At 37.2% G+C, this 63,285-nt stretch overlaps 2 protein-coding genes across 3 annotated transcripts; one reads left to right on the forward strand and one right to left on the reverse strand.

Moving 5' to 3' along the window:
* Window positions 1-1,085: 1,085 nt before the first annotated feature.
* On the forward strand, window positions 1,086-11,368 carry LOC107662371 (interleukin-3 receptor class 2 subunit beta-like). The gene is made up of 14 exons (XM_016452355.1): window positions 1,086-1,301; window positions 2,847-3,022; window positions 3,508-3,640; window positions 3,733-3,902; window positions 4,012-4,163; window positions 6,645-6,792; window positions 6,886-7,006; window positions 7,100-7,251; window positions 7,353-7,480; window positions 7,577-7,751; window positions 8,835-8,934; window positions 9,131-9,200; window positions 9,484-9,578; window positions 10,102-11,368. Exons 2-14 carry the CDS (start codon window positions 2,920-2,922, stop codon window positions 10,499-10,501), a joined length of 1,947 nt encoding a protein of 648 aa, XP_016307841.1. The 5' UTR covers window positions 1,086-1,301; window positions 2,847-2,919; the 3' UTR covers window positions 10,502-11,368.
* Window positions 11,369-23,329: 11,961 nt separating this feature from the next.
* LOC107662372 (uncharacterized) lies at window positions 23,330-35,076 on the reverse strand. Of its 2 annotated transcripts, none has more exons than XM_016452357.1 (7): window positions 34,557-35,076; window positions 30,230-30,326; window positions 29,752-29,814; window positions 28,411-28,604; window positions 27,428-28,325; window positions 25,413-25,558; window positions 23,330-24,504 (listed from the first exon to the last, which is right to left on the reverse strand). In XM_016452357.1, exons 1-6 carry the CDS (start codon window positions 34,623-34,625, stop codon window positions 25,428-25,430), a joined length of 1,452 nt encoding a protein of 483 aa, XP_016307843.1. In that variant the 5' UTR covers window positions 34,626-35,076; the 3' UTR covers window positions 23,330-24,504; window positions 25,413-25,427. The 2 variants fall into 2 exon arrangements, with proteins under 2 accessions (XP_016307843.1, XP_016307844.1); XM_016452358.1 differs by lacking the exon at window positions 23,330-24,504 and adding an exon at window positions 24,799-24,825.
* Between the last annotated feature and the right edge of the window lie 28,209 nt (window positions 35,077-63,285).

The following is a 63,285-nucleotide window of genomic DNA, read 5'->3' on the forward strand; positions in this document are numbered from 1 at the left end:
TATATATATATACTGTATATATATATATATATCCCCTAATTTACTGAGGTCGCAAGGACTGAAACAACACTGATAATACAATAAGATACATTATAAAAAAAAATATTAATTAATTAATGATGAAATGATCATGAAATGGTAATCTCACAATTTTCAAAAAACTAATTTGTTATAAGCGCATCTGTAGATTTCCAAATCAAAAATAACCTTTATCCTGATCTTTATATGGATCAAAGATAATCTTAATAGTCTATGTTGTGAAAGCAGAAGATTGGTTTTGAAAACTGGAAAAGGAAACCAAATCATAGATCATTTTATAGTAGGAAACGTCTGGTTTGGGATTCTCATGAAAAGAAAAGACTCTCATTCCTTAGCTCTGCTGGGTTGATCAATACACAGATTATTAACAGATAATCAGAAACCAAAAAGGATAAAGACAATTACACTCTGAAGACTTTTTAATCCCAAAGGTTCTCTGGGAAATTACACAATTTAACCTAAAATAATAAAACACTCAAGATTAATGCTTTAAGATTTATGCTTTTAAGCCTAAACATAACTATATTTAGAGTATTGTGCTTAAAACAAGAATAAAAAAAACTCAAGATATATTTCCAGAAAACGAGTTACCTTCAAGCAAATTTACCATGTTGCATTTATTTATTGTGCAATGCAGTGCAGTGCATGCGCAAATCAAGACCACCAAGATTCGTCATAGAGAAAACACCGTTTTCACTGTAGGAACAAGGTGTGAGGTAAAACCTTTGTTTTTTTCTGCCCTTTTCAGTGTTCATTCACCTACATGCACGCGTGTAGGCCTACTTCACCGCAGCTAAATATAGCACACCTACCATATGCCACGCAACCTCTAAATGAAAGCGTAAACTTAAAATCAACATAAAACAACATAACTAACTTTTACAAACTGAACACAGTTTAAAGTCAATTTCTGACAGGACGTGTTCTGTGTGACCACATCTCTTTCCCCCAACGCCCCTCACCCTCTTTTACGCTTAGGGAAATCCCTTTCTTTACAGTTTCCTGGCAGTTGCGAGAAACGTAGTGCGACATACAGTACATACGTCTGTTTTTACGCTACAAAGCTCCATTAGTGGGTTACGGGTAGATGGTCAGGTTCACCCCAAACGAGTAGTTTTATATACAAGACGTGCTGTATGAAGATCTACAGCGGTTTTTAAGATGTTCACCTGTTCCTGGAAGTGCTCCATTCATTAAAAGATGGATTTTCAATTCTTCATTGAAAGATGGATTTGGAGGTCACCATGCTTTTGTCACAAACAGTAAGCAATTATAATATGCAATGTTTCTTTCATTTTTAGATGCTTTGTGATATTTTAAAATAACTAATACTTTTAAAGTGAAGTGTGTAATGTTAAATCACTTCTTACGCAACCAATGATATGAGGTTGAGGCGAAACAATCTGTTTGGCAGACCAATGGTAGACGGAAGGAGCGCTCAGGAAACTTGCTTGAAAACAGTCATTAATTTTAAAATTTTACTTCACCTTTAAAGTTTGCATCATGCCAAGCAGTGTTAATTTTTTTCACCTACGACAACTAGATGATAACGAACTAAAACTCTTTTTGAATGACAAAAACTATGACGTAAATCTATTGACATTTTCATCAGGGAATAAAAACGAGACGAAAATGTTAGGGAGGGACGATTTGGGAAGAGAATCATTCAGAACGAATCTGCTGCGTGGTTCGGAAGTTAGATGCGTACATATGAACCGGTGGGACATAAGCTAACATACACTTGCTGCACGTCGCATAAAACGTTCAAAAATGTCAATATGTGGGAGTAAGAGAAGAGCAGACATATGGATAAATCTGACGACGCAAGAGAGAGCTCAATTCGGTCCGGTTTTCTGAGCGCAGACACTGAAGCATACACACACAGAGAGCGCGTCTCGCAGCACGCGAGTACTCTTTCGCGTCGCATGAACGGAGAATTATACAAAATGATGTCGAATTGTCCGTTTTGATGAGTATTCACGTAAACACAGTTGATTACGTCTTAAGTGAACGTAAACAGTAGGGAGAATATGTATCAGTACATTGCATCCATTGCAGCTGTGCATTCGGTTTTAAAGGGACAGCAGCCTAATTTAGTTGCTATTGTCCGAGTCATTGACGTTAATCAAGCAACAAAAGAAAGAGAAAACCACGCACTGCTCTTGACTGAAAAACTTTAGTAGCACTACAATCTTATGATATTTAGTCGACTAAAACTAGACTAAAACTAAATACAATTCAGATGACTAAAACTAAATGGCATTTTAGTCAAAAGTATATGACTAAAACTAAATAATTTTAGTTTTTAACACTGATGCAAAGGCTTTCAGTGACAAAATGTTTATAAATAAGAGGAAAAAATGTAGGCATACTATGTGATTTTGTTAGCATAAACGTGTGAGAGGAAAAAGGAAGTACGTTTTGTGCTTAAAACCAATGAGAATTCTCAGATGCATGTCTGTGGTGTGTTTTTTTAGACCTACGTGTTTGTGTTTGCTTTTATAACAGCATGATGTCTTGTGTCACATTTGTTCTTAAAGTAATAGTTCACCTAAAAATAAAACACTGACAACACACCCTCATGTGATGTTTCAATACTGTATCACTTTTTCCCTTCTGTGGAACACAAAATAAGCTATTTTGAAGAACAGTTCAGTGTTTTTGAAAAGTTAGTAAGGTTAACATTCTTCAGACGTTGCCCAAATGACATGAGGTTGAGTAAATGATTACAGCATTTTCATTTTTGGGTGAACTGTGCCTTTAAATCGAGTGGTTCTAACCATCAGAACTGGTTTCTAAATATTCAGATATCTTGAAAGTAACCAGAAAAATCACCTGCTGTAAAAAGCGCCGGGCCTCTGATCTCGGATCTCAGCTACAATGTTCTCCACATGGATTCTGCATATGGTTGGATTTGCTCTGCTGGTCAGGGGGGGCATCAGTGATGACAAGTGTCCTCATCATGACGTCAAGCCTGGGAAAGGTGAGAGAGAAAGATAACACTCTCAGATATTATTGCATTCAATTCTTTTTTATACAACCTGTTTAGTTCAGGCCTGTGTCCACCAGATAGACCCTTATCAGTGTTTTCTCTAATCTTCTTCGGGCCTCCGTTCTGGCTCATACATTATCCCAGCCAAAATAAATCCTTATCTTAGACCGAACTAAACGTCAATAGAGATTTTCCTTTGCAGACACTTGTAATTCAGGACGTGGCTTTGATTGGTCAGTATAAAGCAGGTCTGAAGATCTGATTTTAGAAGTTCACTTCTAACTAATCTTGAGAGCTTTGCAGAATCTAATAATAATAATGAAAAAAATCCCTTTAAGTTTACCTTATCACCCAGAGCTTTGTCAGTCTAGTAAGTCGCTGGAAGTTCCTGCCTGTGGCCACACATCTGGGAGGAAAAATAGACTTAAAAGACCGCTTTGAAGAAAAAAATACTGACCTTTGAACTCTTGTTTCAGAATCTGCAGTGCTGGATTCCTTGCAGTGCCACAATGACTACATGAGCTATGCACAGTGCACATGGGAGGTCGATCCACAATTTCATCCACAAGAAAACACGCATGAATTGTACTACTGGGACGCACATATAGAGTAGGTGAAAAAAGAAACAACAAACAAACACACAATGAAAGAAATTCTACAATGGGGAAAATAACTTTTTTCCTCCCTCTCCCTCTCTGTAGCGAAGATACACTTTGCGTCTCGAATGCATCTGGTGTGCTTTTATCCAATGGGAAGATCTCTCACGTGTGCCGCTATAACTCTGAGAGGTTTAACTTACATACAAGTCACATTCTATACTTCAAAATGCCCTGTGTGCACAGAGCCACAACTCTCAGAGTTGCTCAGCATGGTGAGTGTGTGTTTTGTGCATTTACCTTCTAAAGCATCTCTGGCATGGAAAAGTCTTTCACCGTTTTGTGTGTGTGTGTGTGTGTGTGTGTGTGTGTGTGTAATTTCAGGAAAAGTTAAGGCCCCAATTGATTTGACAGAGAGGGTGGCTGATGGCGGAGGTCGTCTGCTGTCCTGGAGAAGCCCATATCCTGTATCCTCAAATATCACAGGAACTCTTGTGTACCAGCTTCAGTATCGCAGATACATGCATGACTGGACTGTGAGTACACTGTCAGAAAAAAAATAAAAAATAATAATCGTGCTTCATCTACCCCAAATGCATATTAGTAATTTGATATATTCTTAAAATATGCACCCTTAGGTTTAGATATTTTAACAACCTTTAATTCAGTTGAATGTTTTACTAAAGTTGTGCTGATTAATATATAAAATATATATTTTATAAATATTATTCATATTTAAAAAGTAAAACTATACATACACACACCCACACAAGCACAGTCTTATTCATCAAAGAATCCTGAAAAATGTATCATGATTTCCATATAAATATTCCACCAAATCAGCATATTAGAATGATTTCAGTCATTTATTCAATCAAAAAAAGAAAAAAACATTCAAAATCTTGCCGACTCTAAACAAACTTTTGAACGACAGTGTATCCTATTGTATATATTTATATTTTTAATGAAACGATTGTTTTAAATGAGTAAAATGCCAGTATAGACTCCAAGACTCCTGAATGGCATTAAAGTTCTGACACACTCAAATATTATCTAATAGGATATCTTGTGGATATCCTGTCTAGAACAATGTCTGTGCTGAAGCAGCTCTCTGTAATATCAAACACCACAATCTGCCATTGTAATGACACATCATCACAACCTCAGACTTCACGCGATTCCCACCTAAGATAAAGCCTCCACATGAAAGAGTGATGCTAGCGTTCTGAAACTGGAGACAGATCCACTGTCAAGATTTGGATATTTACATAGGTAAATGCTGAGCGTGTTATGTATTTATATAGGTGACAGGTTGGCACTTGGCAGAGCATCGTTTGTTTACCGATTAATGCTGCTTGCACGTGCATGCTCCGTGTGTTACTGATATCCATCTTATTATTTTGTGATATTTTCTGATACTTAGGATTCATTATGATACTAAATTACGGTAATAAATTACACGAATAGGAAAACAATTACTAGTTTGCAGTGTCAAGGAGAATAAGACTGTTTCTGTAAACTGAAATATCGATGACACTGGAAGCGTCGCACATATTCAAGAAAAGTGTCTACCTTCTTGTAATATTTATGCACATAAATCATCTTCCGGTGTGATGAATTGACTAAAAGTAACATTGATAGCATGTCTGCGAGTGTGAAATTATAAACAAGGTATTAATATTGAGTAGTAACTTACACTTTTGAGGAAATATTGACAATATTCATGAATCGACCACACTTGCAACACACAGCAGCGTTTACGTCCTGAGTCAATCAGTGTTTGAACGAATCAGTTGAGTGAATGATTCAATGACTCGCTCACATAGACAGTCAACAGATTTTTTGTTCGTGAATGAATCCGTTTTAAATGAATGAGTTAATGACTCTCATGAACAAGGGCTGCATCCGAAACGCATACTTCCTTACTATACAGTACGCGAAAAACTTTTCGTAAAGTGTGTCTGAATTCACAGTATTCATAAAAGAATAAGTACCCAGATAAAAAAAAAAGAACAAAAAATGTTTGCAACTGTTTTTGTATCACTTGATAAGAAGCATCACAATTAAATTGTGTCGTTCATAGGGTCTATTGAACAGAAACAGAAAAGTTTATTTTAAAGTGCAAAGTAACACTGTATGCGAAAATAAACACAGAATGTGTCAATAAAGCTCTGTGAAAACTTGCATTTTTACATTATGTTGTAAGTGTTTCCCATCGGATAATCAATAGTTATACACAGGCTTGCAGTCTTCACACCCACTTGAACACTTGGGCCAAATACAGGAAATACGTCATGTAAGTAGACAAGTGGTCAAGTGCAAAGATCGAAACTGTGGGTGTTGGGACAGGCCAGACTGCATTCCATTTAGTTTTTTTAAGGCCCTTCCCTAGCTAGCTTTCCTCCGACTCAGATGTATATCAGTGATTATGTTGCATGGGTGCCATGCAACCTTTTCAATGGGCCAGAGTGGACCATCCTGAGCCCTTGATTACTTGGAATCAGCTATGGAGTTGATTTATTTACTTTTTTTTTTTTTTTGATTGATTGAGTTTTTTATATGTATATAGGCGTACTGGGGCTGTTTTAAATTAAAAAAAAATTGTGTATTATAGAGCTGTTTGAGGTGGGAGTAAATCCAATGCAATCTGTGGTGACATCAAAATTGTGTTGTGCTATATGGAGCTGTCTGAAGTGTACATATGAAGTAGACTCGCTCCCTCGGTCGAATCTGTCCATATAAACTTCACTCCTTAACCAAGTGGAACACACTTTAAAATGGCAGTGGGGATTCCCCTAAGGGGAAGTGCGTAGGGAAGTTTGCGAGTGTGTGTCTAAAAGCAAAGTAGAACGCAGCCCGGATTACATTCATACTACATACATTCCTAGAGCATATATTTCTTCACAGTCGCTACGTAATTACTTAGTCAAGAGAAGTACTCAGAGAGTACATAATTTCGGCCACACTTCTTTTGTTTGTGAATGAATCTGTTTTCTCATTCTCTTTTACTGGAACAGATTGTGGATAACACCAGTGCTTCTGAGTATATGATTGACAAGGAGTCACTGTTGTCTGGTTACCATTATCAAGCCAGAGTGAGGGCGCGAGGTCCAGTGGGACTCTGGAGTGACTGGAGCCCCCTGGTGTCCTGGAAGACTCACAATGGTATTAATTTTCCTTATATTTTGCTAATAGTCTAAAACAGAAAAAAATGTCCTTTTTACACTGCAAATACCTGAAGTTCATGACCTCTCGCAGATGGAGTCTTTAACCTGCAGTGCGTGATAGCGGGAGAAACAACTGTGACGTGTACCTGGCAAATGAAGACAGAACATTATCAGTTTATGTCTTATCATCTCTGGTGCAGTAATAGTGATAAGTAAGTTCTCCATCCATCACAAACTCACGTGACTAACAACTGATCTAAAGCGTGATGTCACATCCTGTACACTGACAACTCTCTCTCCCTCAGTCTCTCCGTTTGTTGTGAAAATCCTCAGCTGAAGTCGAGAGACGTTGAGCTTTCTGAGTTCATGTGTTCGGTAAAAACCCCTGACCCTTACCTGTTAACAGTGGAGCTGAGACAAGTGTACCACGCTAGGACGTTCCCTACTTCAAAGCACAGTGAGTTTTTTTTTTATGTTATTTTTAGCAGAGTCTTGCATGCCAGTGCTGCCATCTGGAGTTTAGGAAGAGCACTAATGTTCGTTCTTCTTCTCTTCAAGTTAAACTTTCACAACCTGACCAAATCCATGTGAGGGAAGGCGATGGTGTTTTCATACTGAACTGGTCTAAACCAGTTGTTTCCATAGATATTCAGTTCTCCATCCAGCTAAAAATCTCGACCAACAAGGTGCGTTAGTTATCTTTCAGCATCTGTGTTGCATTTACTAAATGATTCATTGCAGCTGTGACTGATCACATGCATGATTTCACTTTCTCTTTGTAGACCTCAGAAATTTGTACACTTTCTGAAGGGGAGAGCAATTTTGACCTTTACTTTACGAATCTATATCCTTCAACTGAATACCAGGCCCAGATCAGATTACTACCTAAACCTGACGATACTTATGTCATTGAGCCATCAGAATGGTCGCAACCAGCAGTGTTCAAAATTAAGCCAGGTAACGCCTTGATTTCAGATGTGTGCTTCTGATCATATCCTATTAAAATGGTGTTTTAAATAATTCATTGCTCATTTTGTCCTTGTAATTTAAAGTAGAAATTAATTACTAAATCATTACTTAATTCAGTTAGAATTAAGAAAAGAAAAGAAAAGAAAATGATTAATTTTGATATATAAGTTGTATTTGGGTAGACTGAGTTCCATTAGTTAACATCTGTTAATGCATTAACTAACATTAATGAGCAATACATTTGAGTTACACTTTATTTTAAGGTGTCCTTGTTACAGTGTAATTATACATTTAAGTACTGAGTAATATTAATTAACTACATGTACAGTACTTACTATATGGTTAGGTTTGGGATTAGGGTTTGGCTTGGGGTTACTTGCATGTAATTATGCAAGTAACCCCAAGTTCTTGTTATTATAATAGTAAGTACGTGTAACGTGTACCAAGGACACTTTGAAATAAAGTGTTACCTACATTTGTTACATCTTTCTTAACGTTAGTTAATAAAAATACAATTATTTCTTGTTATTTTATGTTAGCTCAAGGCCATTAAATAATATTAACAGATACCACTTTTGATTTTAATAATGTATTATTAACGTTTTTAGCAAATTAACATTAACTTATATTAATAGATTTATTAGAAGTATTTTTCATTGTTAGTTCATGGTAAATGCAGTTCACTAATGTTAACAAATGGAATATTGTAAAGTAATAATTCATTCATTCATTCATTCATTCATTCATTCATTCATACACAATACTTACCGAGTGTGCTAACAGTATTTCAGTACTAAATATAAAATGCTATAAATATAAAATGAAAAAAATGTCCTACTGTGTCCTGTGATTGCATGCCCTTCTGTCTTTTTGCATTAAAGTAATCAACTTCATGTGTATATAATTCATCACAAGCTTCTTTTAAAATAGCAAATCTGGATCTGGAAATATCTTTGTAAAATTATTTATGCTTAGGGCAAAGGTAGTTGATACCCACAGAACAGAACTCGATACCTGATGCATAAGAAAAACTCTTTGTGTGTGTGTGTGTGTGTGTGTGTGTGTTTGTAGTTTCATCATCCATCAGCCCTGTAATCTACATTTTGACTACTGTGTTTGTGGGCGTGCTTTTTTTCGTCACCTTGTACAACGGGCTACCAGTCTTACACAGGTGAAACCCACTATACATTTACATTCATGCATTTATGCATCCATCCAAAATGGCATACACTGAAATCAAAATATACATTTAATCAATTTATACATTCTCTTGAAATCAATCTCATCTCATTACACTGGTATTGGTACAGGAACATTCGCTCATGTTTAGCGGTGTTTGTTTATTCATGTGTGTAATTCTATAATAGAAGGATCAAGATTTGGAAAGGATCGATTCCATCACCCATAAAGAGCAAAGTGCTGGAGGGGATGGTAACGGTGAGTCTTTACTAACTGATCTCAGAACAGTAAATGTTTAAGGTGAATCTGCAGCTTGATGTACAATATTGATATAGTGTTTTCAGTTTGTTTTTATTTCAATACCTTTGTCAAAAGGCATTCCATTTCACTGTTTCTGGTACACAAAAGCTAAAATGATGGCAAATATGCCTTTTTGGTCTAAGTACAGTCTAAGTATTATAACTAGTAATCCACTCTTCCAAATTACACCTAGTTATATGTATTACATAATTGTTTTTTCTATCTTTCTTTCTTTCATAAGACTCCCGGTGGATGGCCAAATCTCCAGAGTGAGAAAGAGACAACCTCCATCTGTGTACTACTGGCTGCAGACAATGTCAGTCTCTGCAAAAGCAGGTAAGCAGCTCTGAATCAAATTACAACATTTTCCAATAAAAATATGAAGTGTCTTCATAAATGTCAATATTTCAGATTAGCTTTTATTTTTATATTTTCAATTTTCATTTTAGTTTAAGTTTTAGACATCTTTGTGTGATTTATGTGGTTTGAATTTTTATTCTAATTATTTACGTTGAACTATTTTATTTCAGCTTTAGTTTTAGTCATCTCAGTACTTCGACTTAATGTGTCAAATATTTGTATATTTTATTTCATTATTCTTATTTAGATTTTATTTATATTTCAGCACTATTACTGAAAAACATTGTTAGTTTTAGTTTTGCTTTTAGTTTTAGTTTTAGTTAATAATAGCAACACTTCTCTAAAAAGGAAATGAAACCTGTCACCTAATGCCTCTTTTCTTTTCAAACCCTCAAACTTATTGTAAGTCACATTATGGAAGTGGGTTCAGTTTCATGCGTGTGTATCTTAAATCTCCATGTCTGACAATATTTTTCTTTTACACTTAACTTTGTTACAGTGAAGATGCTGTTAAAATGGCAAGGTCAGGTGGATCAAACCACTTGCACGCCTATGTGGGGGAAGGCATGTGCAAAGACAAATCAGGCATGAACTTCAGCGGGCCTTATATTCTGTGCTGCGAGGAATCCTGCACCCAGGACAAATTACCTGACGGCTCTATGGACAGACATCACACGTGCGTGTCGGGAAAGTCTGAGAGTTTTGCTCCAGAAAATGGAGGCTACGTTGTAACTCCTCCCACCGCCATGCCAGCAACTCAAAACACCGACCCCGTCGACAGCTCGACCGATAACCCTTCAGATGAACCCCCTGCATACACCCCCAGCCCAGATCAGGGTTGTATGGTCCTCCCTCATCCATCCGGCTACTTCACGATGCCAAGTGTCGTCACAGGTTAGTCAGAGCCAAGAGGATACGTGATGATCACACATTCTGGAAAATAACGATCAAAGACTCAATAGATTAGTTTAAAAAAATAAAGGGCCTACAGAGAAGGAGCCAGAGATGGATGTCCAGGGCTAAGCACAATGAATGGAGCACAGTCAATGTAGTTCAAATCTTTTGCTTTACATAAACTGTCACTTTATAAGCAATGTCTAGCGACGGATGAATGTTTCGCATGCTCTTAATAGAAGGGGGTGAAAGACACATTGGAGCTTCAGTCAGACTTATCGAGTTGAAGCTGTTGTGCTGTGACAGTCTCACCAACAGATGGCAGTGTTGCTTTAAATGATTGTAAGAATTGTTCTTCTTTCCTCAGTGCAAACCGTGGAAAGCAAACAACGCATTAGGTCGAAAATGAATGTTTTTCCACAGTGCCTCACATACTTGCTGCATTGAATGTCCTTTCTTCTTCACAGTTTTTGCACTTAATTCAGCTTGACAGACATTGGCAGCCTCATTCACTAACTGTGTACGCAGGTATTCGTGCGCGAAATCTGCTTAGGAACGTTTTCACGCAGAAATCACATTCCATCAGTGAGTTTCAAAAACCGACTGAATCCACAAACACGCAAAACAAATAAATAATGTGATAATAAATGACATATGTTGAGTAATTTGTTAAGGCAATTTTAAACTGTATTAGAAAACTAGACTACAAAAACGAGTCTACAAACATTTGAAATATTTTTGGAATGAACAAATTAAATTAAACTTGCTTTACTCAGAGGTCGTGCGTACTATAGGCTAATATAAAAATAGTTTGCTGTGTTTAAACTGATTTTGAGAATGGTATTGTTTGATTCACACTAATATCATACTGCGCATGCTCTCAGTCTCAAGTGGGAGTCCACAAGAATATGGTTGAATTTGGAAAATGCCTATTTTGAGGGGAAGCAGAAACACGCTGTTTTTCGGGCCTGTCTCTTTAAATGCAAATGAGCTGCTGCTCCCCACCCCCTTTTCCAGAATAGAGCTGGGCCATTACAGCTCGTACCTGCTAAAAAACATCTGTTTTGGTTCTGATTATCATGTTTATTGAGCTGAAATCATGTGTTTTAAACCATATGAGTTTAAACTTCTGATATACGGTTTTCTATGTGCACATCCGAAGCACACAGACAGAAAGCGGCTGTCACAGCATGTGAGTACTAAACGAAGTTCTCATTCACACACAAGTTTACGTTAAAAACACACACGAGTTACAAAAAACAGTCGGTTATGTCTGTGAAGGTAAACAGCCGGGAAATAAATTGCATGTTTATTTTAGATCTGTGTGGCAGCAGCAATATACAGTAAATAAATAAATAAATCCACTGCTCTGTTGTCTCCTCTGAGGCTGGGACTGTAAATAGTGTTCTGTGCTCGTCTGTGCAGCCAAAGACAGAACAGTTAGCATGTTTTGCTCAAACTTTCACCATGGCATTAGAACTAGTACTCCGTTGTCGCTTGCGAAAACACAATAATGGTGCCATGGGTGTAAATTTACAGATTAAGGGACGGTAATATTATAATGAGATCCCTTTGCCACGTCACCAAGGGAGCAAAATCAGACGCGCTCGTTTTCTCAGATGCTTGCAGAAAAAGGCTTCACAAAACAAAGTTACTGGTTTAATCTTTTTCACGTTTTCCCTAGATGCACTGGGGACCTGATTATAGCACTTAAAACCTGGAAAAGTCCGATTTTCATGATATGTCACCTTTAAAACTATTTATGTGCTGAGGCAAAAAAAAAGTTTCAGGTTGGTCATGATTACTTGGTTACTTATACACTATCAGAAAAAAAGGTACAAAAGCTGTCACTGGGGCGGTACCTTTTCAAAAGGCACACCTTTGTACCTAAACAGTCCATGTTAGTACCTTAAAGGTACATATTAGTACCTAAAGTGTACATATTAGTACCTAAAAGGTACAAAAGTGTGCCTTTTGAAAAGGTACTGCCCCAGTGACAGCTTTTGTACATTTTTTTCTGAGAGTGTAGCTGTCTCTGGTTTAGGAGAATGTATTAGAGTTTATTTTTATGCTGGTGTGATTGCAAACTACTCAAGCACATGGTAATAAAGATTTAGCTGAAGCTAAGAGTGCCTCCTTGTACTCTTTTTCCACACACACGTAATTTTAGTGTCTGTTTATGTGTGTTTATCTCCGTCTCTCTCAGTGTTTCACATGTGTGTTTTTTGGCATGCTGGAGTTTATGGAGTATGTCTGTATCATCGGTTTCACACAGAGCAGATGTGATTTATAGCAGACTAATCTACTCCACTCGGCACCTCATCATGTTGGCCTTGTGTGTGTGAGACAGTGTGTGTGAATATGTTTCAATTATATCAACATGAGTCACTAAAGAGTTTCTAACAGTTAATTTCATATTTCCTCCTCACTAATACAGCCTTGACCGTGACGATAGGACACACAGTTATTGCTTTTCCACAAATATTCCTATTAAATTCTGATCGTGCTCCTGAAAGCAGATACATTCCACACAAAGACTTTAAGATCCATTGTTCAAGAACAAATCAGAAGAGCAAAACCAAGAGATTGATACAGAGGCATGAAGGTAGAGGTGGAATTCTCGGTGGACAACATGTCCCCTTTGCTTCATTGTAAATAAACAGGAAAGCCTTCAAGGTGTTTGGAAACTATGGCCATACGAGACCATTATGCAATCGTGAGGTCTCCTTATGAGTACTGCAATAATAGAGCTTCAAATACCTTCAGTGGTTTATAAAAGCTACCTGAAATACAAAACAATCATTTTTTTTAGGCCTGGAGGATGTTAAAAGTAAAACGAGAAACCCCAGTCAATATTATTCTTTGCAAATACTATTTGTCATGTTTTTAAATAATAATAAAATCCTCAAAAGTGTGAAATAACAGAGATAGAAGCATGGGAATTAATTATGAAAACAAAAATTACTAAATTATCCTACTTATCCAATTAAATTTGTTCATTCATTAAATTCAAAATGTCTTATTAAGTCAATACATTCTGGTCAGATCATACAAATGTTATATATTTATACAAATATTAAATTATCAACACAAGATTTCTTATTATAGGCATTCTTGTATTACACTTACCATAAAGCAGGGAGACTACCTTGTAAATACAAAAAAGATGTTTAATATGGTTTTACATAGACCTCAACATTTAACACACAAACTTGTCAAAAAAAAATCAATGATAAAGCATAAAATGAAATACAATAATCATATAACAGTAACCACATAATGTATTCATGCTGCAGTGCATTCTGGGATGCCACAACCCTTTAACAAAATTGTTTCACTTTTCCTAGAATGCGCTACTCGAATGTCCCACTTACTACGTAAAATATTATTGCCTTTCTCACAATTTTGACCCCAAAAAATGCTGTTTTTCCTTTACAGTCCAACTCATTAATTTTAAAACACATCAATTTAATCAAATCAGCGAATCAACTTTTATTCTGCTTTATTCATAGTTGAAGCTAAAACTCGCAATTTCTTGATGTCTTTTTCCTCTTTTCAAAGCTATCATTACTTTGTTCTTTTGCAAAAGGGGCATAAAAGTTACGGTTTTCATTCATCACTACAGAAATGTACAAAACTATGACAACATGCACTGAGAACCAGGCACGTGCAGAGGGGGGTGCGATGGGTGCTTGAGCACCTGCCCCTTTTCCCCTTGATGCCCAAAGTGTCCTTTTGTCAAGGCAATTTATATATATTTTTTTGTAATTAAACGCCATTTTGTGAAGGCCTGCCCAATCTAACTATTAGTAAAATGAATGAATAATAATTTAGTTGTAAATAAAATTATCCACATGATGATGACCTTTCACCTGACGATCTCATCAGGGACTATTCCTCACGTTCAGACACCTTTAATGTAGCGCACTACCAGGATGCCTTCATAACGGCCGGTAAGTGCAGTTCTCAGCAGAGCGGTGTGCTTGCATACTTATATTATTAAATTAATATTATTATTATACAAGAACTGCGTGAAGAGAGCATGCACAGCTGTTGTTTATATTGCTGCTTGTAGCAATAATTTCTATAGGCTACTAAATGATATGTCAATCAGTACTGTTTATTTATTACCTGGAGATAACTTGAAAAACACACATAAACCGTATATTTTCGCAATCGTGTGTTTATTGTCTTCACGTTTTTTTCTGCTTTTTATTCAGCTCAGCTACAGCGATAGCCAGCTGCTTTTGTCCATATTAGGCTTTCCTGCACATCATAAGTCATTCATTCTATGAGTCTGTTTTGGACTTTCTGCACGAGAGCACCCTCCGGCTTCGAGTATGAATTAAACATACACTGCATGAGAGTGTTGAGCGCTCCAGATGTTCACTTCTCCTCATTTTGGATACGAATAAAACATCAGGTCATGCATAGACTATCAATATTGTCTCTTTGAATTTAAATCTAGAAACCTCTACGTGAACACACCTGCCCGAATAAAGTGCGAGGGACGAAATTAAATTTATTTAAAATTAAATATTAAAAATGCAGCTAAAGTTCTACACAGCAATATAAACAAAGGTGCCTGTTCTCTTTCATTCTTGCTGTTTGATTGGGAAAAGTTTAAAGGGCGTCGAGTCTTGTCTTTATGTTATCTACGTGTATATGTTTATATGACTAAAAAACTATTACTTTGAACTTTTTTTATTACAGTATTTATTTTAAAAACGTAGAGTGCCTTAAAAATAATTATCACAACCCTGATAAAACAGGCTTATACTGATTTTCTCATCCTCCGATTTATAGGCTACTTATCAATCCTGTTTTTATCATCATTATAATAAAAAAAAAAAATAATTCAGAACAGGATTATAATATAATTCTATTTTAAATAAGACAAATATTTTTTTCTACAACAACAACGGTAGTGTTTACAACAGCAAAACCACCATACCCTGTAAACTCAATAATAATAATAGGCCTAATTTAATTCCGTTTCTATTTTCAGAGTGATTAAGAGGTGCAAAGAAATATTTATTTAACTTTTAAACTTAAAATGGTCTTTTCTGTTCTCTGTTTCTTTTTTAAAACTGCGTCACGGCATTTGCTGCTATCAACACAGAAGCATCCGTTTCGATACATGTCTCAGCAAGGAGCACAGCCCTATTAAAAGCCGTGCTCCATGTGCCCCTTTTATACTTTGAGCACCTGTCCCTCCAAAGGTCTCTGCACGGCCCTGCTGAGAACCTTGGATACATAAAAGCAACAAAGCATCCCACTGAACTACACTTCTGCATGATGATGAGAACAAAACATGCACATGCTTTGCAGCATGCATAGCCAATCAGACCTATTTACAGTTGTGCCATCTGCATATCACACAAAAGCAGAACTTTAATTTCCTGTTCGCTAAACATTTCAGAGCTAAAGGTTCATTTGTGCAAAACATGTTGGCTGCACATATGACTGCTGTTGCATTGTGAGTGTCTGTGCGTGTTTGCTCACATGCTATGACTGCCACATCTGACGACATCAATACAAAGCTGTCCAAACACACCGCAGTGTCACTCTCTAAGAAGTGACAAGGTCAAAGGTCATGATGAAGTTAAACTGTTCTGGTTAGTATTTAGTTGAAGGGACAACAGCAAGGCACATGTAGCTTTCAAAAAACACTGAATATGATTTTATCCAAAGCAACAACTTGGGATCCTACTTCAGAAACCAAGGGGGAAAAAATATTGCCTCTCTGTTTGTAATCCTAATAATCAACAGGCCTATTGTCCAACAGCTTTCTAAAAAAAACTAAATTTTCAAATAATCTGTTTAGCTCAGTAATCCTGCCCTCTGAGCTGACCTCTGACCTTTAGTGGTCTGCTCATGGAAGACCCATTCACTAGCGGGACTGACGTCAACCAGTGAGTCACAACCACACTCTCACCCGAAAGTCCCTGAATTCTCATTTAAATGATCATTATTTGTAAAGAAGAAAAACATTGACTGTACTATTAGTGAGTAGTGAGAGAAACTTGGCAGGATGTTTGATAAAAAAAGTTTCAGTTTATCTTTAGTAGTTTATAGTTTATAACTATAATGCTTCCTCAGAGTCATTCCCACGTTACCCAAGGCTTGCTGACTTGTGTCCAAACATTCAACATTTGGATAAAAAGAAATACTAACAAATGAAAATTCAGTATTAATATTCTAATCAATAGATAAAACGCTTATTTATTAAATCGATCAACAGGCTCCCAGAACATTGAATGTGTAACAATGCATGATTTTAGTTGTAGAAATGTTGTATGTTTTCAATATGATAGATGTCAAAGGGTTTTTGAAATCATATTTTATAAATGTTCTGATATGATTAACATGGTTTATTTATTTATTTGTTTGTTTGTTCATTTATTTTCAATTCTAGTTAAACTACACTCTAAAAAATGCTGGGTTGTCTCAACCCAACTTTGGGTCAAATATGGACTAACCCAACTTTTGGGTTAAAAATTTAATGTAAAAATTTAACCCAATAGTTGGGTTAGTCCATATTTGACCCAAAGATGGGTTGAAACAACCCAGCATTTTTTAGAGTGTATAGGTCTCCCACACATATAAAAATATTTCTTATAGAAGACTTAAAGCCTAAAAACAATGCTTGGCAAAAACTTTTTTTTTTATCATAAAAATACATTACAGATTAGTAAAAGGCAGCTATAAGAAAACCTACCATGTGTTTTCACAACATTTCCAGATCATTTTATATTAGTTATAAAGGTCCCAATTTTTTTTAAAGTCCAATTCTCACTATTAACAAACCATTAACTATGACTTTTGCCTCAATAAACTCCTAATTTGCTGCTTATTAATAGTTAGTATGGTATTGGGTATAGGATTAGGAATGTAGAATATGGTCATGCAGAATATGTGATTTATAAGTGCTAATAAACTAATATGTTAAACTAATGTGTAAAATAAGCCAATATGTTAACAATAGGCATGCTAATAAGCAACTAGTTAATAGTAAGAATTGGTCCCTATACTAAAGTGTTACTGTTATAAAAAAAATGAAGACATATTCACAGTTCGAATCAGTTCACATATTTGTATAACACTTTTGTATTTTATCTTTTTTCAAAGCAGCATGTTGAAAATGCATGTTTCAGATGTACAGTAGGGTCAAGGTAAACTAACTAATAATATTGCAAATATGCGTGGCAAATAACTGTTTTAAAACTTTGTACTGCAATAATACACTATACTTGCAACCAAAATGTAACATTGTGACAATGTTTGTGCTTGCTGATCACACAGAACCTGAATCATAAGTGATGGACAGCAGGATGTCAGTTGAGACGCACATTAGGGTAACAGCTGTACAGTCTGTGAGAGCATACGAGACAAATACCGTCAGTCTCAGAAGGTCTGTGGCAGGAGTTTATTTGAGACTCGGTGTCACACAAATATGCTCTCTCTGCGGAAGAACGCACATATTCACACACCCAAACCATACACAAGCTCACACACAATAGATCAGATCTTTATCTGCACCGACAGCACACACCGTCTTCCTGTTATCTTATTTAAGGCCTTGTGGCATGTGCTCATGCGTTTATGTGTATGAAAATATTTGTACATGCTTGATTAAACGGTTTGAGCTGTGTCTGACTGTACAGCCCTGCTGAAAAAAGCAATAGACACCATCACAAAAATTGTAATGGTTTTACTGGTTATAATGGGACTTGTATTGGTTTTACTGGAAACTGTAATGGACCCTGTGGGTCTCTACTGGTAATTGGTCACCTTCTATTGGTGGCTTGTTAAAACCAATAAATCCTAATGGAATATGTCCCAAAACACACTACAGAAACCCATTTTTAATGGTTTTAATGGTTCAAATTGATGGTGTGTAATATTTGTAATGGTATTTGTAGTGGAAACAATTAGAATTTTCTGTGATGGTTCTATTGTTTTTTCAGCTGGGAGGTCTTATTTAGAAGTCTTTCATCCACATTCTCTGAAACCAGTTTAAAAATGTGATCATTTCAATCTCAAAGTATCTAGTTTGCTTTTTCAACTCTCAACACTAAAGAGAGTTTGTCTGCATTGAAAAACAATATGTTTCCTGAGATTTGTTCCAGTTCCCACCTCTAATTTAGAGTCTAATTCATGTTTTTAATCGTACAAATCTTGGACATCCTCCAACCAGCGCCATGTGACTGTAAGATATAGTTCAAGTCTTATGAAACCATATGAAAGCTCAAACAGACCAAAAGTTACTGAAATTTGTCATTTTAATTTAAATTAAATTTAAATTTTAGCATTTAAATAGAATGTGTTATATAATAAGCACATATTTTGTACTGCATGTGTTTTGATATAAGTTTTGCTTCACACACACTTTTTCTTAGCTGTTAGCATGATTTTCTTCAATTCCTTTCATCAATTCTTTGAATTTCACACACATTTTTAACATCAACAGGTCTGGGCAGAGCATGACACTATCCAGAACGTGGCCTTACTGCCATTGAAAAGTGCTGTGGGTTTGTGGACAGCCTGTGTGCGTCTGTTTATATGTGTTATGCTAGCAGGCGAATGGAGTCTAAATCATGAAGAGGGAGGGTGCAAACTCTTCTCTCTGTTAGCATACGTGAGATTTATCTGCTCTTAGTGCTTTAACTCTTGCAAACATGGACGCTGAGTGCCTGTACATCATACTTTTGCAGCAATAATAATAATAACAAACTGTATAGCAACTTCGCTTAAGTGTGCTTGGAGGAAAACGAGTGCACTAGCAGAGAGGAATATGCCTTCTCATCCTCTCTCTCTTAGGGGTATCTTTCAGTATGTGACCTTTTATGGTTGCCAAATACTAGAGTGGTTTTTATTTGCAAATATCTTTGCTTTGGCTTCAGTAATAATTGCTGGAGTAATACTGAAGCACGTAATATTTCAGTGATTGTTTTGCTCTCTCAGAGAAAATACTTCTTCCTTTTGGAGTAATAAAAATGTATGAATGAAACTGTAGGAATAAAAAGAAATGGATTAAATAATTTATCATTCATAGCAACATCGCTTGCAGTTGAAGTAGAACACAGCTGACTTTAAGAAAGTTAAAGTAGATGCCATACACTGTAAGAAACAAATTGTGGAATAACTGGAAAATTTCTGCCAAAACACAAGTTGACATTTCCTAAAACACCCTAAAACACAAAATAATGTATAATAATATGTCATTCAAAATAAATTCAAGCAGTGTTGCAATTCTTTAGCAGTGTTGTTATTGTTAACTGACTAAAACTAACTACTAAAGACTTCTAAAAATTATTTTTGGTCATTTAAAAAATAAAGCTGATGTAATCTGATGATAAAATATTAGATGGAAAATGAATGAAATGAATGAAGTCAAGTCAAGTCAAGTCAAGTCTGCTTTATTGTCAATTCTTCCACATGTACAGCACATACACACAGAGAACTGAAATTGCGTTACTCTCAGACCCTTGGTGCATACAGATAACACTAACAGTAGAACATAAATACAGATATACAGATTAAGTATAAAACCTCATCTCCAGCTCTGAAGGCAGCGTTCCGCGTCTTGAATGAATGATTCAATAAATAAATAAAGTTAAAGTACTAAAACTGATATAAAAATTAAAGATACCTTTTACTAAAATTCTTAAAACCTAAACTAAAATTAAAATAAAAACAGAAAATATAAAAGTTAAACTTAATTCAAAATATTAAATAGTAGATGATTAGAACTAAAATAACACTCAATTTCAGGATATAAAACGACAGTTATTTTTGATCATCTTCTGGATGTTAGATACTTACAGAATATGAACATTTGTGTAAAAGGCTAAAATGCATGCCAAAAAAATGCAGATAGTGCATGCATCAGTGGTTGCAATCCATTCTTGGTGAAGTACATAAACATTTAAAATACTAAGTGAGGTACAGTACTTAAAATAACTGAATAACTGCAACGCATAGTGAAGTTTATTCCAGGATTGAGTTGAATCTTCGTGCATCAAAATGTCAAGCTCATCTAAGGTCATGCTGTACAATGCCAGCAGTGAGCAGATCCACTTTGTCGACTCTCACTGTCCCTCTCCTCCCACAGGAATGCAGGGCCGCATAATTAATTGCATTAATTCAGCACATAAATTCCAGTTATCAAGGGAGCGAGTCAGATATGAAGTGAGGGAGTGTGTCTATCTGTCCGGGTGGGCCGCAGCAGAGCAGGGCACCCTCTCAACCATTCACACACAGACCAAACAAAAACAAACTGCATGATAGGCCATTTTTGTCATTGCATAAATGTTGGTCAAGCACAATATACTGCTACAAACATCAATGGATTATTTATCGTAGCTAGAGGTCAAAGGTCAGAAAAATTCAGTCTTGTTGAGATTCGCAGTCTGGTTCCAGAAAATTCAGCTGAAGAGTGTAGACCTGTCAGTGCCCTTGAGAAAGAGCCACTTGGCCGCTTTATGCTCAGCGAACAGGGGAATTTTAATCAGGATCCTTTAGTTCAGGAACATATTTGTCACCTTCCCAAAAACAAATACAAACAACACGACTCCCTAGAGTAACAACGCAATAAACTTTCCTCCCATTTCAGGCACACCAAAGACCTCCGACTGCCTGTGGAACTTCATGTGGTGATAGGGAATAAATGGACTTCTGGGACGTCCCACTTTAGCATTTGCAGGGCCGTGGGACTGAACCAGGCCTGGCCTTAGTCGTGTAAAGTTTGGGGTCAGTAAGATTTTTAAGATTTGTAAGATAAGTCTCTTATGCTCACCAAGGCTACATTTATTTGATCAATAATACAGTAAAACCAGTAATATTGTTAAATGACTTGTTAATGACTGTTTTCTATTTTAATATATATAATAAAACATAATTTATTCCTGTGATGCAAAGTTGAATTTTCAGCATCATTACTCCAGTCTTCAGTGTCACATGATCCTTCAGAAATCATTCTAATATGTGACCCTGGACCACAAAACCAGTCATAAGGGTCAAATTTCGAAATTGAGATTTATACATCACATGAAAGCTGAATAAATAAGCTTTCCATTGGTGTATGGTTTGTTAGGATAGGACAATATTTGGCCGAGATACAAATATTTGAAAATCTGGAATCTGAGGGTGCAAAAAAATCAAAATACTGAGAAAATCGCCTTTAAAGTTGTCCAAATTAGGTTCTTAGCAATGCAGTTTTAATATATTTACAGTAGGAAATTTACAAAATATCTTCATGGAACATGATCTTCACTTAATATCCTAATGGTTTTTGGCATAAAAGAAAAATCAATAATTTTGACCCACAATGTATTTTTGGCAATTGCTACAAATATACCCCAGCGACTTAAGACTAATTTTGTGGTCCAGGGTCACATATGCTGATTTGTTGATCAAGAAACATTTATTATTATCAATATTGAAAACAGTATTTATTTTGTGAAAACCGTGATGCTTTTTTCCGGATATTTCGATGAGTAGAAAATTTAAAAGAACAGCATTCATTTGAAATAAACACATTTTACTGTCACTTTTGATCAATTTGCTAGATCCTTTCTGAATAAAAAAATAATAATAAAAACTTACTGACCCCAAACTTTTGAACGGTAATGTAATTGTGTAAAATGTGCTGAACTTGGATCAGAACCCTCTGCCAAATCCAATCATGAACAGACAAAATGAAAAACTGTTGGCAGATACTGTGAGTGCAGAAGTGACGTTTTCTGGGCAAATAGATTTGGGAATAAGCTAGTTTTAATCAGGACGGCAGTGTAAAAGAGGAAAAACAAACCATTATTAATGCACTGGGTTGAAAACAAGTGTTTATGTAGCTCATTTGGTATTCATGGTGCTAGCAACCATAAAGGTCAAAGGTTTGATTCCCAGGAAACACATTGCATGTCACTTTGAATAAAAGTGTCAGCCAAATGAGTTGGAGAAAGACTGTGGAAGCACAACAGATGAAGTCCATGTGAACTTCTGAATAAGTTTGCATTAAAGGAATAGTTCACCTAAAAATTAAACTTGTTCTCCCTCAGGTCATCCTAGAATTAGATGAGTTTGTTTCTTCATCGAACTGATTTGAAGAAATGTAGCATTACATCACTTGCTCATCAATGGATCCTCTGCAGTGAATGGGTGCCGTCAGAATGAGAGTCCAAACAGCTGATAAAAACATCACAATAATCCACATGACTCCTGTCAATCAATTAACATCTTGTAAAGTGAAAAGCTGTGTGTTTGTAAAAAAACAAACAAACAAAAAAAAATTCCAGAAAAGTGCACTGTTTACAAGCAAAAAAAAGCATTTCTAAACCAATATATTGTGAGATTTTGATGTGAGTGGATAACAGGGGATTGACTTTTTCACTGCAGGAAGAATTATTTTGGATTATGGATTTGTATTTTAGTTAAAAACGTGTTAATGATGGATTTTTTTTCTTATAAACACACAGCTTTTCACTTCTCAACTCATCAGTTGATGGACTGGAGTCATGTGGATTACTTGTGTATTATTGTGATGTTTTTATCGGCGGTTTGAACTCTCATTCTGACTGCACCCATTCACTGCAGAGGATCTATTGGTGAGCAAGTGATGTAATGCTGAATTTCTGCAAATCTGTTCTGATGAAGAAAAAAACTCATCTACATCTTGGATGGCCGGAAGGTTCAGCAAATTTTTATTTTGGGGAGAACAATGAAAAAACTGTTAAAAGCTAAGAACATTAAATTGAATTAAAATTGCAAAAAAGTAATTAATAAATAAAAATGACACCTTAATGGTTAGTGTTTAAATTTTATTCTACGTATAAAAAAAGAGTGCAAATTCTGCACACTCTGCAACATTTAGTATAGATCCAAAACAGACCATCTGTACATGAACATACTACAAATAATCCACATTTTGGTCTTCTGGTGAGAGCTTTGTAAGACTATGATGAAACACCGGCCCTGCTGTGAACAGAACAGATTTACAAAAGAATAAATAATATTAATGAATAAACTCTTACTGCTTTGTGTTATAATGTAGCACCTTTACACTCTTAGAGGTATGAGGAATTAATTGAGACAGAAATGCATTCCCTTGCTTTATCCTGTGTGAATTTCCAGTGTTAAGAATCGCTTAAATAATAACAAATGATACTGAAAACAACTTATAGCAAAAGTACTTTGTGATTTTGACTGGTAATATATTAAAATACAAAGTTGTTCAAGCGTTCTCTGTGTTTGTCTGTTTTAGGTAAAAACATATAGTTTGAAATATGACATAAAACAACAACAAAAAAATGTTTTGATTGCATCATAGTGTGCTTTTCAAAAGATTTCTTTTTGATAATACTGGACCGGGGGAAACAACAATGATTATTTTTTTCAATTATTTCATGAAATCCAAGCCTCAATTTTACAACATATGGCAACCGCTTTTTTGGGTGATTCAAAATGATAGGTAAGATGTAGCACAGGAGCAACTACCGGTTTGTCTCTTAAGGAGAGTGATCATAGGAAATCTTTTCAAGGTCTTTTCAAGTCACTCCCTTTCACATTTTGCCAGTTCTGTGCTGAACAGGCTGTTTAACGCTGCATACTGACCCAGCGTCATGCTCTTACTTGGTTCCTCTGACATACGCTTCCTCTGTCCAGGGTTCAAAAGGTGTTTCATGCTTCTGATGTTCTGAACTTCTGGATTTACATGATTCCCAAGTCCCACTTCTGAACCTAGAGAGTTGAATGTCCTTTCAAAGAGCCAACAGGAGCACAGGGACTCTTCAGCAGGAACCATCCTCCATGCAAACATCTTCTGTGTCAGAATTGTCTTTCTCCTCATGGCTTTGCGCAGAGAAAGAGATTAGGAAGAGGTGAGAATGGCCTGGCTGCAGGTGTTTTTTGAAAAGTCATTAGTGCCGTATCTCTTAACGTCCCAGGACACACTGGTTACATAAATAAGAACTCATATGGGAGAGATTGCATCCATCTGATTATTTATCTGCGAGAGAGTGAAAGAAAGATACATAGTCAGCACATTCAATATCGTTACCATTACGATTATTTTTACTGTATGTTGAAAGAATAGTTCACCCAAAATGAAAATTTGCTTAAAATCTATTCGCCATTCAAGTAAGTTTGTTTCTTCATCAGAACAGATTTGAAGAAATTTAGCATTGTATCACTTGCTTATCAGTGGATCCTCTGCAGTGAATGGGTGCCGGCAGAATTACAGTCCAAACAGCTGACAAAAACATCACAATAATCCACAAGTAATCCACACGACTCCAGTCCATTAGTTAATATCTTTTGAGGAGAAAAACTGTGTGTTTGAAAGAAACAAATACATTGTCAATGCATTTGAACATTAAACTCCCGTTTCCTCCAATGAAAAAGTGCATCCTCTGTTGCTCTCTCACATCAAAATCCACCGACATATTTGTTTAGAACTGTTTTCACTTGGAAACGGTGGTTGATCTGTGTATATTTCGCTCTTGATTCAGACGAGATGACTTCTCACTTGAGAAAGCAATATTGTTAATAGAGGACTTGTATTTTAGCTGGATGCAGTGGTTTGAAATGAAAATGTCTTATGATCAGTTTGTTTATTTCAAACACACAGCTTTTTGGTTCACAAAACCTTAATTAATGGACTGAAGTCGTGTGGATTATTTGTGGAATATTGTGAGATTTTTATCAGCTGTTTGTCATTCTGACGGCACCCATTCACTGCAGAGGATTCATTGGTGAGCGAGGGATGTAATGCTAAATTAAACAAAAAACAAAAACCTTAAAAACTCATCTACATCTTGGCTGGCCTGAGGGTGAGTACATTTTCAGCAAATTTACAGTTTTGGCTGAAATGTTCCTTTAAACGTGGTATTTCATTTTAATATCTGAGCAGCTTACCTGTGTATGTTTGATTTACATGAGCAGGGCTCTCATGGCAGATTTGCTGATGCGATTGCGCTGTTTTCTCCTCCTTTTCGGGGGGTGAGGAGGTGGTCTGGGGGGTTTGTGTGGAGGGAGATGTTGCACAGGAGGAGATGTAGTTCCTGTTTGCAACAACAACAACAACAAAATCAACTTTTAATCAAGCTATTCTGATCTTGCAGTGTTGTGCGGTATTGTTGTACTGAGTTGAATCCAAGCACATTAGCCTTATTATTCTGCAAGTAATGAATTTGATATAATGCTGTCAATACTTCACTGCACAAGTTAATGTAGGCATATGCAAGTGTTACTTCCTCTTCCTGGTGTGTGGGTGTCGGGTAGTATTTATTCAAATTCAGCTGAGATATTCATAGACATTGGTTCACAGAATCAAGCTGAACATGGTCCAAATGCACCCCAGTGTGCTTGTTCTTAAACATCACTTACATCAAGTGGGTAATTACGACAGATCTATCTGTCTGTCTGTCTGTTTGTATGTATGTATGTCTGTAACATACTAACAAAGATCCAGAACCATCTTGCAACACCTTAACACCCATGCATGGCAACAACTCACAATACTACATAGCAAAACCCTAAAAACTACCCAGAACAACCTAGCACCCACATAGCTACACCCTAGCAACCACCAACTACTTTAGTCTTAAAGGGGTGCTATTATGCTTTTTCACTTTTTCAACTTTAGTTAGTCTGTAATGTTGCTGTTTGAGCATAAAAAAGATCTGCAAAGTTACAAAGCTCAAAGTCCACTTCAAAAGGAGATATTTTATTTCACAGAAATCACTTTTCAAAAACTACAACGAACGACTCGTTTGGACTACAACGCATATTTTCCGGGATTTGTGTTATCACAAATATCGACGAATGGGACGAGACCTGGTTGAGCTGAACTAGAGAAGGCAACGAGTGTTATATCTATGTCTGAGACACGCTAGCTTTCCCAACGCAGACGAACTTAGAGTGGTTACAATCATCCGGGTTTAAATCGCACTCAAATTGATTTGATATTGACGCAATATTTACACTGAAGCTCGCAGGCGACTATGGTAAGGGGCATTACATTTCCCGACCAGGTGCCGAGTGGCGCCAATCACAACACACTGGCCCAGCTAACCAATCACAGCACATTTTGGCCCACAGCACACACTGACCCAGCTAACCTTGTTTTAAACTTCTTTGCATCTCACATGCAAACCGCAATCCTGTAAATTGTTTCTGTAGAACATCTGCAAAGTAAGAACTTTTTGTTTCTTGATTTGGGTTTATATAATTCATTTTTAGGAAAAAAAAACAAAAACAAAAAAAAAAAACAGTACAGCTAAAATATTTTGGAGTTGTGTAAATGACAATATAAAGTCAACTTGGGGCACTTTTGCTTTCCTTACGGGATGATTCACCAAAAACAAAACTTCTATCATTATTTACTCACCCTCAAACCTGTATGAGTTTTTTTCTTCTGTTGAACACAAAAGAAGATATTTTGAAGAATGTAGGACAGCAAACAGTTGACGGTAGCCATAAACTTCCATTTTTCCATTCTGTGGAAGTCAATGGTTACCAGCAACTGTCTGGTAACCATTATTCTTCATAATATCTTCTTTTGAAACTCATACTTTTGAAACTCATAAAGAAACTCATACAGGTTTGAAACAACTTGAAGGTGAGTAAATGATGAGAGAATTTTCATTTTTGAGTGAACTAATGCAAATTTTAAGCAAAGCCCACCGTGACACAGAGCTGAGACGTTCATTTAGAAGGCCGCTGACATTTAAGATGAAATTCTGCTCTGAATATCATAATAAACTGCCAATCAAACTTACCTCACCAGCATTTTTTCGTTGTCTTTTTCTCAAAAACATAAGTCGACTTTTATTTTAACAACATTGTATTGTCCAGCTGACAATACATTCTACCAGACATTGATGATAAGTGAATGAATAGAAAAATCTCATTTAAGTGTTTTATTTTACCTGTCCGTTGTGTGGTTGTATAAGTGTGTTGTTTGTGATGGAGCTGCTCTAGTTTCTCGTCTGGCTGTATATTCGTCTGTTGCACTTTGTTGTGATGTTTGTGTTTTTCTTCATCCAGGATTTTGTGCATTAGCAGCAGCTCTTCCATTTCCTCCTCCTTAGCCTTTTTGTCCATTTGTCTCAGCTCTCGCTCCTCCTCCTTCACCTCTACGTCCATAGTCTCACCTCTCACCTTCTGACCACTCTCCTCTACAGACAAAAACACATCTCCCCGATTCTGATTGGCTGTTCCTGTGGCATTAAAGGCGAGTTGGTCTGTCTGATTGGTTGTTTGCAATTGTTCGTTTTCTTGCGTTAGATTTGACTGGTGCATAAAAGTCGGATTGGTCAATTCCAATGTAGTCATTGTAAAATCAGATGTCTGATTGGTTATACTTTGGTTAGCATTACTCTGCGATTCGAATTGCGTAATGTTGCGCAATGACAAGTCAGTTTCTTCCTGCTCGGTGTGATTCGGCAGTGGAGCCGTCGTTGCTGTGTCATTCCTTTTGCCGTGTCTCCTTCCATCCCCAGGGTGACGGTGATGGCCTTTGCCCCCTCCGTACTGCGTCTCATTCAGAGCCCAGCCGTCCCGGCTGAATCCTGGCTCAGAGAACCTCTCTTTGAGCAGGTCCTCCAGGCTTATCCTCTGGTTGTGTTTGAGTTCATCCCTGCGATGGAGCTCATCTTTGGGACGAGGTTTCCCAGAGCGTTCCCGCCCTTCTTGTTTGTGGCCGGATGATTTCCGGCGCTGAGCGGGCCGAGGAGCCGGCTGACAGCGGCACTCCACATGGTCGAGAACGGAGACGACAGCCTTATCGTAGAGTGGCCGCTTGTTCACATACTGTATCTTCATCACCTGAGGATGAAGAGGAAAGTGAAACTGGCCTGTTTGAATAGACTGTAAGTACACACTTGAAAAGCAGGTGTGTGTGTGTGTGTACCTGTAGGTATCGTGTGTCTGTAAGTACAGGCACACACCACAGGCTCTTGGTGTTACAGCAGCCTGAGCACCTCTGCACCTCCACACACGGAGGCCACAACAGGAAATTTGCATTGCTACGGTCCAACATGGAGCGTGTGACCTCGATGACCTCGGTCCTGACCTTACAGATGGCTTGCTGAGCCGGCTGAGCGTCTGCAGACAAAGATACAGAAATACACACAGAGGCACATGATCTACAAGAAAAACATTAGACTAACTCGATTTGTATAGGTGTTTGCTCACGCAAAATGCTTCTCTGTTATTTTGCGGTTGACAAGGTGTTGCTAGGTGGTAGTTAATCATTTGGCTTCCCATAAAGCTCATAATTAAATAAAACTAGCTAGCTGACAATAACTAGGGGTATTGTAATAATGTAGTAATGACTTTTCTAAAAAACAAATGTAATAATAATGTAATAACAATGTTTCTGAAACAAAACAAAATTATGAAAAATGCATTTTCTTTTTAAATGTAAAAATATGGTTTACTTATTAGTACAATACTATTCTTGAATACTTTTATGTGATTAAGTTATTAAAATAATATCAAATGTCAATCAACCAATATATAAATAAATAAATGCAACAAAAATCAAGTCTCTAGGGGAAAAAATGTAAATTGGCAGTATAGAATAAATGCCACAAACTATATTCTGGGTTCAGCTTCTGAATTTCTATCAATTCAATTTAATTGCTTTCTCTGAATAGCATCCCTCCTTTTCTCTCTCCTAGTTTATTCCTTCTTGTCTCTCTCCATCTTTCAAAACAGATGTACTGAAAAAGACTTATTCCAGAAAGTGCTTGTTCAGCATGCATCAACAATAACGAACTGTGCTTGTTTGAGTTCTTCAGATTCTCTTTTCCACAATGATTATTGTGTCTGGGAATAATGATGATCTGACTCAGCTCAGAAGGAGAGATATACAGATTTGCTGACTTTGGATGGTTGCTGTGATCAGCATTATTCGAACGCTGAAGGCTATAAAACAATATAACAATTCAACAACAGAATTAAGCAGTTTAAAAAATAAATAGCTTTAAATATGTTTTAGAATGTGAGAAAATAACTAATGTTAAAGCTTAAATGTGTCATTTCTGTGCCATTATTCCATCAAGTAACCCCTTTTGATAAACTCACAGAGACACAGTGTATACACTTTTGTGGGGAATGAGCCTACACATGGCTTATTTATAGTTCTGGCACAGACAGAAAGGTATTTTAACACTGAAAATGCATATTTAACAAATAATGGCAAAATAAAAGAGAATAAAATAAGAAGAACAACGTAAGTCAGACTAACCCAGAAGACTGCGTGGCAGACGGTTGCTGGTGTCATTGTCATGGTGACTGTCCAGCTCAACCTCTGGAGAAAAAAACGACAGCAACTTTGAACCATCAGGTAGTGAAATAGTGGTGAAAATGCATGCAATGCAGACCCTTGTAGGAAATAGCAACTTGTTTCTGGTTTCTAGGCACGCATTGGTTAAGGTTTCTTTCATAGCCTTACAAGGAATTGCAAGGGCTTTAACAAAAGCTAAAGCACTTAGTTACTCTAGATAAGAGTTTCTGCTACTGTACATGCCTTAAATATAAATGAGGACAGCACACATAGATCAAGGTCAAAAAGTTGCTTTGTAAAAAGTATTAAAGAGGCAATCTATATTAAATATAGTACTGGGCTGCTGTAGCCCAGAGTCTGAATTAACATATTTATTAAAGAGTAATATATGCCTCCAGGAATGTCAGAAGCATTTTAAAACTAAAGAGAGCTGATTTACCTATAGATTCAGAGAACAGCAAAAACTGCAGGTCCTGAATAGAAGACAGAGATCCACCCTTCACCAACTCAACCACAGCGGCCGGGAGAGGATCAGCCTAGAGAGAGGAAACACAATTTATTAGAAATATTCAGTACAATGAAATGCTGGTTCTGTTCAACAAAGAATCCTGAAAAAAGGTATCATGGTTTCTACAAAAATATGAAGCAGCACAACTGATTTCAACACTGATAATAATAAGAAATGTTACTTGAGCAGCAAATCATCATATTAGACTGATTTCTGAAGGATCATGTGACACTGAAGACTGATGCTGAAAATTTATGAATAAATAAGATTTTAAAATATATTTAAATTCAAAACAGTTATTTTAAATTGCAATAATATTTCAAAATATTACTGTTATATTAAAGAAATGCAGCCTTGGTGAACATAATGTACCATCAGTTGGTCAAGACTGCAAAAAATAAACCCAGGTAGAGTGATGTGGACACTGACACAAAGCATTCTTTTTTATATAATGAACTAATAATTTTTGTTATCCTCCTTGATACATATAAAAAAAATGAACATGCAATATTGAATGCATAATTAATTAAAAAATATAAAGATAAAAAAACTATACAAACATGTATTTTAAAATTAAATAAAAATACAATAAATTACAATCAAATATTTAAGATTTATATGCATTTAAATTTAATGCAATAATGGTCAATTGTACAGTTTAACACAACATTTGAGCACAGCATTCTGAATGGCCAATCAGAATCAAGAATTCCAAAGAGTGCATACATAAAATAATGTGAATGTGCTGTTGTGTGTTTGAGTGTGTGACAGTGAGACAGAGCTCTATGGATGCTGGTTTGTCTCAGGGTGTCAATGCAGGTCTTGGGGACACAATAGCCCTGTTCATGCAGCATGTCCAGACAGGGGCCACTGGCCCTCGTCTACTCCGTCTCATCTGGCAGCATTTATGCAGGACACAGGAAAGAGGGCAGAGAGGAAGTGGGGGATGGAGAGATGGAGAAAAGGTGAGTTTGAGGAGGAGAAAGAGGGAGATGGATGAGGGAGGCTGCCGGAAGGATGGAGTATTTCGGTAATCGGCGTGATAAGGGAAATCAGTCACATTACTGACTGGTCATTCAGATGGTTTTTGCATGGGCCGAACAAATGCAGGAATTCAAGTGTGCCAAAAGTTAAGAAACATCCTAAATTTGCCACACCTCTTGTGGTATGCACTTATAATCGAACAGAAACAATAATTCATGGTGAATCACCGGTATATCCTACACTCTTGGGAGCTTCCAGAAGCACAGCAGTCTTGTTTTGTCCAAATGCATAAATCTCATGAATCATCGGTTTTCCATCTAATTTTTCTCCGTCACATTCTCAAGCTCTCTATCATCCGGTTGTGCATGCATGGAATAACTGCCAATACCACAGCAAGGTTTCAATTCAGATCTATAAGCACCAGGATGTTTATAAGCAGATAAACGTTGATGAAATATTATCCTGGTGATTTCTTGATACTGAACACAGCACAGATGGATAGAATGAAAACATAAAACATAATTTTGGGGTCTGTAAGATTTTGTATAATGTTTTTTGTTTTTTTTTGAAAGAGGAGCCTATATTAGGCTGCATTTATTTGATCAAAAATATAGAAACAACAGTAATATTGTAAAATAACATTAAATTTTAAAATAACTGTTTTCTATTTAATATATTTTAAAATGTAATTTATTCCTGTGATGCAAAGTTGAATTTTCAGCATCATTACTCCAGTCTTCAGTGTCACATGATCCTTCAGAAATCTTTCTAATATTCTGATTTGCTTCTCAAGAAAAATGTCTTACTATTATTAATGTTGAAAACTGCTTAATATTTCTGTGGGATATTGTTTGTGGAGAAGAAACTTCTTGCTCAGCATTCATTTGAAACAACATTTTTGTAACTATGTAAAAGTCTTTATTGTGAATTTTGATTAATTTGTTCTCAAACTTTTAAATGGTAGTGTATGCTTGAACACACACACACACACACACACACTCTAATTCACATGTATATGATTCATAAACATTTATAATACATCACATACAATAAACTGCTTTATGGCTACCCAATGTAAATATATAGCATCACACTTAGGCTATACAAAAAAAATTAATAAATACACAGACACCAGATGGCATACACAAAGACCACGCACATAGGATAGAATAGAATAGAATAGAATCAGAGTAAAATTGTATTGCTCAGAGGTTGCTGTTTCAAAGCTCAGGAGATTTAATGGAGCTTCATGGATTTCTGACTTTGGTTTGCAGACTTTAATTTGGTTGTTTAGCAAATCTTAAGCACAGGTTGAGACATTATTGAGATCTCTTCAGAAAAGAACGACATATAAGATTAAAGGGCCCTTTTCTCAAGAGATAAACATGATAAACATTTAAGTAGAAAATGTGTTTTTCATTTGATCTGACACTTGCAGGTTGCCTCATCCAAACAAACCAATGGGAGGGCAGTGTATGTCTCGGCTGATCACCAGTGCTGAACCACACAACCCCTGAACCCTGCTCCTAATATCATCAGAGAGTGAAGGACAGGCCCAGAGCATTCTGGGATTGTGGAGGAGTGGTGGAATGCACAGCCCATGTTGGGGAGTAATGATACATAATTACACATCTGCTGACAATGCTCTCTCACACACATGCCCATATCATCTTCTAACACATGCAAATATGCACAACCATCAGTTTGTGTAGCTGCAAGAAATAATATTGCATGCTTGTATGGTTTTAATCTTTATCTGTAAATGAAAACATATAATCAAGTGAATTACTTGTCTATTTTTTACCTAGCGGGATTTTTCCATCCAAAATCACACATCATAAAGAGATGAAAAATTATGTTCTTACATGGGGAACTTCCAAAAAGCACACCTTAAAGCTGAGAAGGATCATAATCACAGCTTTTAAATGAGTTTTGATCTTGCATTTCCCTTCGAACAAGGAATTACATTTTAAACATTATATTAAACACATCCTTCCATGCACTGGTGAAGGTGCACGTTTTGGAAATGTCTTCAGTTAGATACCAATTAAATCTCTTATGATATGTCTCCCTCTGTGACTTCTAGATGACTTTTGGGAGGGGGGGGACCACATTTTGATTAAGTGCCTCATGCAACACAACTGTGGTGGTCAAATGAAGGGCAAATGCATTAAAACCTGCAGATTTTGTGTGCTAAATGTCAACAATCCATAGTGCACCAATCAGTTCCTGGAGCCCTTAGGCGTTAGTCCACCGATTCATTTAAAAGAATCACCCTTCATATGATTCCCGAGTGATGCCAGTTGTGGGATGCCAGTGGTTATACTATTTCATAGGGCATTAACAATATTCAAAGAAGCTTTGAAGCATGGGAAGAAAAATCCATCCCGCACACAAATACACGACACGTGCATATATGCTCACGAACTACTGACAAAGGAGCTGTTCACCCAAAATGAAAGAAAAATTGTCATTCCACACTTGTACTGTGCTGTTGTCTCTTCCATGGAACACAAAAGGAAATGTTTTATAGAATGTTTATGCAGTTCTTTTCCATACAGAACATCTGTCAAACTACAAAAAAACTTCATAAAATATTCTGTAAGACTCTTGTGCAGTATTCTGTCTATTAAAATTGAAGTTATTTCCTAAAAATACTGCCCCTTGAGCTCTGAAATCTCATTTGGTTTTGATAAAAAATTTAAAATAGGCCTAAATCTGACAGGTCAAGTCAGGTTTGTCTTCACTGATAACGTCTTTTCCCATTGGTCGCTGCATCAAAACAGTTTGAATATGTGATATCAAGAATGAAAATGAAGAGCATGAAGACCAGTTTGAGACCAGTATGCAAAATGTCATTGATTATGACGTGTTATTATAGAACATAACTTGCCAAAAAGGTGAAATCTGAAAATGTGATGTAAGAGCTACCCTAGGGGAAGATTTTGGCTTGTTTATGTTTTAACAAATCTATCATATGGCTTCAGAAGAATATACCACAGTATGGAACCATTTTTGGGGCTTGACAGATGAGGACATATCAACGTTTATGGAGAACAAAAAAAATGTTTGGAAAAACATGTGGGTGAGTAGGCTAAATAAATGACAGATTAATTAATATTGTAGGTAGCCATATATTATCCACTCTATAAAGCAATGGCAATTAAATAAATTCTTAATGAAAAATAATTAGCCTATAAAAATGCAACAGTAACCAATTAACTCTCCAAGACAGAAAGCTGGGATTCGTTAACGCGTTTAGAGTCGCTCTTACCTCCGCACTGCCAGACCGCAGACACGCCGCCGCAAGTACCGCGAGAAGATGCGGGATCAGCGATCTCATCTTGCTGCCGTGCCGCTGCGGGGCTCCGCGGGACAGCGCGCATTTAGAGAGACCCGCGAGAGACGCTCCGCACTGGGCTCCGACTCGCGAGCAAATATCGGGTTAATTAAGCAGCAGTCTGAGTCCCTCAGCGGCTCTGCAGGCTCGACATTCCTCTCAGTGCGCAAACATTCAAATTGCCCTCCACGGCAGAATGAGTCTCTCTTCTGAGGAGCAAGTGGTCCATTTGAAGTCCTTTGAACGGCAGTTTGCGGATTAAAGCGAAGAGGTTTGTTTCCAGGCGAAGCACCAAAATCCCGGATTCCTCAACTGGCGTTTATTTAATCATTCGTTTGCATGGTTCAGTCCAATAAAGACGTCTCTTATTAGGCTATTATCTGAGAGAACGGTAATCTAAAATACCTGTTCAGGCATGGCAATTTAATATAAAGATTACATAAAATGTCTTAAAAGTCAAACAGGACTTTATGGTATTTAAAAAAAAAAAAAAAAAAGTTATTTTAAAAAAGTAAAGTGATGCCCCTTTGTTTTGGTAGGCTATAAACTCCTCACTTGTTATTAACTCCACATCACCGTTGATAACCTATAAAAACTGTTATATAGTCTTTCCAATTGAAGATGGTCCATGTGTAGCACGCGAGGGTCCCTTCGTCTTCGCATTGTCTGTAATAAAAGCGGCATTGATGTAAGTTGCCTAAATGTAACTCTTGGTCTTGCAGTTTTCTTATCAGTGTCCAGCGCGTGCGCGGCCCCGCGCTAGCCGTCTGTGCGGTGTTGATTATGGGACTGTGGCTCTGAGGAGGATTTCAGAGGTCTGTATGTGGACTCTTATCTTACCCTCCCCTTAAAGGCAGGGCTGACCTCACTGAGAAAGAGAAAGAGAGGATGGGAGGTGGGTGAGGAGGTGCTGAAGTCATGTTGCTTCAGTGTGGATGCCTGTAACACATTGTAATGGTAGAAACGTACATCTAGCATTGGAACAAAATAGAATATTGTTATATTTTTTTATTAATTACACTGATCATATAATGTACAATGCAATATACTATCATTTACTCACGCTCGTGTTTCTTTAGCTTTCTTCTGTGGAACATAGAATATCTAGGCTATATCCTATATTTATTGCTAAATATTCATGATGCTTTTTTTCTAAGAACTCAGCAATTCAATATGCACTATATTCCAAATAAATCTAAATTTTTAGTAAATTGTATATATATATATATATATATATATATATCGCATTTGCGTATTTAGAGTATATTCAAATATGCACTGCCTTTTGTCATCGATGGCAATTACTTCTTGCATGCCCGAATAAGCTTTAAAGGAATAGTTCACCCCAAAATGAAAACACTCTTTCTTCATGGGAACACATTTGGAGAAATTTAGCATTACAAGACATTAATTGATGAACTGGAGTGCTGTGGATTATTATGATGTTTTTATCAGCTGTTTGGACTCTCATTCTGACGGCACCCATTCACAGCAGAGGATCCATTGTGATACAATGCTATATTTCTTCAAATCTGCCCCAATGAAGAAACAAACTCATCTACATCTTGGATGGCCTGAGGGTGAATGCATTTTTTAACTATTCTTTTAACATTTTTAGACGCTACAATTTTGTAGAACATTAAACACCTCTGTGCAATGCCTTTAAATATTAAAGTTCTCTTTTTAATTTACATGTTATTTTCTAAATTTGCATCGCAAATGAGGCAGTTCACATCTTTGGGAAAAAAGGCCAAACCGTGCATAAAGAATGAAAAGAAAATACATCATTTGAATAAGTTAATGTTTCATTAGCATAGAATGAATGGGATGGTGGCTGACATATTCTCTTCGGCCAGAGCTCTTTTTAATGTTTTCACAGCATTACACAAGGTAATGGAATAAAAAGGTGTGTCTGAATACCAACATTCTTCAAAGCTATTTTAAATCTTACGACCTTTCAGCTTTGCACAATGGATGTCCAAGTTATGAGGTCGGTAGACTAAAATGAAGGTGACAGGAATACTATACAACGGCAAAAGACCTTAACTCGCTAGAGTGTGAAACAGAGAAAAATTACTTTAAAGTTTTTTACTTGTCCAGCCAAATTAATTATAGGTAGGACACTGGAAATTCAACAATTAGATGTTTTAGTAATGAAAATTATCTACATAAAAAAATTGTGAGCACAAAATTTATTTTTACCCCTATTTTGAAGTTAATGCACTGACTTTGCATTGTCTGCAAAACATGAGAAGTCACACCAAGGCAAAAGGCAGTAACTTCCACATTATCAATATTTGGTTGCTGATCACCATTTACAAAATCATTATAGTAACACCTGTATAAAATCTAGTGCTCATGGGCTATCTCATATAGGCTCTTGCATATAGTAATGTGACTGTATTAATTTTTTTTATTTATTTTTTGACCGTAACAAGCAGACTAAAAGTTAAACGTGAGTGGATACCGTGGATACCAATTTATTTGCTATGCTCATTAACGTAAAAGAATGCTAGACATAGCATAATTGCTTTTATATTGACTTGTATTAAAGGTACTTCAACGGATTTCCCCCACTCAGGGAGGAGGGAGCAATGAACCCTATGTAGGGATCATATCGATCGGAACACAGTTCATGTGCGTAGCTCACTTCTAACGAGCTGGTTATCTGAATCGCGAGGACTGGAATTACAGAGGTATGCTAATACATAGTTGACAAGCAGGTAGGAAAGTCAATTAAAACGCTCGGACCGAACATTTTGATTGGACGAACATTTCTTGGTCCTACGGCTTCCACAGAATATATAAATACAGATAAATACATTTAGACCACTTAACTTAATGATTGCTATCGGGAAAAATAACGACTTGTGGATTGATGTGAACGCCAGCAAGCAGGAATAATGCTCAGAATGCTTGTGGATTAAATATCTCAGATGACGTTCATCACCATGGATTGATTTTATCGGGTTTAAGAAAAGGTAGGATATGGATTTAATTGTGAACTGTTAGTAGGATACTGATTTTATGATTGATCATGCTAGCTACGGCATTCGAGTCCACACGCGTCCAACTAGCGGCAGACTTTAATGGACAGTTAAAAAAAAAAGGCAGAACACCGTATAACTCCAAACCGGCACCATAACTTCATTTTGACGCACGGCTTAACAAAGGCAGAACGCCATAACTCAATTTGAGCGTTCCAAACTAAGTGAAAGAGCCGTAACTGGTGTTATACGGTGTTCTGCCTTGGTTTCTCCGGGGCTTTTCGAAGTTAAGGTTGAGACGACACATTTTCTCGGAAAAACAACGAAATTGACTCAAGATACTTGTGCACATGATAAAGGATGTCTTGAAAGTCCCAAAAATATCAATAACTAATGTTCGACAAAAATCGAAGTTACGGTCTTTTGCCTTTGCACGGCAGAATAGCTCTGTTACATAACAAATTAATGCAAATCTTCATGCATTAGATGTAATTAGAATGATCTTTATCGCACACTGTAGTATAAAACCAACTGATTTTATTCAAAATCAGGTTCACAAGTAATTTCTCTTGAGCAAAGTATTGCTCACTGAAAATAAGATTTTTATTAAGCAAAAGAACCATTTTTTTCTTAGTGTGAAGAATATTTTAATATTCTAAAGAACCTTTTTATGCTTTAAAGAATTTGTGCAATGGAAAGGTCCCATAGATGTTAAAGGTTCTTCATGGAACCATCAATGCCAGTAAAGAACCTTTATTTTTAAGAGTGTGGTGCAAAAATCTTGAGATGAGGATCTTGAAGTGCTATTGCTTCAGCATAGAGCACAATTTTTTAATCAGTTTAATGTGAAAATGCATTAGAGCAAACAAATGTATCTTTTGTATTAAATTCCAGGTTTAAAAATAGGACTAAAAAATGTTTCAACAGTGGTTTTTGTGTGATCAAAATCAGATTATACATCATGACATTCTTACACATTTGTCTACAAAACTAACATCAAGCCTTTATAACATCAAGCCTTTGAACGTGAACCTTTTGAAAGGACTTTAAAATCATTTTAAAATAATACAATCACTTGTTCTCTTAATTTGTGACTGGTCGTGTATGTTGAGAAATAATGCAGAAGAAAAACAGGAGAAAACATGCCCATAAATTGTACAGATTTAATACCTTTAAAAACCAAAATAGCACTTTTATCAGCTGCACTCAGATCTGTTTTATTGTACTGTGTATATGAAGACACTTGCACTTAAAAGATGTTAATAAACCACATTTATGAGCAAAGTCTACTAGAAAAATGTGTGGGCAGCTGCCAATGGCCTCAAACAAAAGAGCTCTGTGGTCAGATCACATCACGATGAGCACTGGCACAGAGAATTATCACTGACACGTGTGCGTGAGCAGATATGATCTGTCTTATTAGGAAAAGGACAGGTCAAGAGGTCAATGTGAACAAGGCTGGCTGGACAACCTCTCACAACTAATCCAGTTTCTCATTTATATATGCTTCTGTTCTGTTCTTCTCTTTATTCACAGAGTTGTGCAATATTCATCCTATTATTCTCCATTCATCTCACACTGTAACTCCCACACTCCCTCTTTCTCCTTCCACTTCTTTGTCTCCCACTTCTTCTCTCCTACTCCACCTCCTCCCTGCCCCTCTCATCCTTTCATCCTTATGATATTGCTCTATTCCTTGGTTTCTTTCATCTGTAATATGTACCCATTTGTTCAAGTCTGTTCATGATTATGTACTTCTCTGTCTCTCTGTACATGGTGAGCTTTAAACTAGAATTTCTGTCAGAAAGGCTTTTGGAACTCAGTCAAACTGAACTATGTCTACTTATTTGTATAATTTTTAAAGGGGTCATATGATGCTGCTAAAAAGAACATTATGTTGTGTATTTGGTGTACAGAAATGTGTTTATGTGGTTTAAGGTTCAAAACATTATTGTTTCTCCTCTATGCCCCGCCTTTCTGAAACGCGTAGATTTTTACAAAGCTCATCGGTCTGAAAAACAAGGTGTGCTCTGATTGGCCAGCTATCCAGTGCGTTGTGATTGGCCGAATACCTCAAGCGTGTGACGGAAATGTTACGCCCCTTACCATATTCGAACAGCTTGTAACACTCAAAAGAGAAAGGAAAACTTCGCATCATATGACCCCTTTAAGATGATTTCACATCATCATTTTTCCAATTGGTGATGCTAGTGCAGCAGAAATTACACACAGAAACAGGCATTTAAATGGTTCCTATAAGGTGTTCTGTGGGTCTTTAAAATAATAGTTTACACAAACATTTTATTCACCCTCAGGCCATCCAAGATGTAGATGAATTAGGTTTTTCAATGGAACAGATTTGGAGAAATATAGAAATGCATTGCTTGCTCATCAATGGATCCTCTGCAGTGAATGGGTGCCGTCAGAATGAGAGTCCAAAGAGCTGATAAAAGCATCACAATAATTCACAAGTCATCCACATGACTCCAGTCCATCAATCAACATATTATGAAGCAAAAATCTGTATGTTTCTAATAAACAAATCCATCACGAATGTGTTTTCAACTTTAAACTGGTGCTTTCGGCTAAAAACCTCTATCCATAATATATGGATATCTATATCCATAATAAGTCCTCTATCCAAAATATTGCCTTCTCCAGTGAAAAATTAATCTTGTCTGAATCAAGATAGAAATATACACAGAACAAGATTACAAGTCAAAACAGTTCTAACAAACATGTTGGTGGATTTTTGAACAGGTGATGGACTTTTTCAGAATATTTAAGGAAGCATTATTATGAATAATCGACTGGTATTTTGGCCAGAATTAATTTAAGGATAAAATGCCTTAAAGATGGATGTGTTTCTTACAAACACGCAACTTGTCACTTCACAAGACATTAATTGTTGGACTGGAGTGGCGTGGATTATTGTGATGTTTTTATCAGCAGTTTGGACTCTCATTCTGACGGCACCCATTCACTGTAGAGGATCTAAGTGATGTAATGCTACATTTCTCCAAATCTGTTCCAATGAAGAAACAAACTCATCTACATCTTGGATGGCTTAAAGCCTGAGTAAAGAAAATTGTCAGGAAATGTAAATTTTTAGTGAACTATTCCTTTAAGTGTGTTGATATGCAGTTGCTACAGTGTTTTCTAGGTTTTTTTTTTTTACTGAACAAAATGCAAGAGACCACCTCCAGTTCTCTTCTCTTGTTTTTAACATCAACAGCTGGAACGATTTGAGGTATTGTCAAACTAAAATCTGTTGCACAAATAATGCAAAATGAGTTATACTGTACCACATGTGCCACAGTAATAGGGATTTTTGCCTTAGCAGGCACCACTAATAATTGTCCCCTAGGTCAATTTGGATAAAAAGCTAAAACTTTTGTCATGATGCTGAAATTTCTTAGCATTGTAATAACAGTGATTGGAGCGCTGTCTTGCTGTGATGTCATAACCATCTTTGCTCCTGGACAGGATGCTGTACATGAGTAACAGCAGGGCTCAATGAACCGGATAAAGACCGGAGAGGAACACTATTGTTCAGAACCGCAGAGCCATTACAGCACAAAGACAGCTGTTGGGACTCATGGGTGTGTTCACTCACAGTGAGACTGTGGCAGATCAATTAGAAACGCAGTTCAGGACTCTATCTAGTCCAGTGAACATGGTGCACAGAAGTGTAGATCAGTGTTTCCCTACAGACCCATCACTAAAGCTCCAGTGACCCTTCAGCAGCACCAAACCAGAAATATATTACTTTTACCTTACATGTTACTATACTATTATTTAATTTTACAGTGAAAATGATTGAAATAAGTTGTTTAAAATCCTTGCAAAGTAACTTATGTTAAGACTTTACTTGTAAAATAAATAAATGTATACATTTACAAGATAACAAGAAACAAAACGAAAAAAACTGTTTTAAAACCAAAATAGCAATTTTATCAACTACATTACTGTGCATTTAATTCTGTGGCATATTTAAAAAAAAAATAAATAAAAAAAAAAGTTTGTAAGAGAAATCCAGAAGAGCAATTTGTTTGAAATTTTGGAGTCGGTAAGATTTTAAAAATGTTTTTGAAAGAAGTGTCTTATATGCTCAATTTATACTTACATGCTGAATTTTCATTACTCCAGTCTTGAGTGTCACATGATCATTTAGAAATCACTCTAATATGCTGATTTGCTGCTCAAGAAATATTTAATATTATTATCAATGTTAAAAACAGTTGTGCTGCTTCATATTTTTGTGAAAACCATCATATTTTTTTACATTCAAATTTTCTTTTCGGCATTCTCTGTTTTTTTTTCTAACAATGTGGAAATCTATAAAAGTATAATAAAAAGTCTGATAAAAGTATTAATTTATTTAAAAAAGAAATAAGCAAATCTTTCTGACCCCAAACCCCTGGTAATGTATATATTTATTTTTAATTATTTCAGTCTCTGACGAGCTCTATTTTTTTATAGTCAAAATTTCTCAAAAGTTTTATAGATTTTACAAAGCACAATTGCACACTGCAAAAGAAAGAGCTCTAAAGTGAAAGAACAGAGATGGAAAAAAGAGGCTGAGAATGAGATATATCAAATAATAAATCATACTATTCACTGATAGCACGATGAAGTAATGAGTTATGACAAATGGTCATTCCTCTGCATTGGACCTTTCGCTGCGGAGCATTTTGAATGGGCCAGTTGTCATCATCTCTGCTATGATGAAGAGACTTCTATTGGGCCTCTGGATTAGTCATTGATTTGCTCTCATCAAACAACATGTTATTGTTGTCCTCTTCCGGCCGAATTGGTGACTTTGTTCCGAGTGAGTGTGCATCTCCTCTCAAACCAAATGGGCTCTGACAAATAGGGTGTTTTCCATAGCCTAACCTGAACCTGAACTCCCTCAACTTATACAATGCTGCAGTGTCACTGGAATCTCTCCATATTACAGGGAGGTGGTCACCCTGAAGAATACGCCCTCCTCACAACCTGTCCAAAATAATAACACATTAGTTGCTCTACTACTTAACAGACGATGTGTGTCCCCAAATCCAGAAATAGCGCAAGGAAAAGTTGACTCGCAACTGATTCCAATAGGAAACATGTTGCTAAGCTAATAATGTAGCACTGTAAGCATACCAAAAAACACATCTAAATATTACAGTGACTTGGCATTCATAACCCATTTTATTTTCATAATGTTTCATGACATTTCAGAGTGAATTTGAAAGAGAAAACTTGAAAAAGGTTACATATGAAAACAAACGCAAATTTGCTATAAAAATGTTTAAATTAGTCGCCAATGGATCCTTTATAGTGAATGGGTGCCGTCAGAATGTCCAAACAGCTGATAAAAACATCACAGTTAATCCACACAACTCCAGTCCAATAATTAATGTCTTGTGAAGTGAAAAGGTGTGTGTTTGTAAGAAACAAATCCATTATTAAGGCATTTATTTATAGCAATATTTGTTTAGACTCGATTTGGACTGTTTTTGCTTGTAAACGGTGCTTCATCTTACTCTCCTGATTCAGACAAGACCACTTTTTTCACTGAAGATTGAAAAATGTGGGGGTGAACTATTCCTTTATGTGACACCAAGAGAATACAAAAGTTATTTCTGAGTAAGAGCAAGTTTATGAATTCTGAAGTTTACAACTTAAACTAGTAAATGGGGACAATATCAATTTAAAGCTAAATATAAAATTGGCCACAAGAGTCACTTCTGATTCAGCTCCTAGTTCAAGGTTCATGAGACCCAATCATCTTCTTTCCCCTTCATTCCTCTTCTATTGCTTCTTTATTCCCCTTTCTTTCTCTTCTGCTAAAACTCCTGTAAACACACGGATGGGAAAGAAATCTAAACAACCCAAACTTGGCTTTAATTCTGTATCATGCACCAGCACAAAGAAATAATTACATAAAATCTTCTGTTTGCATTTTTTTTTACAGCTGAATTATACACAGATATTTTGTTTGCGGCTGGATGTTTTTCAAGGATGTTTTTAGATTCGGTTGGGAACAGCATTTGAAAAGTGACTCACTCGTGCCATAGCAAGTTAGAGCCAAAAAACCTTTGACCTCTTCTGAGTCTCTTAAAAGATTTCAAATATTTTAGCGAGCGCAGTTCACATTCAGCCACAGATAAAGCTTGCTCTGTCTCGAAGAGCAAGATCATCAAGACACACTGTATGAACCAGTACAAACTGTACTACAAGTGTGTATTCACATGTGTGCTAACTAGTATAGTTTTAACTTAACATGCAAAAATAAATAAATGAAAAATAATATAATAATAACGAATTATAGTGTGGCCACGAATTAAGAATGAATTCCTATGATTTATTAATTTGTGGCCATGTTTTATAAATTTGTCCCCTCATATTAATTTAGTTAGCTCATTACCACAAGCAAACAAATTAGTAAATCATTTAAACAAATTCTTAATTTGTTTCCATGATCTTGTTTTTTCCCCCATATCTCTTGTGCAGCGTTCCGTACATCTGCCATGTCTGCCTTTTTACAGGTGTATATAAACTTGTGCTATGTGAAAGTACAGGAATGCCTCTTTATATGAGTGTTTGAAGATTTTTATAGACAGAAACATTATTTTTAATAGCTGCATCACTCACACACATTCTTCACATGTGAGTGTCGACCATGAACACAAAATTTGTGCAAGGTCTGATTTTGACACAGTTGCTTTTGGTCATAAATCTGTCGCATGCAAAGTTATGATTGATGGCAGCAGGTTTTTGATGAGGTTGCAGGTGTCTAGATGGAATGACTGTGAGATTGAGACCTTCTGTTTGATTTCAGGCCTGTGTGTGTTACGCTGGGAAAATCCCCAGCAACAAAACCCCTCCCCCAGTGTTCCTCCCACCATGCCAGCCAAACCGAGACAAAAATGCACAACATTCTCACACACAAACGTACCAACACTAACTGAAGCTAGATTCACACAGTTCCTAAATTGACAATCATGTGTACTTTGTTCCATATTATAAAAAAAAAAAGCTGTTCTGGATGCTGATTGGTCAATCAAGCTTTCCAGCCACTTACACGATAGAATGATGCACAATACTAGTACACTTAGCTATTGTGCACACACAGTGACTATAGGCCTACAGTTTTTTTTTTTTTATCTTACTTCATTTTAAAATGGATATTTGGGGTTTAAAGCAGACAAAAATGGCCTAGCTCTGAGTCATACAGTTCAGTAATTAGGTGCTGCAGTAATTAAGTATTTTTGTAGGCCAACCCAGAAGTTTTCATCACCCTGGTATACACTCAACAAAAACCCAACAGAATTTTCCAGTGGCTTTAAGATTATTGCAGAAAATAAGCTGTGTGACCAACAAAAGTTTATGATACTTTTGTTCATCATGATAAACTTCACAATTGAACACAATGTTTATGAATTTTGAAGCCTAAATACAGTCAACAGTAGTATAAAAGTTAACGTAGGTTATAAACACTAAATTAAAAGTTCCAACAACTCTTTCAGTCTTTATTTAGAAACATTTTCGTTGAAATTTGAGTTAGAATAGTTCACAATTATAAACACAATGAGGCTGTAAAAGTGGACTAGTGAGTATGAAATTCGACTTGACATGTCTACGACAACCTTTGTTGTCCCATTTAGCCACTTGTTAGCAACCACCTTTTTCAAGATAAGTAAAAGTTTTTAAAAATCACAAGGGGGTATTATAATGTATTTTATGTTATAGAATTAATTGAAAAATCTCTTGAGTTTGCATTCCAGGCATTTAACCAAAAACCCATTCAAGAAAACCACCGACTTCAGGACGATGGAACCAGAAGTGCAAAATGCTAATTCGTTTCTGGGTTTTGTCCTACAAAAATACTTTATCCCTGACGCACTCTAACTATTCAGTCGCATGACTTTTTTGGATTCTCACCCAGAATATCTTTAAGTCATATCTTTAAGAGTACTAGTATTCTATTCCGAAATTAGCTGGTTTTCATTGTTGTTTATGTGCATGTCTTCTTAAAGGGTTAGTTCAACCAAAAATGAAACTTTCTATCATTAATTACTCACCCTCATGTCACTCCAAACCCCTAAGACTTTCGTTCATCTTCTGGACATAGACAGCAACGCAACTACTATATTCAAGGGCCAGAAACCTAGTAAGGATATCGTTAAAATAGTCCATGTGACAGCAGTGGTTCAATCATAATTCTATGAAGCAACAAGAATACTTTTTGTGCGCAAAGAAAACAAAAAAACAACTTCTCCTCTGTGTCAGTCTTTGACGCACGAGAGTAGCACGATGCATGCGTGTGGAGATGATGACGCAGGAGCCGGTGCTCTGACGTAGAACATCCATCTCTCTTAGTTCATCGTCTGTATTCTGGTTCAAATAAGTAAAGCTGGGCAAAAAATTGCAAATCATCCTCTCTGTCGAAATCTTCAGACATGTTTACGAAGAGTGTTTTGTGTACAGCATGTGTCTTTGGTAACACTTTAGAATAGGAAACACTTATTCACTATTAACTACGACTTTTCCCTCAATAAATTCCTAATTTGCTGCTTATTAATAGTTAGTAAGGTAGTTGTTAAGTTTAGGTATTTGGTAGGATTTTAGAATAGGAAACACTTATTCACTATTAACTACGACTTTTCCCTCAATAAATTCCTATTTTGCTGCTTATTAATAGTTAGTAAGGTGTTGTTCAATTTAGTTATTGGGTAGGATTAGGGATGTAGAATAAGGGCATGTAGAATAAGGCATTAATATGTGCTTAATTAGTACTAATAAATGGCTAATATTCTAGTAATATGCATGCTAATAAGCAACTAGTTAAGAGACCTGCTCATAAACAAGGTGCTGCGCATCCGGGTTCTACATCAGAGCGCCGACTCAGTGATTTCGTCAGCAGCATCACACACATGCGTCATGGTTCTCTCGTGAACACACGTCGAAGACTGACATGAAATAGAAGAAATTGTTGAATACAGTTGTTATTTTAGTTTTCTTTGCACACAAAAAGTGTCTTACGGGTTTGGAACGACATGAGGGTGAGTAATTAACGGCAGAATTTTCATTTTTAGGTGAACTATCCCTTTAAAGACTGAAAAATGTATCCACCTCAAGCGAGTGAATGCATTTTTTGTGCACATTTTTTAATTTTACTTGCATCTTTGTGTTTCCATCCAGCATTTTGTAACACAATATTCCAAAACAGGATAACATAGAAACATCATACTTGATCTGGGTTTGAGTGTTCATGTATGTACTTCCATTAGTTCAGACTATAGGTTTCCTTCAGCACGTGCTCTCTGTTATTAGGTGATCTGAGAGAATGGATGACAAGCTGTTTTCCTCCCTCCATCAGCAGCTCTGTTTCTACCGCGTCTCAGGTTCCTTCATCATGAGGAATGTGGCTTTATCTCCCTGTGAAATGAGTAATGATTTTACCACTGTAACTGAGAAGCTTTCTGACTAATATTCCCGAAAGCCAAACCAAACGCTGAGCTCCTCAGGCCTCCGATTCGGTGTCTACTGTAGATACAGATGTGTTTGACTGTTTAATACTTATTGGCATTTCTCACACTCTTTCTGTTTTTTTAAGTGCCCTGAATACTAAACACAATACACATAAAACATTACAATTACATAGATAACACACGATTTTTACATCACACAACACGAGTAGTGCTTTCTCACAATGCTAAGTTATGGTTGCCATTGCAATTTGGAGTGCTAGAGTATTAAGAGTGGTTGCTTACTGGCTTAAGTCAAAAGAGCCCATCCTAAAGGTCAAAAAAGGTCGAAATTTTCATTTGCGTTTTTTCAGTTTTTCATATTCGTCATCCTTTCCTATCAAAATGCTTGCTACGGATGCGAAAACACGGAAAATCGAACCTGGACCGAATTTTGTTTTATAACGTACAAAAGTTTCGGAGGCAGTGTGTAAACTTGATTGACACAATGTGAGTGTCACACCCCATGGACCAGTTTTTGTTGTGTTTTCTTTCCCCATGGGCCCTCCATGACCTAGTTTTTCCTCATGTTTGATTGTGTCATTTGGTTCAGGTGTGTGTCATTAATTATCTCCATGTGCTTCCGTTTATAAGGTGTAGTCTGTCCTTTGTTCCGGTATTGAATGTTTGAATGTCTCTATGTGATGTACTACGTGTGTCTCCTACCTTCCTGTGTTAACCACTATCTGGAATATTAAAGTGTGTTCTTCGAAAACTCCTTCATCTTCGTTCTCCTCGCTTCAACAGTAGTATCGTGACAGAATACCGGACCAACAAAAAAATGTTTTCCCTTCATTTTATTTCCGTGTTTTGTTCAGTGTTTTTGTTTTTTCCCCTATGGATCCCTTCGACGCCTTAACTTGCCCTGAATACCTCCTCCTCCTCCTGGAGCAGGGGGAAAGATCGCTTGAGGGCCATACCAGACTGTTCCTGGACATCGCTTATCGTACCAGCTACCCGGACGACGCGCTCTGTGTGTTCTACGATGCCAGCCTGAACACCGCATGCAGAGCACCGTCGTCCGAAGATGGCCCTCAAGAGGATTTCGCCACCTTTGTGGAGTGGATACTGGCGAGAAACGAATCTCCGTTCACCATCTGTCCCGAGGATGATCTCGCCAGTTCCACTCCTGACCCAGAGCCCAGCCCACCATCACCCCGCTGCGCGAAACCTAAGCCCGAGCCCACCGCAAACAGAGAGCCAGAGCCCGCCATGACCGACGAGCCATCGCCAACAGGAGCGACAGATCTGAGGATCGCCCTGGAGCCTGAGCCTCACACGACGCCTGACCAGGTGCGAGTGCTGGCAACTGAGCCTGTGCCGGTGAACTATGCAAGGGAGTGCGAGGGCTTAGATGGAAGCCCCGCCCACTGCACCACCGCTGAGGTTGAGCGTCCCCCGGACTCTAGGGACCTAATAGACTGGGAGGCAGATATTTATGCGGACATGCCTATTCTCCTCCAACCTTCCTCGGACTTACCTGTCGGCCCTGAACTGTCTATCAGCCCGGTCGTTCCCCTGTCTGCTCCCGGTGCTGGGAGACACGATTTGGTGTGTGTGGGCAGCGCCCACCAGCCTTGAGTGCCCGGAGGCTCACAAATACCCACCCACCCTTCCGCCCGCTCCTGCCTCCTTCACCACTGTCGTTTGGCAGCCCCTCTGCTCACCCTCAGCCCTCCATCTGTGCGGTGGGATCACCGCGGGTCTGCCAGTCTCCATCGGCATCATGGCTGGAGGATCCTCTGTCTCCATCTCCAGCCTCTGAGTCCCGGACTCCGCCATGGCCGGTCGACCCAGTGGCTCCACCATGGCTCCTAGCTCCCTCCTCTCTGCCGTGGCCTGTCAGTCCACCGGCTCCCTCGTCCCTCCGGCTCGGCCTTGGTCAGTCGTTGACCTTCCGTCGCCTCTGAACTCCGGCTGCACCTCGGCCCTCTGTCCCTCTGGCTCTGTCAGGCACCTCCTTCCCTTCGGCTCCACCTTGGTCCTCTGTCGCTCTGGCTCCACTGGCGCCTTCTGGATCCATGCCTTCGCCTCAGTCGCCTGAGCCATCTGCTCCACCTTGGCTCTCCAGATCCTCCCCGTCGCCCTGGCTCATCAGCTCTCCACCTGCTCCCCCGCCGTCGGTCGGCCCCCTGGAGTAGTCAGCCCTTCCTCCACCATGGCTCCTCCCTTCGTCGGTTCCACCATGGGTCGCCTTTATGGCTGTGGCCTGGGTCCCGCTTGGCTCTTCCTGCTCCAAGTCCCTCCGGTCTCCTTCCTGGCTCCTTCCTCCGTCTGGTTCGCCCTGACTCCTCCTGGCTCCTCCCTCCATCATCTCCACCCTGGACTCTGTTTGCCGTCCTCTTCCCGGGTGTCCGTCCTCCATCCGAACCTCCTCCTGAGTTCCCCTCCGTCCCTCCCTTTGTTGTTCTTACGGTGCGAGGATGCGCCTTCCGGTGTTTTCTTTCCACATGGGCCCTCCGTGACCTAGTTTTCCCTCATGTTTGATTGTGTCATTTGGTTCAGGTGTGTGTCGTTACTTATCTCCATGTGCTTCCGTTTATAAGGTGTAGTCTGTCCTTTGTCCGGTATTGAATGTCTGAATGTCTCTACGTGATGTACTACGTGTGTCTCCTGCCTTCCTCTGTTAACCACTATTTGGAATATTAAAGTGTGTTCTTCGAAAACTCCGTCTTCATATCGTGAAAGTGAGGTCATATTTATTTTTTAACGTGAAAATTTTGAATGAGAATTTCGGACTCAGTGTGCAAAGACCTTAAGTCTCTGTGATATTCTAGTCTCTATATATGGTTTGAGTCACCCCTTTAATTATTTTTAATGGATTTTATTCAGTACCTCCGCTCCCTATATGCAGAGTATGCAGTTTGCGTAGGGCACCAACCCAGCTGCTCAAAAAAAAAAAAACCTTCCATTCTGTATTAATAATAAAATTAACATATGCATAAATACAAATATAAACATGAACACACACACACACATATATATCGTTATAAAAACTGCATTTTACGGTGACGGACCATATTCCCGCATCCGCGATCGCTCACACCTCATGTTTGCGGCTGAATGCAAATGATCATAATTGATGGACAACTACCCGTGAAAAGACATCAGCAATCCGGCGCCGAGAAAAGAAAAAGACAAAAAAATTAAGCCCGTGCATCACTTTCAGGTACATGTCACAGATCAAGCTGGAGACAACAGGTTAGTGAATGAATGGCAGGTTTATTGACAGGTATGGTAGAAGCAGATGGTAAGGAGCTAAGGCAGGTGAGTATCCAATACAATAAACGGTTCAAAGGTTTTTAGCTGAATGCTGATGTGTGATCTCTTTGCAGGTTCGTTGGAGATTGAGGACCAGGAACGGAGGAAGGAAACGTTGGAGGATCTAGGAGTACGTACACACAGGTAAGTAACGTACAGGGAGTCTGGACTAGTTCAAGAAGGTGAACAGTAGACCGGACGATGAGTGACTGTGAGGAGCGTGTTCTTGAAGGTGGCTTGATTGGAGATGGCAGGTGCAGGTGAATGCATAATAATAATGCAGAATACAGGTGAGTGTGATCTGGTGTGAGTGGTGATCATGACTGAAAACAGGTGTAAGCAGGGGAGGATTCTGGGACATGTAGTCCAGAGCTTGTGACTGGTTATAGAGACTCCCTGACAGTACATTGATAATCCTGTGAAAATATTTTGGCTGTTGACGTTAATAACGGGTTTTAATGTCAGTAATAGTTTAACCACCAACAACGCATCTAATATTCTTTCTGAGATTCTATGTTCCCTTATGAAAATTAGCCATAGTTTTACTACGAATAAACCAAAAAAACAAAAATCATGGTTCTTGTTAACCACAAATTAACCATGGTTTTATTTATGTACATTACAAATGCCTGCAAATGGAGCCAAAGGCCTGGTAATTGCTGCTGTTACACTGACAGGATGATCAAATCCTTGTTTAATATTGACCAAACATTTAAGCTAATTCAAATATTCACTTACTATTAATTTTCTGGCCACCTTTTTGAAATAGAAATACTACAGCCTCTATAATTACTTCAACAAAAACATGTGGACATCACAACCCTTACAAAAATTAACCATGGTTTTATTGTAGTACAACGGCTTAATTTTTTTTTGCATGATTTCTGAATGCTTGAGACTATAAAATCAATCAGACAACTGTATTAATAAAATCATAGCCATAGGTAACTGTCTAGAACTACAATTATAATTTGTAAATAATATAATTTAATTACAATTAATTAATTAATTTACTTTTATATTTTATTAAAGTTCTATTTTGACCCCTATAGTAGGTGTTTTTTTTTAACTTCCGTAATATTTGACGGAGGGGGCACAACAATACAATCCTGCTTAGGGCACCCATTTGGCCAGCAGCGGCCCTGATTTTATTGTCTGTGGGGCAAAGTTAAGCCTGAGCACATACAAAATTAACAGTACACGTTTCCTCACATGCCTCACAATTTAATTTTTTATAGCGCTTTATACAGTAGAGATATTCAAAGAAGCTTCACAGTATTAAACAGGACAGTAACAGAATCAATAATGCCGCAAGTTTGATTGACCAATCATAATGCCGAATCTGCTATTTTGTCCGACAAACAAATCAGATAGGAGAGTAGATTAACTTTGGTGGACTTGAACTTGAAAAATGGTGTGTTGACATCTTTCTGCGGTTGCAACAAGATACCGTCTGATGTTCATTCATGATTATTTCACATTATAACTAGAAAAGAGGAAGAGATGATCGGTTCACGTGTCGTTTGAACTGATGCACTACAGCGATCTGTCACATTAAAGAGCCACAAAACAGTATTTATTGTTTGAATTTCAACATTTTGAAATCTAAATTTCAAAATTTGAAAACTTAGACCTCGTTTCATACTAGAAGTAATCTGCTTTGTCTTGTCTGTCGGCGCATTGTCAGTTTTTTTACTGCGTGAGAACATGATTAGTAGTGTGAGATAGGCATGGCTTGTCGGACATAGCAACAGTAAGTTAGGAGGGTGGGTCTTTCTGAAGGGTCAATTATTAACTAATTCAATTCAGCTATAAAGTAGAAGACAGTAGTGTCATTTATTCAGCTCAATTTAGTTTAGGTCTGAGGTGTTACTCTTATCTGTAACACAAACGCTAGGGGCGAGTTAAGTGCCGAAAATAAATACTTGTGATTAGGTATTTCATTTAACGTAATAGCAATACTTAATAATTATCAATTATTGAATAATTAAAACAAATTAATTTCAGTTTTGTAGGTCAAAGTTTGCCAGAATGGTAGTCGTGCTGTCTTGCAATCTATCTTTATTTTAAGCTGTCTACGTCGACCCAGTTACAGCGTATTGTTGTGCATTTCCCACCATTGTGATGTGGATAAAATCTAATGCTCGACTGACACAATAGGAAACATGTCAAACTATATTCTGAAAACAATTGTGTTTTTTTGCTGCCTCAGACGGACTGCAATCTTCACACTCGCTTGTAAAACGCTGCAGTGAATTGCAGTGAAATGCAACCCATCACTCGCTAAGCATGAAGTGAAAATTGCGTTCACTTTAAGACAGTGGTAGTGAACTCTTTGGAGGCCTATTAATGGTCTGTTTTCCTGTGAAGATATATGCGATATATCATATCTTGACCTTTGACCTTGTTTACCACCAACTACAGTAGTGCAAAACCGAATGAGGATGTGTGATCTTCATCTTTTCTCCTGTGTGTGTGGGTGTGTGTATGTGGGAAGGGGACTTCCACACTGTGTGGTATTAATATCCTCATGCCTCCACGCCTGCAGGGTTACTCCTCTGCCAGGAAACACATGACCTCAGCACACCTCCTGAAGAGCCCTCCACCTTCCACACTGATCTATACTGTACACACAATCACAGACATACAGTTCCAAACACTGCCTTACATGCCTGGATGTGCGACTAGCAATTTGGCTTAGATGATGATGATAATGATGATTGGATGACGGAGTGCATATGATGCCCACTGCAAAATATCAAAAAGGTATCAAATGTCAAGTAAGTGTGTGTGTGTGTTTGTGTGTGTGTGTGTGTGTGTGTTTAGAGAGAGAGAGAGAGACAGAAAGCACGGAGTTCACTTACAGATGACTTACAGGTGCATACTGTTGTATTTCTTCTTATGTGGACGTCATCGTCCACTCTTCATTCTGTCCTTCCTGTTTGCACAACAACTTCCTGTGGCTTGTCCAGTTCTGTTGATGGATAGCCGGTTCTTGTATGCTTGCCTCATGGTTTGTCCTGTTTAGTGAATAAACTGGTTTTAGAACCCTATCCCATTATGTCTGAAGGGTAAAAAAATATATTATTATTTATTAAAAAATAATATTTGAAACTGAAATATAATAGTAATAATAATGATAATAATAAATACATTGTTGTTAAAATATTTGAAATTACAGTTTAAAAAAACAATCATAGGGTTCTAAATTATGATGATGGTGATGATGATGATCATCATCATCATCATTTAGAACCCTATCCTATTATGTCTGGTGTATAGGTTAAAAATATTATAAATTAAAAATAATCTTTGATATTACAATGATAATTATTATTATTAATATGATTATGACAAAAATGTAATATACAGTATAAATATATAAGGACAGTTATTTATATTGATGATAGTAAGAAAATGTTGCCAATAAAGCAATGCAGGACAAGAATATGCAGGAATATGCAAAGGTATGCCATGTGCTATGTACTAGTTTTTTCTATTTTAATAGAAGTTAAGTTTTCAAAAAATTTTGCCAACTCTGCCTGACCCTTTCATTCTGGCAATTATAATGCTACTGTACTTTTAGCACTTTATACATTTAAGTATATGCAAATTACCTGTTACATTGTGTTTTGGATGCTGATGTGTTCATAACTAGCTACAACAGCATGACGTTCTTGGTCAATCACCACTAACTGACTACTAACCGACCAGCTACGTTTTGACCAACATCAAACCAGCACTAAACCACATAAAGCTAGACTAGCATGTAAACTGATGCTGGTTTGAGATGGCAGGATTAGAACTCAGAGATGAAGGAATGGGAGAGCAATAGGAAGTAGAGAGCTGGCGTCAGGGCAGGGCTCGCTCTGAGGTTTCCAGCAGCAGGGAAGGGCTCTCTTGAAGCCTTCATGCTTGAAGGCAGGGCTCTCTCTGAGGCTTTCCACGGTGGGGTTACAGAGCTCTCTCACACTCAAACACAAAGCAAATTGTATGTGGAAACAATGCTAGCTGTCTGACCGTCTCAGGGAGGGTGGGCAGAGAAGCCTTGACTGGCCTAGTTTAGCACTGCGACGACCCTGAAATGGCCAGACAACAGTCTTCAAGAGCAAAATACAGCACAATATAATATACAATATAATCTCCAGACATCTTAGATATGGGTCTAAAAACTCACATTTTAAAAAATGGTGCAGTATGGAAGTACTCACATTCTACATTTCCTCTTCCAGGCTTGTGTTCTAGAAGAAGCCTTGGCATTGGGTTGGTCAGGCACACTGCCGCTATATGTCGGCACACTGCCCACAGGCTATCAGCACCAACATCTCTCTGCAAACAATTCATTACTTCAAAAACAGCTATTTTATTACTTCGTTGCTGAAGAATATGATGTAGCGATCTAGTATCTAGGTTATTTTATTAATAAAAATCGCGAGGAAGCGTTACAAGTAACAAGTTTATGTGTGTGCGCAGCACAATCTGTGATCTCCGACCTCTCTCTCTCTCTGTGTGTGTATGTGTGTGTGTGTAATTGATGGTTGTGTGCATCAGTTAAAGCAGCCCATTAATATAGAACGGTGATTAAACTGACTTGGAACTACCTAAGCATTAAACGGTTTTACTGCATATCTGCCAGCCAATCAGAATCCAGTATTCAGACAGACCATGGAATAACTAATATTAATGTGTGTAGTAAGAATTTAATCCAGATATACTACTTGCCAAGTAGTGTTGTGTCACTTCACTGCCATTCACAAATCCTCTACCGTGGCCTCATGGGATAGTAAAGTGTCCATTGGATGCGCACTTCAGGATCCAGGTGGAAGTAATATGTCATGCGGGTGCTTTTCGCCTACTGTTTTTTGAATACTGTGAATTTGGACATACTACTCTTTTGGCACAATGTTTTTTACATACTATAGGGAGTGGGGGAAAACACCCCCATGGGGTAAAACGCCCCCCCTGCTGTTTTTCCCAAAATAACCACAAGATAAAGTCAAGATAATTTTTTATTGTAACTACGGACTAGTTTTCACAATGAAGCTTACACTGGTGATGTACTGAAGAGAAAACGTATTTCACAGTAAATTATCTCATTTTCAGCAGTAAGAAAAAAAAAGTGTTTTAAAGCTTGTTGTTTTGTAGAACATCACAGTTATATATGATATGAGAACAGTTGGGCCTATAGATAGGGAGTATGTGTTATTTAATAAAAAATATAATTATATTTTCAGAATGACATTTTTTTTTCTCAAACATAGTCAGTGGGGTAAAATGCCCCCAGGGGGCAATGGGCAATTACTGTAGTTATTCTGTACTGAACATCAAATCCTTAGTTTTTCCATCAAATGTATTCTACCTTGTTGGTTGAGTCAAAATATTTGGACTTTATATTTAAAAATTACCTCAAGTTAGCATCAGGTAACTAGATAGCTAGCCAGTTAGCATCAGCTAACAATTTATTTTTCAAATAGGCTATTATAATTTTGTAATCCATAATTATTGATTATATTCTTTTTTTATTTTAAGCTAAAACTGCATGTATTCTGATTTTGCTGTAAATGTTTAAAGCAGATTGCTTTGTTTGACTGGAGGCATTTTACCCCAACCAACGGGGGAGTTTTGGCCCATAGGTGGGGTAAAACACCCCTTTGGTACAAATAAAATTTTTGTTAAATCTAATAACATGAAAACTCTGGACATTTTTCATACTTGGTTTATAATTTATGTCAGTGTCACTAAAACTGAACACATTTAACCTTTGCTTTACAGAAGAAGAAAAAAATTACACAGTCCTTAAGGGGGGCGTTTTCCCCCACTGTACCCTATAATAGTGAAGCATTCAATTTTGGATGTAGTGTGGGTCTCCAGGAACAAGGTTAAAGACATCTGTCCAAGATAACTGAGTATCTACTTGGCTTGAATATGATGAGACTTTGATTCAAACATGGGTTCACACACACACACACACACACATACACACACACTAGATTTTGCCTTTCCGTTCCAAACCTCTAACAGTGCAAATAGGTTGAAACCTATAAAACTTGTGTTAAATACATAAAACTGGATTATATCTGTAATCACCTGTTAAATTTTAGGTGCATACGCCTTGTGTTTCTGCTACCTGGGTTCGTATCCATTATGGTTTCTTTAAGGTGTCTCAAATCAAACATTGAAATGAAAAGTCGAAACCTCCACAACAACTGATGCAAAACATTTGACATCAGCCAATTTCTGGCACTCTCCCCACCATTAGCCCTGCTGCTGTTTTTCCCATCATCCTCTGCACCTTCCTGTTTGGAGATGAATCCCAGTGTCCTCACGGCCCTGGTTCAATCGCAAAGAGCTGATCAGAATCAGGGTTTGGCTGCAGGTAGCAGAAGCAGATGCCTGAACCAATCTGATTTCTTTCTCTTGCTTCCCAAATCCCACTTTCTTTCTCTACTTGGATCCTCTCCCTCACTTGTCGTCTTGTCATCCAACAATAACACAACATGCTGGCTTCCTGTGTGTTGGGGGAACAATAGGAGGATAACTTTGATGGCGTGTGCCAATTTGCCGTAGGAGTGCTTTTATCTCGGCCTGTAATCTCCTGCAGCATATTGAGAAGGGTCTGTGTTCCTGAAACAAAAAACACGTTCATTTTCAAATTAATTTCTGAATGAAGCAAATCGTTGAGGAGTTCTCTTTAAAATATTGTTTCTAATGATCTTTTAACACAGAAAAGAAAGGTAAAGCGGCGGTATTCATGTAAAATTCACTTTGACAACTCAAGTGTTCCCCACTGCTACCTCAGCTAATGTTAGCTGTCCTGAGCCTATCATTAAGCTCCAAGTGTTCTGAAAATCTGACATACCCATTAAGCATGATCTACCAGTAGCTTAAGCTGTCATTCTTGCCTGATAAAATGGGCTTTTTTTCTCAAAATGAGCCACAACCTGGGTAACACCTCTTGTCAACAGGAAACACTTAATACAATATACTACCACTTTTAAAACAGAGGCTGCACAGCTTGTCAGACAGAAAAACCTATTAGGATGTACATCCACTTGGATAAATGAGGTAAAAAAAATTAAATAAATAAACAGGCACAGCCCATCCTGCCATGCATAAAATACCTGCCAGGCTGCTTTACAGACTCTTTTCTGATGAGTGAGAAAATCTAAAAATATAATCTATATGGAGATGTATGGACCTACAAAAATATCATCAACAAGTGTTCTTTAATTAGGAAATTGGCATAGTGTGTAAATATTAGAAAAACACATTAAATATTATTCAATAATATATATTATTTTATTTAAATAAATAATAATAACAATAATATATTTGAGTACACACACTACACTATATCAAAATCAAAATATAAATATTAGATGAAAACATATAAATTAGCTAAATAAAATATAAATATTCAATGAAAACTGAAATCATTAACATTGTATTAGCAACTATCTAGTTGAAGCACTAAAACTGAACTAAAACATTGGCAAAAGTGAACTAAAACAAAAATAAATTGAACCTAAGGCTCTTATGCTAACAAAGACTTTTTTAGCATTTATTTAATTAAAATACAGTAAAAACAGTAAAAATTTTGAAATATTATTACAATTTAAAACAATTAATTTCTATTTTAATACATTTGAGTATGCACTGTGATTGCAAAACTGAAGCTAGAATAATGGCTACTGAAAATTCAGTTTCACATGATCCTTCCGAAATAATTCTATTATTAAAACAGAAAACAGTTTTTTTTTTAATTGTAACTAAATGTTACATTTTGTTAATATCACAATATTACTGTTCTTATACTGTATTTGTGAAGCATAATATACATCATTCTCTCTTATATAATATCATACACAGAAATATCTTAGTTTTTAGATACAAAATGACAACACATGAAGTGATACAAGAAAAAGGTGGAAAAAAATAGCAATCTGAAATTTTTAAAAGGCTATTTTTTCCTAGTGAGAGGGTGGCATCTTTTTGAATCCTCATTTAACTTTTAAATCCCATATATTCTGTCCTTACATTTTCCTGTTCTGTGTCAAGAAGGCCTCAATCCCATCAAATGCCTTAAGACCTCCAGTTAAAAGCGCAATCTATAATTTTGGCAGCTGGCTGCCTGTTAATGGGGCTAAAATCTCACCTCTTTGACTTCAGAAAACTCCCGTACACTTCAGTGTTTACAATCTCACACCGAGTGCATGGTTCATCCTGAAATATTTCATGGATTAAAGATTGTCTTTACAATGGCTGCAAAATACTCTGACACTGGGTCAGTTTGGTCAGCCGTAGACAGAAAGGCCACACACACACACACTGGTCTAAGAGCAGTCCATCTTTGTCATCTCTGAGCCAGACTCTCATACAGCAGACAATGGTGGACTTCAATTCACACAGCCCTTCTGATGTGTCAGACATAAACTCTCTCTCTCTTCCTCTCACTCTCCATCTCCCTCTCCCTCACTGCCTCCATTTATTCCATTTGACACAGGGTATTCCCTAGGTCATCATTGTGTTGGTATCCAGGTTGCCAATGGCAACAGTCCCATCGTCTCACCCACTCTCTGACACCATGTCTTTTGTCCACACATCTGACTGAGAGACAGAGAAGCAGCAAGTGGGCAGAGGAGAGAGTGTGAAATTAGTCACGCAAATACCACCGAGCACAAGTGTGCCCCCTGTTGGTGGAGCAGAGAGAGCAGGCCTGTGGGCGTATTGTGAGTGAAAAGGATTGTGAGGGGAATCTGCAGGTGGACACAGACTCACACAGTGCCAAAATTCCTCAGCCAATCGCATCTCTTTCTCACTAACTTCCTCGGTTTCTTGTTCTTTCTATCCCATGAGAGAGACAGAAGCAATAAACAAAAATTGAGGGAAAATTCAATTCATTAATATTAGCTAATGCATTGGGCTAATCATGAATGAAACTTTACAGTACTTATTAATGTTAACATGCTACATATTTCTACACATATTAACATTTAAGATTTTTACAAATTGATGTATTATGAATTAACAGTCACAGTTTATTTGAAGGTCCAATTCTCGCTATTAACAAACAATTAACTATGACTTTTGCCTCAATAAACTCCTAATTTGCTGATTAATAGTAGTTAATAAGGTAGTTGTTAAGTTTAGGTATTGTGTGGGATTAGGGATGTAGAATATGGTCGTGCAGAATATGTGCTTTATAAGTTCTAATAAACAGCTAATGTGTTAATAATAGGCACGATAAGCAACTAGTTAATAGTGTGAATTGGTCCCTATACTAAAGTGTTACCGAATTAACAATGCCCACTACCATTACAGTTGAAATCACTGTTTTGTATTTTATTACATATTTGAAAATGTAATTTATTCCTGTGATGGTAAAGCTGCAAGCTGCTTTGTATTTTTGTGATTTTATAGTGATGCATTTTTTTCAATAACTTTTATTTAAAAAAATAAAAAAATATTTTGTAACATTACAAATGTTTTCACTGTTATTTTTTGAATGCATCCTTGTTGAATAAAAGCATTCATTTCTTTTAAAAAAATCTTTTCTTACCAGACTCCCAAACTTTTGAAAGATAGTGTAGCTAGAAATTAACACTACATTAATAATGCTTTAAAAATGTTAATTGTTAGTTTATGACACACAATGCATTTACATTTATTCATTAGCAGATGCTTTATCCAAAGCAACTTCACAATTAATTTGTTAAATTGCATAAGCATTCATCATTTCAACATACTAAATTTTATTGTAAAGTGTTACGTTTATTTCTTCTAGTCATCAATTAAATGGAGAGCGAATGGAGTCCCTTTGAATCCAATACAGATTTGTAACCTGAGAAAATGGTCTTCATAATGTGTCAGATCTCAGAAAATGGGTTCAGATTAGCCAAGATCCCAAAGTCTGGAGTCAAAAGTTTGCGATTTCTTGTTAAACGATCATAAATTATCTGAACCATTCACATAGGCTGTTTTTTGTTTATGTTTTCATTCCTCCCAAGGAGTTTTAGAAGAAACACCTGATGATGGATCGTCAATTAGTACCAAGAAAGCAGATACGAACAATTCAAATCAAATTCATTTTAATTTCTATAACTCTGGAATCTTCCCAGAAGACTGCACAAAAGTGTCCTGCATAGAAATGATCAAAGATCACTATGGAACAACATTTTCTTCAATCAATTAAGGTTTTTCATTATTATCAAAATGAGTTTTTCTTTAAGATTACTGACACAAAGGATTGGTTTTAAATAGGACAGCAGATATTGGACTAAATCAGGAGCTGGGCATACCTGACCTGCACGATCAACCTACCATCTACTTCAGGAATCTAAAATGGTCTCATTAATATGAATTATGTTTCCAGATTTCTAACAACCTCAGCATGTCTAAGATCCAGCAGCAGCTTTAACGCTCACTCTCTCTCTCCCTTTCTTTCTCTCTCGAACAGAGGAAACTGCAATACAATGATAACGGCTGTGAACACAATAGACCCTAGGAGCACATTCACACCGGCAGGCCAAGTTTAGCTCAGAAAGGTCAGCACACACAAACCTCTATTCCATTATTCTCAACATCATCCTTTAGAGCGGGCTGTAGTCGGCTAATAAGAGTGGAGCATGTCTTTTTTAGGACAAGGAGGAAAGCCTGTATGACGCGAGCAGTTTGTAGCCTGGGAGAACTGCGATGTATTCCAACAATCCCAGGGGTTTGTTATCAGACTGAATGTCTTGAGGATGAATCACCACAGGATTCACTTAAAATGCATCCAAATTGAATGCTGCATGTCGGTGGGGCAAAATTTCAAAATATAAAATATTACATGCACACATCCATTGTTATGTTTCCAAAATGCCAATGAGAGGGAAAATGTACTAACCCTAAAGGATTTTGGCCACATTTTAAGACAAATTTTGTGAACCATAAAACATTTATTTAGTCATAAGGCAAAATCTGCAATCATTTAGGATGTAATACTCACCAACGACTGATTAATTGCCTTCATGATAAATCTCTGACAAAGTTCTGCAGTCCTGAAGTGTGACTCCCATGACAGCAATCTAAATAAGAGCTGATAAGCACAGAGCACTTGAGAGATGTTCAGTCACAAATATTTGTACTTTGTATCTTATCTATATGATACGCAAACATTTTATTATATTTTCTTCATGTAATGACAATACTATTGGCAGTGTTTTGAGTAGTCCACAAATTCACTCTTGCACAGCATACAACACTCAAAATGTCCTTTTGTTTTCCACAACAAAGAAATATTGCTATAACCGAACTTGTTTGTGCAGCACCATTTCCATTTCTTGTGTTAATCATGTGATGTTCTGACATCGCTATTAAGTGCCCATTAACAGTCAAGATGTACTTTGTAAATCTGTTTGTATGTTGCACAGTCTGCCTTGGCTTTTACAGTTTTACAGTCTGACAAGCAACCATCATAAAAAAAAAAAACTAAGACAATTTAAAAAACAAACAAATAAAATTAAATTAAATTAAATTAAATTAAATTAAATTAAAAAGTGTACCTGACTTAAATGCCAATTTCTGTCATGAAACTCTAGATGGCGCAGACTGATGGGTCGATGGGTCATCAATGCAAACTGATGATATTCACAGCCTTAAACTACTTGGCACAAGCTGATTGGTTTATGTTGCATACGCAGACAATGAGCTTGCTGCTCTACATTTAAATGGTTGGTTAGCATTAACTAGAGCATTTCACAGCGCGCTTTCAGAGTTCCTCTGAAACCCTCCACCTCCCCAGCTCCACTTGTATAGATCTGCTACAGGTTATTATATTTGCTATTTGTGTCGTAAAAACTCACAGAACCGTATCAGTGTATGTATTGGCAGAAGCAAGTTCCTGTACTTGCTTTGCAGCAGCAGAAATAATCTACAACAACAAAAATAACCAACAGCAGCAGCAATTCAGCAGCAGCATCATAGTAGATCTATTCCGCCGAAACCAAATACATTAAGACTGTCATATACATTACCATTAGGGCTGCTCTCAACTAAAGATTTTTCTGGTCGACTAGTAGTCGTTCATTTGAAGCATTAGTCGACTAATCCCACGTTTATTAATAAATAATTTAAATCATAATAATGTGCCTTTAATTGCCTACATAGCCTAATAAGTACTCATGCATAAAGCTTGCCATGGCACACCGGCAGAAGTAATGATTATGAATGTGTCAGGGAAAACAGTAAGGAGGCTGCATTAACATTTTAATAATTCATTGATAAACTAGTGCTTTTTTTGTTTTCGGTTTAAGAGATTAACTCGGTGACACTCACTGGTCATCTCCGCAGTAGTGATGCACCTGTATGCATGTTTCATACGGATTACATCATTTGAGAATGTTTGTTTTCCATTTAAATTGGTTTATTTGAAAGTAGACATTTCACTCTCTATAGACATTTTTTTATGTCTGTAAGGCAAGCATACACAGAGTTTTGGAGTTTCGCGCTCAAGTTCACAGAGACTGAGACGGCAGATAGCTCATCCTGTTTGCTTTCATTATTTTACAAAAGCGCAATGTTTTGTTGTTATTGTGAGTGCACACAAATAAATGTAGAGTCTTTACAGATTCGAAAGGTGTATTGCTCTTCTTATCTGTAAAATGAGGAGTATTTTAAGAGCAAGTGAGTGCACCAGCTGTAGACAGGACACCTAGGTCCTAGGTCTGAGCCGATGTCCCACCAGCAGGTTTTGAAATGTCATCTTGGTTACATAATGGAATAGTTCTTCATTATAATATCCACCTTGCTTGAGATTTCCAGTAACTGTTCCTTAAGGCATCTGGTCTGGGATTAAAGGTCACAGTATTCAAAGAAAAAGGTCTCAACCACACCGTGGCATCTTGCAAAGGTTATCAG

This window comes from Sinocyclocheilus anshuiensis, unplaced genomic scaffold, assembly GCF_001515605.1.
Source record: "Sinocyclocheilus anshuiensis isolate Anshui unplaced genomic scaffold, SAMN03320099.WGS_v1.1 scaffold11, whole genome shotgun sequence".
Taxonomy (NCBI): domain Eukaryota; kingdom Metazoa; phylum Chordata; class Actinopteri; order Cypriniformes; family Cyprinidae; genus Sinocyclocheilus; species Sinocyclocheilus anshuiensis.

What these genes read in the sequence shown, in the direction of transcription:
- LOC107662371 (XM_016452355.1), top strand. Translation starts at nt 2,920, where the DNA reads ATGTTCTCCACATGGATTCTGCATATGGTTGGATTTGCTCTGCTGGTC. An exon ending in TCTCAGAGTTGCTCAGCATG is followed by an intron (nt 3,903 to 4,011) that starts GTGAGTGTGTGT and finishes GTGTAATTTCAG; the next exon opens with GAAAAGTTAAGGCCCCAATT. An exon ending in GTCCTGGAAGACTCACAATG is followed by an intron (nt 6,793 to 6,885) that starts GTATTAATTTTC and finishes GACCTCTCGCAG; the next exon opens with ATGGAGTCTTTAACCTGCAG.
- LOC107662372 (XM_016452357.1), bottom strand. Translation starts at nt 34,625, where the DNA reads ATGAGATCGCTGATCCCGCATCTTCTCGCGGTACTTGCGGCGGCGTGT. An exon ending in TCTGCCACGCAGTCTTCTGG is followed by an intron (nt 28,605 to 29,751) that starts GTTAGTCTGACT and finishes CTTTGTCTGCAG; the next exon opens with ACGCTCAGCCGGCTCAGCAA. An exon ending in CAGACACACGATACCTACAG is followed by an intron (nt 28,326 to 28,410) that starts GTACACACACAC and finishes CTTCATCCTCAG; the next exon opens with GTGATGAAGATACAGTATGT.